Raw genomic sequence first — 72089 nt, 5'->3', positions numbered from 1 at the left:
GCTAACCTGTACGGTTCTGTTCTGTGCTTTAAAAATGTTTAAGACTATCAACTCACCCTCCGCATGTGAGGTTCGCTTAGTGATACGGTTTTTGTCAGCAAGGAACCTGCCTGCTGCAGAAATTGATCGACAGATTTGTGAAGTGTACGGTGATACTGTTATGAGTGAAAGCAAAGTGCGTAAGTGGGTATGACAATTCAAAGATGGCCGTGACAACGTCCATGATGAGGTCGCTCTTCTCTTCTCTGGTCGCTCTTCTTTGATTACAGTGAACTTTTGGTTATCGGAGCAGGCAGCATGTTTTTATGAAGAGGGTATTTGAAAATTGGTTCAGAGGTATGATAAGTGTTTGAACAAACTTGGCAACTATGTCGAAAAATAGAGTGAAGTATGTACTTTCTGAAAATAAATTTATTTTTTTGAAATAAACTTTCGTTGTGTATTTATGTTCAAACGGACTTTACTTAAAAAATACCCCTCATACTTTCTGTTCGCTGTTTAGCTATGAATGAATACATACTTGTAGAATATCTCCTGGCCCAAATCCCTACCCTAAGTCTAGTATAACAAACAACAGACACTTTGAATTATGTCCACTCTATTTAGGTACTTATTGGAACACAGAAAGAAAGATGCTTTCAGATCCCTTTTACCCATGAGGAAGCCTGTGACCATCAGAAGCAGGGCTTCCTGTTGCAATTCTTTATTGCAGCCTCATATGCTGGTGGGCTGAAACATTGTCCTCTTTGCACCATGCTTGGCAGATGAACAAAGCTCCTTTCCTTGATATGGCTGCTGTCTGTTAAGGAGGGCTTGAGGGTAGATTTACAGTCATGGCAATAGTGTCACAATCACAACTATGTAGTTTTACGGAATATGAAATGATTTGGTTATTTATTTATTGTGTCAGAAGCTAATTGAGAATACAGTTATAATGTATAGGAAAACCACAAAGTTAAAAACTTATTTATTTATTTACTATATTTTTATACTGCCCTTCTCAGCGCCCGGCGACTCAGGGCAGTTTACAATAGCAACTATTCGATGGCCAAAAACGCCATAAAACATTTAAAAACATTAACACAAAATATAAAATCATAACCAGAATATTAAAAACATGTATTATTTGTGTCTCCTAATAAAAACATTGTCCAATCTATGTCTTTTACCTTGCATTTTTAAATGCTTGCTCAAACAACCAAGTCTTGACTCTTTTCTGAAATGTTAAGAGGGAGGGGGCCAATCTAATGTCCCCAGGAAGGGTGTTCCATAGCCAAAGGGCCACCACTGAGAAGGCCTGTCTCTCATCCCCATCAAACGTATTTGTGATGCAGGAGGAATCCAGAGCAGGGCCTCTGTGGATGATCTTAAAGTCCTAGCAGGTTCATAAGGGAAGATGCGCTCAGACAGGTAAGTTGGCACTGTACTACATTTCCTTTGACCACAAGCTGGCCACTTGGAGTGCCTCTGGTGTCACTGTGAGAAGATCCTCCATTGTGCATGTGGCAGGGCTCAGACTGCATTGTAGTAAGTGGTTTGTATGGATTGATAACTCTATGTGATGAATATACCTGCAATGCAGAATTTTAGACATAACCTATAACAGCTAGAACAAATAAGATCCTACTCTTTATTATTTACCTTTTAACACTTGAAAGAGATACATATATTTTTAGTTTTTTTTCTTTTGTCTTTGCAAATGTGCATATCATCTTCCATTTGTGGGACTTATTATAGACATTTCTTTATGGAACCTAATGCTCAGCTATATGACTTGACAAGTAAATAACCACCACTGCATCCACATCTATGTGAGATTATTACCCTCACTGAGAATATTAATGAGTTTCCCATGAATGGCATTTAATAAAATATCCAGTATCTCCTCACCATTCTTCCACTTTTCTTTCTCATTCTTGAAAATTAATTATGCAAAGCCATATTTAACCATGCTGAAAATGAGAATTCTGTGGAACCTTTCCAAATATTCATTACATATTTAATTGTTAAAATAATCAAGCCATTTATCAAGTATTCCAAAGCCTAGTCATCCGTCACCTCAGAACAACTCAAATCAGTGAAGGGGAGGGGAGGGAGGGAAGGAGGGTGAAAATAAGAACTTTGCATACATCCAATTGAAGTTTTCCATTTTGGTGTTAAAAGTGCCCTGCGTATCAATTACCATTCAGCCATAAATATAAACATTCGGGTCCAGAAACAGGGAGATGTGAATCTCCCTTGGAAGATCATTGGAGAAGTGGGGACACAGGGCATTTTTTTCTTTTCTCCCTGAGCTACTAATAACTTCCAAGTGCACTAAATTTTTCAGTTTCCTTCTGGTGGCTGAAACCCCTGCCTTTGTGAGCAATGGGTTTTCCTAAAAAGAGCTCAACTGTAAATTTCCCATCATAAGAATAAAGTTTGAAACCCGTATCCATGGGATTTGTACTTGTGGTTTTATCTAACTGCATCAGACAAAGTATGTTCTCTCAAGGAATTTACTAGGTCTTTCAGAGTGACTTTATGGCAACGTCTGAGAAGTCATTCATTTCAACAGGCTTCACTACTGTTCACAGTCCTGCTTTCATAGTACTTTCAGGAACATATTTGCTATAGCTGCAGGGGTTGTACTGTGCATGGCATACATTGTCTAGTATATTTAGTCCATTCTTTGGCATGGATTTGCAGCTGCTGTTTGGGGATCAGTTAGACACCTTCTCAAGCCTACCTAGGGATGCCACTGATTGAACCTGGAGTGTTTTGCAAGCAATGTGTGTGCTCTACCTCTGAGCTATGACCTGCATGATAGGTCAATGAGCTTAAGAGTTCATCTGCAGGTCTTGGATTAAGCATAGAAGGGTCTATTTATAGTACAGGTGATCTATTTATCCCCCCCCCCCCCGAATTTAGTTGAGATTGTTTCATTCAGTTGGCTCATCATAAGCTTGCTGTGGACCACATGGCATAGTTTATCAAGTACAGGAGCAATAGAAAGATTTTGTAATATGTATTCCAAACACTGTATCTTTTCATCCTAATACTGAACATGATAAATAGGTTTTTCACCTTGTTCACCATTATGCTTCCTTAGCTCTAGAGATGATGATGATGATGATAACAACTTTATTTTTGTGTTTCACCACCTCTCCCTAAAGGTACTTGGGGTGACTTACATGGAGACCAAAACCAATAATAAAAAAATACTTTTATGTCGGAGATTCTTGAGAATAACTCTCTGTGTAAATCACAATTCATTAGCAGATTTGCATAAAGTTATATTGAACTTGATCCTAGCCAACAAATTGGTCAGAAAATATTTTCTTCAGTAAAACATCACATCTCAGAAAATTGTGCAGAACTGTGGTGTAAGGCAACAAAATACTGTTAAAAGAAAAGGCTGCCTCTCACATGTATATGTTATTTTTATGTTACTTACATCCTTAGTATCTATTATAGAGGAGTCTTTCAAAGGCATGTGCATGTGTGTACCTGAGTACTTGTGTGTGTTACAGTTCAGAAACAAAGCCTAAAATACCACTTATAGCTCTGATGAAAAACAACTGGGGCAAAACTAGTGATGTAAATTATCTATTTTGTAATTGAGACTTCATCTAATGTAAATGAAGTTGAAACCAAGATCCCAATGTTGTTTCAGCTTGTCAAGTATTATTTGAAACCCAAAAGGACATCCAGGTTTATTTATAGTGCAACTTGCTAGATTTCAGTGGTCATTCTCAGAGGATAACACAAGCACACACAAGTGGAGTAGCAACAGTCCTAATGCCTACTTCACCAGTTTCCAAAATAACTATTCACACCAAGCCAAAAGGAATGAATTTCATAGTAGAATGGGTTGCTCGGAACAGACTTCTTCACTGTTTTAAAAGCTCCAGCATTTGCCAGATTGTTTCCTGGCACAATTCAAAGAGCTTGTTGTAACCTACAGACCTATATGGCTTATGTGGAAGTTATTGGGAAGCTATACCTCTTTTCATAGGTTCATTAGGAGAGGCCCTACTTCTAGTCTCACCACTTTTAAAGGTATGATTGGTGGGAACACAAGATAAAGACTACTCAGTTGTTGCCATTAGGATCTAGAACTCCCTCCCTAGAAGAGCAGCCCTCACTGCTATCCAACTGTTGGCAGGCAAATACATTTTCTATTCAGATAGGTAGTTAGAATAATCATAATAGTCATCATCATCATCATCATCATCATCATCATCTATATAGACCATAACTGTACATGGTACTTTACAAGTAATGGAACAAAAAAACAGTTCCCTGTCCTCAGTTTTAGAATTTATTTAAGACATGACACAAAAAGGAAAGGGAGTGGCAGTGTGGGAAGAGGTTTGGTCCAAGAGGTATTACCTCTTCTTCTGTCCCTCTTTGATCAGAGCAGTGACAGCTGAGATGGATGGAGGGCCTTCATCTACTTCTGGGCCTAGGCATGATGCTTCTACTTCATTTCAGGCCAGGACAGTGGCAGCTGGGATGGATCTTTTTAAATGTATGTTTTAAATTGTTGAATTTCAGCAACAATCAAGAATAGAATCCCTGTTGCAATTCACCATACTGGAAATTGCTGGTGGAAGAGGGCTGGGGAAATGTCATCTTGCTTTAACCTGATTGCTCGGAGAGCAAACTTTAGTTGCTTGATATTCCCATTTCAAAGTCCCTGGAACACTGACTCCTGATTATAGAGTAGTTACAGATCCATAACACTAGGTTATGAATGCATAGCTCCAATGTAGGATTCTAGCCAGTATTGGTAGATAGATATATAATAACAATGATGGCAACAACAATGTGATTTGATTTTTTCTTTTTTGCTTACATAATTTCATCCTTTCAATTTCTTTGGAGGATGGTATCAAAAACTCAAACCCACTAGCAGATCGAGTAACAGCAACTTCAAAAGAAATTATACTAGCATCAAGCTAGTTTATAATATCATTAGTGACCTAAATTAAAGCAACATAATTACCCTAGCAGCCAGCAAACAATGCAGGAGAATACTAATAAGTCAAAAAGCACATTCCAGCAATATGCCAAGCTAGAAGGTGCTTTGCAATTGCACTCTAATTATTACAGGAATGAACTGACAAAGCTGTTTTCTCAATTTAACAAACAAAAACAGCAGCAATAGAGTATATATGTTCATATGAATTTTACTGAACTCTGTTCAAACATGCATATCTCATGAGCTTGAGGGAGCTCAAGAGTTGGAAACATTAGTTTAGTTTAGTTTTATTCTAATCTATTTATATCTTTCCACCATGAGATCCAAGACAGTTTACAACATAGATTGCAACAGAATGCAGCTAAAATAAATCATAGTATTAAAAACAATTAAAAAGCCAATTAAGCTATCATAGAAAAAATGGCATTACATTAAAACAGTTTAAAAACATTTCAAATGTAACAAATAAGGAAAGAATTCAGTATCCTGCATTAAACAAAACCCTTCTGTATCAACTAGGGCCTGTGTAAATAAAAACGGCCTTTACCTGACAGCCGAAGAACAGTAGAAAATGGGCCAATCCAGTCATTGGAAAGGAGTTCCACGGTATGGGAGCAGTCACCAAGAAGTCTTATCTCCAGAGATTTCCCCAAATATGCTAGTGAAAGTTGAGGGATAAAGAGAAAGCCTTTCTCTGAATGCTTCTAAAACTGACAGATTTGCTCTTTTTTTATTATCTGAACCCAAGCCATATAGACCTTCATAGGTCATAACCAGCACTTTTAATGGGCCAGTGATCAGTCCCAGTCAAAAGTAAGGCTGCAGGCATTTCCTGTGTTATAAAAATAAAATTCAGATTAATGCAGAGAAGGGATGGAACATATATGTGAATAAAGTTATGGAAATACAACACAGACTGGAAATACAGTATTGGAAAAGTTATCTTTTCCTCAAAATGGGTAACGGGAGCAGTTGTAAAAGCGGAAGGATTCCAAGATCTGCAGTCCAAACAAGCAATATTTTCCAGCCCTGTTCATAAGTCATAGCAGATCTATACCTTTTTGCTCTTGGTTACTTATGACTTCCCTTTTTCTTAAGCTTGTGAAATAGATGAAAACAAGGAAAATAAGTGCTTGCTTACACTAACTAGAAAAAGCAGGAGAAAAATAGCAAGCCTGACTTTGATCATATCAGGTAATCAAACTATGTAGTATGCACTGCAAAATGACTGGATTTAATGCCTGATCTACACATCTGAAGCCTTCAGGTTAAAGACTATACAGCCCACCGATTTGGGTTACAGGTATAAGATCCATTCCAACTGTTGTGAACACCTGCTCATAGAATGGCAGAGTGCAATATTCAAATGGGCAATCTCCCCAACTGGCTTCAGAGTACTAGAAAATTTCCCTTGAGACAGTTTTCAGATGGCATAGAAAGGCGCAGAAAAGGGGAGAAGTTCTGCTGCAACCATCAGATCAATGTTGTAGTTAGACAATTATATTTCTTGTGTACACAAATCTATAAAATGAGGAATAGGAGTTAGAATCTGACAGATTTAGCTGGTTTTAGTTAAAATTGAGTACTAGTTGGAGATGCGATAAGGAATCGTTAATGTGGCCTACTGATTTCCAGCCAAAAGGTGGATGCAAAGCAGAGTAGAGGCCTCATCAACACTGTAAACCAGTTCTTCTCAACCTGGGGTCCCCAGATGTTTTGGTCTTCAACTCCCAGAAATCCTAACAGCTGGTAAACTGGCTGGGATTTCTGGGACCCCAAAAACATCTGGGGACCCCAGGTTGAGAACCACTGCTGTAGACTCATATAATGTAGTTTATATGTAGTTTTCTTGATATCTATGTTGAAAAGAAATCTCCTGTGGGGTTCAATTATCGTTTTTATGCATATATTACTCCAAACTAGGGGGAGAAAATGTTGTTCCATAAGCACATGATCAATGCCATGGTTATTTTGTGTCTCCTTTTCCGTCTGCACATCCATAAACTCAATGAAAACTTTGTTATTTAAAAATGCGTGTTTTCTGGGCATTACAGAATGTCACTATGCATGAAATCATATGACTGGTTAGCATTCTTGAATGCAGGTGGGAAATCTGAAGACAAGAAACCAACAGCAGACAGAAATGAAACTGGTTATCTCCTCTAGAAACTAGTTGTGAAATAACTGGAAAGACACATCAGAATAGCATGGAAAAACCCTAACATCATCATGAAGGAAGACAAGACTCGGGATGGACAAGACCCCCCCTGAAGACGCAGGTTCGCAGCTTGGGTGTGACCCTGGACTCATCGCTGAGCCTGGAACCCCAGGTTTCGGCGGTGACCAGGGTAGCATTTGCACAGCTAAAGCTTGTGTGCCAGCTGCGCCCGTACCTTGGGAAGTCTGACTTGGCCATGGTAGTCCACGCTCTGGTTACATCCCGTTTAGACTACTGCAACGCTCTCTATGTGGGGTTGCCTTTGAAGACAGCTCAGAAGCTTCAATTAGTCCAACGCTTGGCAGCCATGATTTTAACAGGAGCGGAGCGCAGGTAGCATACAACCCCCCTGTTGCGCCAACTCCACTGGCTACCGATCTGCTACCGGGCTCAATTCAAAGTGCTGGCATTGGCCTTTAAAGCCCTAAACGGTTCCGGCCCAAGCTACCTATTTCACCGCATCTCTGCCTATGAACCCACTAGGACTTTGAGATCTTCTGGGGAGGCCCTGCTCTCGATCCCGCCTGCCTCACAGGCATGGCTGGCGGGGATGAGAGATAGGGCCTTCTCAGTGGTGGCCCCGCAGCTGTGGAACGCCCTTCCCACGGACATCAGACTAGCTCCATCATTAATGGTATTCCGCAAAAAAGTGAAAACCTGGTTGTTTGAGCAGGCGTTCGAATAGTCAGTGCAATGAATGTAATGAACATAGGAATGGAACAATGGATAACGGATCTGGATCATGTTTTTAGTGATGAGACGCTAGTGAATGGCTATTGGTGTTAATTGTATATTGTTCTTAATTGTATATTTTTCTTTCATATGTATGATGTTAACTGTCTTTTATACCGTGTGTTGATAGCATTGAATTTTTGCTGTTCTTGTTGTTAACCGCTGTGAGTCGCCTAAGGGCTGAGAACAGCGGTATACAAATAAAGTAAATAAAATAAATAAATAAACAACTGGAAAAGCTGACACGATAAGAGGATTTGAAGATTGAACTTCAAAGACTGGCACAAGCCGATCAAGGTGGTCCCAGTGGTGATTGACACACTGGGTGCAGTGCCTAAAGACCTTAGCCTGCACTTAAACACAATCGGCGCTGACAAAATTACCATCTATCAGCTGCAGAAGGCCACCTTACTGGGATCTGCATACATTTTTCACCAATACATCACACAGTCCTAAACACTTGAGAAGTGTCTGACATGTAATCCAGTACAACAGCCAGCAGAGTGATCTTGCCTGCTGTGGACTCATCTTGTTGAGTTTCAAATAATAATAATAATAATAATAATAATAATAATAATAATAATAATAATAATCTTTAATTGTAGACCGCCCTATCTCACCAAAGGGACTCAGAACTCCCATGATTCTTCACAAACCAAGCCAAAATTACAAAAAGTATTGCAGTATAAGGGGCAGGGTGGGAGGTGGGGAGAGAAGTGAAGAAAAACCAACACAAAAGTCCCTAGAATAATCTATTTCCCCTGCACCCTTTACTTCCTGGACCAATGAGAGACATTTCCACAAATGAGCAACCTGCTTCACAACTCCAATAACGTTAAAGAGCAGAGCTGAGTTAACTGCCTTATCACCCTCAGATCTTCAAATGGCATTCTGTTTGAAAAGGTTTCAGCTCATTTCCTGTATCACTGAAGCAAAAAATGTGATCTCTTTAATTCCACCTTGAAGTTTTACTCAGTGGTAACTCGCTGTTGTGCAATGTCAATTGGACACAGCTACTTCCTAGGGCCCAATATATGACTTTACTGTAATTAAGGACAGCTGTCCCCCCCAACCACATTTCCTCCCTGACTCTCAGCTTCTAATTACTCCTAACAAGGAGCAGCCCTTATCTTCATTTGCCTTCACAGGAAAAGAGGCAATTCCTCTGAAATCTCTCTCCTCAATCTTGCCCCTGCTGCACGCTGCCATCTTCAACACAATAAGATGCAATTGAATGTGTGTGTGTGTGTGTGATTCATGTTTATGTTCAAGTACAGCCAACAGGAACCCAGGAACATGCAGATAGCAGTACTGCCTGGGTCCATTTGCTTCCAGCTTTTGCATGTCCAAAGAGATAAAAAAAAGTCCAAACTGGGATGTCACATGCTGGGAAATCCAGAATAATGTGGATTATAAGGGTGTGTGTGTGTGCGTGTGTTAGAAAATACACACCTCTAATGTGCACTGCAACACACATCCACATGGAAAACATGTGTTTAAAAGGTCAGGAGAAAGTCTGAAACTGGTGATAAAATATGCTGCAGCTGATCAGTTTATGGATGCTGCAGAGCCAACATTGCCCGATTCCCAGGGTGTGTGTTTGTGTGGACACTCTCTGGAGTGGAACTGGATTTCTTTAATCCCTTTCAATTTAAATATTAAGAAGCTGTACTGGTTTAAACTCTTGTCTTATGTCAGCAATGAACTGGATAAAGGTGAACAAATTGGAATTTGATCCATATGTTAAAGAGGCTTTTGGTCAATCAGAAGGCAGCACGGAGATAAGGGACTGAGCATCTGCCAGATGGTGGTTGCTTCTCCCCAGACTTCTTGGTTTACTGCTTGATTTACTCCTGAGTCTGCTCTGATTCTGGGCACCAGGTTTCAGCCATTGCCAGGATTTACACAACCAAAACAGCAAAATCTGTTCTTGGTGATATCAGATCTGACCATGGCAACACTTACCAAATTTATGGTTCCCTTAATGAAAGTGAATGGCAAATTAGGTGTGCGTTACCATGGTCAGATCTGACATTACCAGGTATAGTTATAGCAATATTGATTGGCCATTTTTACACAGGCTTTTTCTTAAGCTTGTGAAATAGATGAAAACAAGGAAATAGGCTTATTACATAATCAGACTAATCACATGTGGAATGACAGACAAGCCCAATTTGCTAAGACATTCCAGTCAAAACTGATAGGAAAGCATTACAATTCATGTTTGCTCATATCTTCCCACAAGCAATGCCATGGACCTGTTTTACAGGCCCCATGACTAGCTTCATGCAGCAAACATATATCACTGTGCCCGTTCTCTCTTTCCTTTCCTCCCCCCCCCCCTTTTTTTTGGTGTGTGATATAAAAGCGGACCATGACTCCCAGAATCCTTTAAATATAGTCTAAGAGTTTTAACCTCTCCAAAATTAATCTTTCCAGTCTCTGATTAGAAGCTCAGCACCATGGTTGTGGAATGAAAAAGGATTGAAGTGTGATTATTTTTATGGAAAACTATCTTCAGATATATTACTTGAAAAAAATATTAGTAATTTATATGGTAATCTGATTTGTTTGTGTTAGAGTTCATTTCTTAAATAACAAGCAGTAAGTGATGTAAGGATCAATGCAGCAGGGAATGAGCCAAACCACCTGGGCAACATTGTGTGGTTACAGCCAGGGTGGGGCAGCTGCAAGGAGAATAAAGGAACCAAAGTATTACTCCTTGCTGCGGGTTGTTGGAGGTGGGTCATTGGAGTAGATTGCTGAAGAGGTGCAGTTGGAGGAGTTCGCTGGAAGGAATTTGGAGTTACCCAAGGCTTGTGTCTCAAAGAGAACATTTGAACTCTGTATGTATATATGTTCTTTTTCAAAGTGCTGGCTTTAGCCTTTAAAGCCCTAAACGGTTCTGGCCCGACCTACCTGTCCGAACACATCTCCTCCTATGAACCAGTTAGGACATTAAGATCGTCTGGGGAGGCCCTGCTCTTGATCTCGCTGGCTTCACAAGCATGCCTGGCAGGGACGAGAGGCAGGGCCTTCTCAGTGGTGGCCCCTTGGCTATGGAACGCCCTTCCTGCAGATATTAGATTGACCCCTCTCCTTGCTGGCATTCCAGGAGGAAAGGAAAGACCTGGCTGTTTGAACAGGCATTCGACTAAGCAGTGTGATTGATTATCGGAACACAGAATAATGGTGATAATGGATAACGAGTTTGGATTCTGATTTCATTGATGAGACCTGATGGATTTGTTATATTGATGTACTGATGTATTGATGCTGATGTTTAATGATTTGTGATGCTATTGCTTTTAAATGCCTAATGATTTTGTATTGTGTATACCTAAACTGTTGTAAACCGCTCTGAGTCGCCTAAGGGCTGAGAAGAGCGGTATACTAATAAAGCAAATAAATAAATAAATAAATAAATAAATAAACTCTGCAAAAGACAAACAACTGAGTTTGTTCCTTGGTCAAAGGCAAAAGGTATTTGCATTTGTGAGTGTCTGCATTCATCTTCATAGCGACAGTTTTTTTTTTTTTACTCTTTGTATTAGCTGTGCTTCCTGTGGATGGGTGAGCAGCCATGTGGATGTTTTTCAAAGTTCTGAATTGCCAGTTGTCTGATTTTCTGCCCTTGGATGGTTGGCATTGCTTTGGAGATCGGAAGACCTATTAGAAGTTTGGCTCTTGATCCATTCATAGACATGTTTCTTTTCTTTTTTCCTTTTGTGTATATTTCTGGTTTTTATTTAGTCCTTGGCAATGGTTCTGTGCTTTCTTCTGATGCCAGATTGAGCCATTAAAACATTGGACAACGTTGCATTTCAAATGGATGTGGGAACTGGCACCAAAAGGCAGGCAGGCAAAATTATTGTCTGTAGAAGTTGATGAGAATGTTAGCATGATTACAAGAGTCACATACAAATCACTTCTCACAACATATTTGTTCCTGTTTTGGGATGCTTCCAAAGCCAATTCTCAGAACACATGTCCTTTACTCTACATCCATAGCACTAGTCATAATGTATTACTCATAAGTAGAGAAGTGTTTGGGCAGAAAACCTAATATTTTGTGGTCCATCTAGCTTTTTAAGTTGCACTTCATGCATTCAAAACAGGTTATCAGAGACAGAACCTGGCAAGATGAGGCAAATAAATATGTTGTTTTCTGAGACAGAGGACCCTTCTACACTACCATATTTTCCAGATTATCAGAGCAGATGATCCAAATTATCTCCTTTGGATTACATGAGTCTACACTGCTATATAATCCAGTTCAAAGAAAATAATCTAGATTTTATATGGCAGTGTAGAAGGGGTCAAAGAGTAATATAATAACCTTTCACATCCCATATACAGAAACAGACTAAACTGCCATTGAATATTTTGTCAATGCTACATAATGAAACAGCATCCTGTATTGTGTCTCAAAAAGCAGATAAGTAATAGAGGGCATACTACATGGCAGTCAGCTTTCCCCCTAATGACATGATGCAACCTCCAACTATTTGATGCCAACGGCAAGTGCCTAATGGTAGAGTTAATCCTGGAGCATTTATATCAAGGGTGGACATCCTTTGAAAGGTAAGGGGGTGCATTAGTGTCTCTTTCTCCCTCCCTTGAAGGGCCTTACCTTTACCACATCCCTCACATAAAAAATAGAAAATTGTTCTTCCTTCAAATGCCCTCTAGGGAGCAGTTGTCATGTTTAGTATTGTGTTAATATTCATAACAGAAACTAATTCTAAAGTTTAAGTGAACAAAAATTGTACAATTCAAACATGTCACTTCTAAAATGGAATGATATATTTGCAGATAAATATGTGAATGGCCTTTGTTCACTGCCTAACCATGAATTATTTCCAATCCATTGGATTTTAAGTCTACCTCGATGAACAAATTGGGTTTGGAGCTGGACTCTGGGTTTTGTCTTTCTGATTACAGTAAGAGTTTTTCATTTTTCCTCATACATTGCAGCATATTTACAGTGTGGTATATAATTTACTTTATGGTTTATGTTTTTGTTCTGTTCTGTATGGCACTTTGAGATGATGTGTGGAGGCAAAAAAAGCATGTGTATATTGGATTGATTGATATGATTATGACTGGCTTTGGAACAGAGGTACCACAATGGGGCCCTATAAGGAACACTTTAGGGGATCATATTTTTGGTACACTTGCTAGTAAACATATCAAACAGAAACTAGCCCAGGAAGGAAACATTCTATGTTTCTGCAATATTTGTTCTGTTACTCTAAAGGGGCAATGGGGAAGTGATTCTCTTGCTTCCCGAGTTGTTTCCTTTCAGTTTCAACTTCATAGTTACTGTTCTGGTTGTAAGTCATTCTTCAAATCAATAACAGCTGGCATCTGGCCAGCTCTCCATTTCTTGAAAGATTACAAGAGTGGGCAAAATTCAGCCTAGTGGCAAAAACCCTTTATTCCCTCTTGAAAAGAAGGATAATTGAAGGTGCTGATCTCTATAATCTATGGATTCAGAGAAATATTGCCAAGGAACATTTACCTATGAGGATCATAATGTTATATGCCAACTTACTCATCATCTATTGCCAGTGTGGTGTTAAATGTGCTTGAGCTTTAAGTCTGAAATAATCTCCAATGGGCTAAACCTTATCCCACCACCCTACCACCATCAACCATATACAGTTTCAGAAACTTATATGGCTTCTTTCAAATTATGCTGTAACCAACAGTAGGTCAATTACCCTGCTCAAAGCCACCAGTTTCCACTCCTTTGGTGTCATGGAAACTAAGTTATTAAGAAGAAATATATGTTAAGAACATTGCCATGGTCACTTCAATGTTTAATGAGCAAACACTCCTGGACTCGATGTCTAATAGTCTTGGGCGTGCCCCCCCCCCCCTCGAACTGGATCATGTCAATCATTTCTACTGTGGGGAGTAGATGACTATTTCACTAAAGATGAGCAGTTCTAGGTGCTGGAGGAGTCTTTTTCGAAATGGAAAGTGAATTTGATGTCACATCTAGTTTGAAAAAAAGAAGCATCCCTGGGACTTTGTCAGCCTGAGGGTAGACTGTGCAACATTGTCTCCTATATCTTCGACAGGTCATGAACTGGAAAATAATTGTCTTTAATTTATGATTAAGGTTGTGGATTTTATTATTCACAGATTGGATAAAATGTCCTCTCTCGGAATCTCTAGGTTCTTTATTCTGACTCTATGGTCAACTTTCTCCAGCCATGCTGGAGAACCTAGAGATTTCTAGAGAAAACATTTCTCTGGGAATCTCTAGTTCCCCCAGTGCAATTTTATGGTCTGTTTCAACAGACTTCAAGCATTGAGTCATGCCGGAAAATCTAGAAATTCATACAGAAATGTTCCTTCTGGTTTTTTTTTAAAAAAACAGCAATTTCTTTATTTGCAATTTTTAACTTTCCTAAAGGACCTATACACCTAACCCAGTGAATGTGAAAGTCACTCTTAAAAGTGATGAACTGCAAATAAAGAAATTGCTGTTTTAATTTTACCGGAAATAATTTTTCTCTTGTGATTTCTAGGTCTTCCAGCATGACTCTATGGTTGACTTCAACTGGAAACTGACCATAGAATTGCATTAGAAGACCTAGAGCAGTGGCTCCCAACCAGTGTGTCCCCAGGTGTTTTGGTCTACAACTCTCAGAAAACCCAGCCCTTTTACTAGCTGTTAGAATTTCTGGGTGTTAAAGGCCAAAACATCTGGGGGCCCATAGGTTGAGAACCACAGACCTAGAGGTTTCTAGAAAGATGCTATGACCAATAAAGTCCTAAATGTTTCGGGCCCCGCTTATCTTCATGATCACATCTCCTCCTATAAACTGGCGCTAACTCTAAGATCTTCCAGGGAGGCCCTCCTTTCGCTCCCACCACCGTCACAAGTACGGTTGGTGGAGACGAGAGAGAGAGCTTTCTTGGTGGTGACCCCCCACCTCTGGAATGCCCTTCCAAGGGAAATAAGACAAACCCCATCCTTTCCCCCCTTTCGTAAAAGCTTGAAGACCTGGTGGTTTCAACAAGCCTTTGAGAATGACCAGTTCTAGCACAGCCCCAAACATTGTTGAATATGGCCTTATACTTCCTATCTATTACCCCGGTCATCCCTCTCATAGGCCCTGGAAATGAGCAGCCACAGACCCATACCTGCTATTGTTGTTAGCCTGAAATATCACTGTACTTAATTCCTGGTCCCCTCATATTTTGAGTTTGCCCTAGCCTTGGCCTGGCCATTTAATTGCTCTGAACAGGCAGAATTATTTTTAATATATATGTGTAATTGTGATAATTTTATGCTTATGTTGTTTTGTTAATTTTGTTATGCTGTTTACTCTTTATGTTATGGTGATCTTGCTTGGAAACCATCCTGAGTCCCCCTTGGGGAGATAGAGCGGTATATAAATAAAGATATATATATATATATATATATATATATATATATATATATATATATATATATGTTCCCACCATTCCTTACCGTTGGCTATATTGGCTACAACTGTTGGTTCTTGTAATCTAAACATCTGGAGGCCATGTGATTTCTTACCTGGTTTAGAGGCAATGGTGATTTTTGTATTGTCTTTTCAGCAACATTTACCTGTCTTAACTTGAGAGTTATTTATATTTTGAGATAGTTAAATTCTGTAAATAGCTAGCACTTTGAATATTATAAGGGAATGGAAAATGAACGAACCAAAGGTGAATAGACAAACGATGCTTTTGGCAGCATATTTTGCTTCTCACACTCTTGGATTCTCTCTCTTCCCCTCCCATTCTCCTTTCCCTGTGCGCTCTCTCTCTCTTTCTATATATATACACACACATACATACCTACATATATATATATATATATATATATATATATATATATATATATAGGCCATAGTTTGTGTGTGTGTGTGTGTGTGTGTATGAAATGTTTTCATCAATGCCAGTAGAAATATTCCTCCAGTGACTTGAACCTTTTTTGAGCCCTTTGCTGCAGGAGGTTATGGTGAGTCCTCCAGTCATTTGAAGCTCCTGTTTAAGGGTTGTTTTTTTTTTTTACTTTTAAACTCCCCCTATTAGCTATTCTCATTGCTGAAGATTACTTCTTGTCACTCAGCCATCACCTGCTGCTTGCTGCTTAGCATAAAGTGTTACTAGTGGCACAGAACACCTCAGATGCATCATTGGAATTAGGGTATACTAGCAGGAAACCTGACCCAAATGAAACTGGAGTGAAACATATGGGCAATAAAATCTGGAACAAAGAGTGCTTCTTGGTGGTTCTCATTTGACTTGTCTTTGATTTTCATGCCTCTTTGGTGAGGCACAGCAATTTCTCTAGATACATCACACACAGTTTAAAAAAATGGAAATCCAAGAACAGTTCAAAGTGTTGACTCTGACCTATAAAGCATTACATTTATTTGTATCTAAGGAATATTTTACCTTAGTTTCTCACAACCCAAAGTGTATGCTGTGTTATTTCATGCTGTTGACTTCCCAGACTGATTGACATTTTCAGGACAGTTTTAAAGGGTCAGTTTTCTCATAAGGAGAGTGTAGATTTTGAACCTGCAGAAGCACACCAAAATTATGCCTCCTCCCAGATTGCATTTTGCCTGATAGATAAAAAAAACCCTGAAAATTGCCTCCCTCACTGCTCATATTCTAATTGCATGAACTGTTTATTTTAGCCTCATTCTGCAGATAAGTGTGGTACAAGGCTCCTTTTGGACTGTCAGATATTAATTAGTACAATGGAGTGTCAGGGACCATGAAAGTCTGAATGTGCACCAATGTTTGGCAGGATCCCTTGCCATCAATTTCTAATACCCAATTCAGGTGACTTGATTTAGAGCCAAAATGGGGTCACCAAGAAACAAGGGGGAGGCGCTGTCAATTCAGCATATGTGAAAAATTGCTAGAGTTTTGCAGAAGTACCACACATAGTAAGTTTTCAAAATCCAATCAGTCATTCTCCATTTTGTCATTAGAAACAGCTCCAAAGTCACTAGTTCTCCCACCACATTGGTGGCTTTTAACTTTTGCTGATTTTGATCAAAGAATCACCAGGACTCTCTAGATCAGGCATCCTCAAAGTGCAGCTTTCCAAGCTGTTTGACGTCCAACTCCCGGAAGCCCTAGCATTTTTGTTCATTAGTCAGAAATTCTGGAAGTTGGAGGCTGGAGGGCTGCAGTTTGAGGTTGCTAGCTCTACATCAGTGGTTCTCAACCTGTGGGTCCCCAGGTGTTGTGGCCTACAGCTCCCAGAAATCCCAACCAGTTTACCAGCTGTTAGGATTTCTGGGATCTGAAGACCAAAACATCCGGGGACCCACAGGTTGAGAACCACTGCTCTAGATCCCATGAAATTCCATTGTCAACTTCTGCTGGAAGTTGACCATATAATTGTGCTGAAGGACCTAGCAACTTCCAGAGAGAACTTTTTTCTAGAAGTCTAGGGTTGGATCTACACAGCCATATAATCCAGTTTTAGAATGGAGATTATTACATTGAACTGGATTATATGGCAGTGTAGATCTAACCTTGGTTTTCCAATGCAGTTTCCGGTAGAAGTTGACCATAATATTGCTCTGCAGGACCTAGATATTCTTAGAAAGGTGTTCTTTCAGGATATAACACACTTTTTCTTACTCATGATTTTTTTAAAGTTTGGAGGATGCTCCTGTGTTCCTAATGCAGTGGATATGGAGAGATGACAGAAAATTTTTACAGTAAGACAAAGGAGACTCGTGGAAAGACTATTTACAGACAAGTGAAGAGTGATGCCTTTGATGAAATCTTAGGGTTTATAAATTTGAGATCAAGCTATTTCAAAGATTTCATGCTCCCATTTCATTGTGATTTTGGTGTCAATAATCTTGACCCTTCTTTGGATTCAACCATCACTGAAGGCAAAATAGCGTACAAGAGAGGATCTTTCTTGGTGTCAACACCCAAATTTCGAACCTTTTGCTGCAGGAGGGTATGTTGGTTTCTCTGGCAGGCAAACACTTCTCTAATCAGACCAGTTTCTAGCATGTACCTGTTGTACACAGTTTTAAATGCTTATATGCTGTGTGTCCTTTACTGTTCCAATTTTAATTTTATTTTTGTTAAGGTGCATTTAGATCATATTTAAGGAAGATCAGGTGGAGTGCTAAGTTTAATTAAGGTAAACAGCATAGTTAAATGAAAAACAGGTAAGGTATATATAATGTATATAATGCCCAGGTAACAAAACTGGATCCATAGTCTGCACCTATAATGCATATATATGCATGCAGGGCATTCACAGCATGGTGAGATAACTGCTGGTCTATGTCCTCCAGATGTTTACAATAGCTAGGACCAATTCCCCCTTTAATGGGAACAAGACAGAAATAAAATTGAGATTGCAGTCCTATATCTAAGTATTGTTAGGTACTTTGAATACAAAAGGTGGTTTTAAAGTAAGTAAATAATAAATAATATTTCCCAACCAACCTGGAAGGCATGTACTCAGGATGTTTTCCAGAGGTTTGGGAAGGTAATATGTAACTTTAAAGCTGGTTCACAAATTTATAGTGACTCCCACATCCCTGAGTGACAAGTTGCACATGTCTGTAAGCCATTGCGGAAATTTGAGATAACTTCAAACATAGACTGTTTCTTGAAAAAGTCATCTCATTCAGCTGCAAGTTACCAGTTCACATATGCCTGTTGATTGCTTTGGGGTTTTTTTTTTTGCATGTTAAAAACATTTGAATAGGTGGTTATTGTGATATGAGAATGAAGACACTTCCAGACAGGATGAAAATCCACGGCAAAGCAGGTTTAAAAAACCAATTTTGGTACAGATTTCTGTTCCCACTAGGCCCAAAATCCTGAGCTTTCCTGGGTGGTGGTGGTGGTGGTGGTTACATGCAATCCCAAATACAATTTACCTGGCCACCATAACATTTTTCCTTGTGCCCTCCTGGCCCAAGGAAAATTATGCCCCAAGAGGCTGGGGGGGGGGGGAATCCCCTCCTGGAGTGCCTTTTCCTTATCCCAGGAGGGCATGAGAAGGAACGTTATGGCAGACAGGTAAGTTTAAATGTATTTTTATAGGGTGTTTGTCAGGAGAGATTGCTACTGGAACATGACCATAGAGCCTGAAAAACTCACGGTTATCCTGGCTATAAAAGCATTAAACAGCAGACCCCAGTTTGTTACAAATTAATTTGGTTTTACCGGTGGCATTGTTTGGACCCCTCTGGCAAAATTGAGACATGTCCCGGGTTTTGGCCTTGTCTGGATGGGCCCAAAACCTGAACTTCGTCATTTAGTTAGCTGCATTTGTTTTGGGTGTTGAATAATTATTTATCATGTAGTATATCCTCTAAGGTAGTGGCTCTCAACCTGGGGTCCCCAGATGTTTTTAGCCTACAACTCCCAGAAATCCTAACAGCTGGTAAACTGGCTGGGATTTCTGGGAGTTGTAGGCCCAAAACATCTGGGGACCCCAGGTTTAGAACCACTGCTCTAATGTTTTACAGGTGAAAACTGGGACAAATGTGACCAAGCTATATCAGAGTGTGGTCAATATAGTAGAAATTTCTTATGAGGAAGAACATGCAAAAGGAATAGGGGAGGCTATAGCAGTTTGCTTTGGACTGAACCTACCAGAAAGACGAATAATTTACCTTCTCTTATCCATACTGAACTCGGTTTGCACCAGCTGAAGAAAGCTGATAACAAAGGGTGTGGAATGATACTAGACAGAAATTGGGACATTTTAAAAGCTGCTGGAAAATTGGGACTTGGAGTCTAGATTTTAAAGGTACTCATCTCTATCTCTTGTGAGTCAATCCATTTTTTAAAAAAATCTAAACAAGTAGCAATGTCCTTTTTGTTATATGGTATGAAAAGTGACTTTTTACCAGCTGTGCAGATGAAACACTTTTTAAAGAAAAAAAATGGGGGAGAAAAAAGTGTTTGCATATTGGTTGGTGAAGTGCATGGGATCTGTCATGACTGACCTATATTGCAGGAAGTATATATAAAAAAATTGGACTTATTTTCCATTATTTACGCTTCTACAATTCTCTTTAACATGCCTGACCTTCTACAGAATAATACAACCTGCCTTCCCAGAAGCTTTTATTTCTATATATTATTCTGTCATAGTTCAACTGCTCATGTATTTGGAAGCAATTATCATGTTGATGCATGTGATCCACAGCATATATGTTGTCAAAGAGTCTCCATACTGACATAACAATTTACTCCATATGAGACTTAAAATTCCAAATGCCCTAAGCAGTTGACATGGATAATACAAAAAATACTTGACTATTTCTAATGCTCTATAATTTACTATTTTCCAGGCATAAATATAATTCAAATGTAATTGAATACTGAAAGCCATGATTATCCATGCCATTGAAGTTCTCATTTCCATGTATGGTCGTGAAAGCTGGAGTATGACGAAAGCTGATAGGAAGAGAATCAATGCATTTGAGATAGAATATTGGAGAGAAGTTCTGAATATACTGTTGACTGCTAAAAAGACAAATAAAGTAAATCCTTAAGCAAAGAAAATCTGAACTCTTCCTGGAAGCCAGGAAGACTAAACTGAGTGTTATGCTTTGATCAGATCATGAGAAGATATGATTTGCTAAAAAGACAATATTGTGTAGTAAGTTGAAGACAATATGATAAGAAGGATAAAACATTCAACATGGATAGATTAAATCAAGAAGTCAGGTCCTCAAGTCTAAAAAACCTAATTTGCGGACAAGGTGGCTGGAAATCTCTCATTTATTGGGTCACTATAAGCTGAAATTGAGGACAATTAACAACAACAAACCATGTGATGATTTAAGGTATCCTAATCATTATGGCTTAAACTGAACACTGGAATCTTATATGTAGTTGCTTCAGGGTAACCACCCTGAACTGGGTGGAGTTTACTGTAGAAGAGGCATGGTGCCCTATGCCTGTTTAGATTTTAGAGTCTCAGTAGGAACCACACCTCCATCTATTTTTCCCTTCTCAATTTTATCTAGCTGTAGCTAGATGTTAGCAGCATATCATTTCAAATTCTTCCCAGTGTTTTGGAGAGTCTTCCCACAGAATCCATATTTTGGAAACTTAAAATGGGGTGCAGTTCAGAAAAAAACAACACTACTCTTATGCAGGGATGTAGCTAAACACCAGGAGGGGCAAAATGGGGATACTCCCCTATGTAAGCATTTTGCCTCTCCGATGAAATTTTTCCTCCAGTTGCCAAAGTACCAGAATTGCAAAAACGTAATGCTTGTGTTGAACATTTAAAAATAGAGTACAGGTATCCAAGGAAAGGATGCAGACAAACTTGCTAAGGGAATGCAAGCACATCAAATATAAAGAAGTTCTAAATGTGAAGAATTCTCAAGGTCTCCCTTTCTTTAATTCTAAGAATTTGGGAATTAATTTCATGGGGGCAGTAGAATTCTTGTTTCATGAGGCAAAGCCCTCATCTACAACTTCATCACATGTGGAAAAATCAGCATCCTAGCATGCTGCCAGGAAGTTTCCTCCTCGGAGCCCAGCGGATGCCATCACACATCATCAGTAACTTTTGTTGTGGCTCCATGGAGGAAGCATCCTGACAGCATGACAGGACATTTCCCTTGGAACATGGGAAGTTTCTGTACACAACAACAGGGAGAAGCTGGGCAGTGACGCTTCCCCCCGTGGGGTGGAGTAAAGAATGCAGAGAGCAATACAAGATACAGGGCAATTGTTTTCCCCACTGCTCCATAAATTCACCATGCTGTGTGGCAAATCCCCCCACTGTTCCATGGAATAGGATTTCAATGTGTTGAGATAATTGACTCCCATAGCTACACCATGAAAACACAACTGGCAACAGTAGGTGAGTGGATGGAGGATCCTCATACATACATGTTTTAAATTGATTTTTCAAATGTAAAAGTAATTGTAAAATGAGACGTTGTGGCATAATAGGAAATTTAAAATTCAATGCTGCCACTGTGCTCACATTGTCTACTGATGATACGCCTATTGTTTGCCCACATTCCACAATACCGTACGGTTTTTTTTCTGGAATGGATTCTCAAATGTGGAACCATCTTGCACTTGCACAGTCCAATTTTCCTTTTTAATTAAAAATTTCATTTTTTAAAAAAATATATAGGTTGAAAATCTCTTTTCTGACATTCCAGAATCTGTTGAGATGGGTGATTGAGGACATCATCAGATGGCCCTTTCAAAGCTGGGGGACCTGGGTTTAAAAAAGGGCTTAAGATGCTACTCTTTCTACAATCCTTTCCTTTCGGTCTGTAGAAGAGACTGGGTTTAATGCTTTGTTAAAAATGTTTCTGCTCTAGAGGAGATAGGTGCTGCAGGCGGATGGGCGGGCGCTGACTCCCTGCAGCATGCAGCTTTGGCATTTTAAGGAGGATTCCCACTTCCTGGAAGCTATCCTACCCAGGGCTTCCTTTAAAAAGCCCTCTCTTTGCCCTGCCTGGAGTGGTGCCTTTTCCCCCCTTCTAGCAGCTGCCTCCCTCCTGCACTCCACTTGTAACCAGTCGGTATTCGACAGCTACTGTTCTTTTGGGGCCAAAAAAAGTGTCAGCTGGCCCTTTGCCATTACAGCCAGCTGGTCAAACCAAACAAGGCGGATTGGCCAATGGGAACAGACCAGTTTGAATTGGTGTACAAGCCTAATTTATAACTGACATGCAGGATTTTGGCCAATGTAAGGGTTCTTCTGACAAGGGGTGTGGGTAGAAATTACAAGTGGAAAGCAAAGCAAGAAGCTGAAAAATTATAGTTTGACTCTGGCATTACACCTTACACCTTGCTATCTGGAATGTTTAATAATAAAGAATCTCTTTCCTTTTTTTCATTTTGCAGAGGAGAGAGGGGCCAGTGCTGCTATTTTTCAAAATGCAATGTTCGGTTTTAATAGGGTTGTACTTTTTGCCTGATATCCCAGTTAAAACAAATGCAATAGAGAATTGCTGACACAATAGAAACCTGCTAGTTCAACACAAATGGTCCCCTGTAAATAAATCTGATGTAATTTTCCTATACATCTTGAGTACAGATTTCAGTGCTGTTCACACAATGGGCTGCATGGCATTAGAACATTAAGAAGAAACAAATCACACTGCTACTTCCTTGGAATGTTACAACACAGTTTTGTTCAGGCAGAATTGTGCAGCATCAGGGCAAACATGATTTCTAAAGACTGTTCAGCTTGGGTAATCTTTCCATATTAGACATGACTGCCTACAAATAACCACTACAGTTCAAGGGCAAAAATTCTTAGGTTCACAGAAAGCCAGTTGCATTAGGCAAGCATCTGGATATGGTCAATATGGGTAGAAAACAAAAGTGACAAGTTCACAGCCCAGAGTGTTGAGTGAGTAAAAGTTTAGATCTAAATTCCTCCATATTACCATATCTTTTTGACATTCATCAGTGTTGTCTCTCACCCACTTCATTTTTTTCCTCTGGCATAATCTGCAGCTTTAACAAGCATATGACAGGCAAAAAGCAATTTTGTCCTCTCTATACTGGAAAAAGCCATACCTATTTATTTGGGCCAGTACAAAGGATGGAAGCCCTTGGTGGCACGGTAGCTTAAACAGCTGAGTTGCTGAATTTGCGGACCCAATGGTCAGTGGTTTGAATCCAGAGAACAGGGCGAGCTCCCGCTGTTAGCCCCAGCTTCTGCCAACCTAGCAGTTTGAAAACATGCAAATGCGAGTAGATCAATAGGTACTGCCCTGGTGGGAAGGTAACAGCACTCCATGCAGTCACACTGGCCACATGACCTTGGAGGTGTCTACAGACAATGCTGGCTCTTCCTCCAGAGTCGGACATGGCTAGACTTAATATCAGGGGGAAACCTTTACCTTTACTCAGAGAATGGAAGAATTTTGTTTCCGTATTCACCCTGCCTCCCCCCCCCCCATTTTTTTTAATAAGGCAGGAACTTCATATTCTTCCCCTACCCAAAAGGAGAACTAGAAGAAAATGCAATTAGTTAATATTAGTTAATATTTAGGATGGGCATAATTTGCTTTTTGAGTCTTTGGTCAGCCTTGATGACATGACCCATGTCCAGACTCAGTTGCAAGACTAGCTGTGTATTACCCAGCACCTTCAAGCTTATTAAACTTAACTGACTGATAGCATCTCCCATTATACCAAGTATACTGGAATGGCAGGGACTAAGCAGCAAGTATACTGGAATGACAGCAGCTAAGAGCACATTGATGTTCAAGACTTGCCTCACATCTGTCTGTGCTTCCTATTGTCCTCTGTTTATGCAGACTTATTGTATTTTTCTCCTGATGTATTCCTCACTAGGCCACAGACACCTACTTAATCCATTTAAAACCTATCAGGTCTGCTCATTGGCTCGTAAACCTATTACCTCTGAGGCCCTGTGCTCGGGGACACAGGTGCCAGACTGGCGCACAATGCCCAATTGAGTTATGCTTGCAAGCTTCAGTGGGACTCTCAGATTCATGATCCTGGACCGCATGGGGAATTGCAGGTGTTACATGGCAGGAGCCACTTTATTAAATATCGATTTAAATCACAGCCTTTAATAAAATCTGATAGGAGACCTTTTTTCACCTCCTCTTCCTCCTCCCCCCTTCAGCCATTCCTCTTGGCTTCCTCCTCACCCCTTCCCTTCCCGGTCTCTCTACCGATGACAGTGAGGCTCAGAAATAAATAGTTAGCAAGCAGCTCAATGGCAAAACCCTTATCAACTGTAATGAGGCATTTGTGATAATCGAGTGATGAAATGTAAATGGGCAGTAATGAGCACAATTACATCCACTGGGGAACCATCAAAGAGGCTTCTTTCCGCAGATAGATGAGCTGTTCCATTTGTCGCTGTCCATTGCGGGCTTGGCTTTGAGTTTTCCAATGGAGGCAGAGAGAAAAGGGAGGTGGAGAGGGCTGCTAGAGAAAAGAAAAGCAGTGTGTTAACAGAACAGGCTTGCTGACAGGTTAAGAGAAGGAGGGAGGCTGGAAATGCAAGCATGCCTGGCTTTAATCCCACCTTAGATGGTTATCCTCTCCCCCCCGCCTCCTTTGTCCCCCTCCCCACTTTCCACCTCTGCTCCTCTAACTTGCGGTCCTTAGGGATGATTCGATTTGCCGAAATGTTTGAAAACTGCCTCATTGGCGCTAACAAGATTAAGCTGAGCCTACGTCTGTCTGATACACTGGAAATATGCTGGGCGACTGCAATTGGCTTTCTACTGGAGCTGAGCTCAAGATCACTGGGATGGTTGCCAGGGCTACTGCTTATGTCATCTTTGCAAAGCCAGGCATGAGTGAGAAGAAATACTGACAGGCACAGGAAACGGGGGAACTCAGCACTTCGGTAATCTGGAGTGTTAAATGTTAACAAAAATGGGTGCCTGCACGGTAGGAATGTAATACAGGATCAAAGTTGCCTAATCCTGCCCTGGATTAAGGTGGATAATTCCTGTGACTAAATAATTCTAGATATATGGAAAGAAGCACATTCTAAAAGAAATTACACAGAAACCCAGATACCAGCTGTACTTGGTTCATTTATAGGTACTGACGTATCACAGAAGTAGGATAATGCTTATTTTGGGCCTTCTGTTTATAATACTTCATTGAGGTCACCATGGAACATCATTATTCCTTCAGCCTAAATATTCCCAACCTCAGCCCTTCACCATTTGCTCAATGGTGCTACTAATTTATCTTTGAGGAAGGATGTCAAGTTTACACATAGTTTTTCTCATTGTTGATGATGGTGTCTCCACATACTGAGATGAGCCCTTGAGAAAATGACCCAACATGTCTGTGCAGAAACCAGTATTATTTTTAACATAAAAGGAAGGGATGGGATGGGGTGTGGGGTTTGCCAAAATATTTTTTTCGGTTCCAAAGTATGAAAAACAACTTTTAAAATGCACAAAAATGACTTTTTTTTGAGATTTTTGAAATCATTCTGTGGTCAGGCCAAGGACTTCCATTTAGAAAGCACAATCCAATCTAATTGGAAAATGTTTTCCAATTAGAAAATACAAACATGGGTGATCAAGAAAATAATTGTTACTGTTACCATCATATGAAAGAGTTCTCATGATAAGGACTAGAACTTCTGGAATCCCATAATGAACAACTGAACTACAAACTTGTTCTTTTCATAAAAGTAGATTGTGGCATCATATTGTGATCATCCATGTCATTTTAATATATTCTGGGTTACCAGAAAAGTTGATAGCAATGCCCTCGACTCATTCAAACTGCATACTGATTTCCTCTCAGTGAAAGTCGTCCCGGGCAGTTGTTTAGAGGGATCAGAATTGGTTAAGTTTCCATGTTGCAAAACCTGGTGGAAAAGTTTTGCTCTGCTCAATGCTTACTCCTGTGCACAGTGCTAATGCTTCTTTCCTCCTTATCCCCAATGGTGCCTATAGCAATTAACAGGGTAATGAGCTGAAGACCAAACATACCCTCTAGTGCATTTGTGTTTGGTTGCAAATTGGGTCCTTATGTCTTGCTGACTACGTGCTTTCTGAAAGCTATTCCATCTCCCCAATTCTTGCATTAGTTGGCCCACTCATCCTTAGACTGTAGTTAGCCACTGAGATAGGAGTACCACTGATTTGGAGCAAATTTACATTCTTCAATGACCATACTAAAAATATTCAAGCAAATCTATTTCAGCCTACCTGTAGGAATGACATCCAGATGTAAACTAATTTGGGTTTTTAGATAACTACAGTTCAGAAAATCTGATTTTTAGCATGTTCATGAGTGACTTGGTTCTTTTGTTTACCAATAATTTAATAGTTTTTAATTTGCATGGTGCTCAGACATGCTACAGCCTTAGTAATGTGAATTTCCTCTGCATTTTCAAAAGAGCCACATATCTTCAAAAGTAAAGAAGATATGGGTCTCCTACTGTATCTAGTGCTCCGCATCCAACTAATATAACTTACTTTGTGTCTTCCTGAAATTGTATCATTATTTCCTTGAATTACCCAAGAACAGACTTTGATGGAGACATGCAGTACATCATCATCATTACATGGGTCATGCACTACTACTTTTTATACAAATACATGAGGAAATGCGATGCTGAACCACTTTTGCTTTTCAGCATCAACAAGTGGCAGGCAGTAGCTTCCATCTCAGTAGGACAGTGAATCCTTTCTTTAGTCCAAACTGTAAAAAAACTGCCCTGGGTGCTCTGTCCTATTTTGGAAAGACCCTTTAAAGTTCTGGCTAAAATCCAGACTAGATTCGCCAGTCCATTGACATGGGAAACATCAGCTGTCCCTGGCAGCAGGTGCCTGCATTTTTTAGAAATGACAAACTTGGGTTGGCAATACACTATAAAACAAAACTGGAGGATCTAGAAACCAACAAACACATCTATTTGTGAGCCTCTTTAAGTCCTCTAGTGCTGATCTGTAGCATGCTTCAGACAGAAGAATACCAGAGTATCACACAAGAGGTCCCGGAGAGTCCAACAAACACTTTTGAGTGAATAATTTTTGGAGCAAGTGAAGCTGTGGATATTTAATTTGTAGATAAGCAGGTTGTGATGTATTCTGGTTCTTAATCCCTGATCTAAATAAGGCATTTAGTCATATGTCTCATCCTTCTGGCATAAAAGTCATAGACTTTGATGGTAATAGTGGAGGTGGGAGAGGTCCCTCCTTCCTGTGATGAAATAGGCCAATCCCTCCCCCTCCCCCAAGTTTAGTAAAATCTGGAGCACAAGATCATGATAATGCCGTTGGCAACGAATTTGAACATCAGTGACTCAACTTTGAGAAGGAGCTTTTTCTACCCTAAAGAATCTCTCAGAGTTTCAGACTACAGTAACTGAAAAATCCCCAAACACTTGCTCATGGAGGAGATGCACTTTACTGCAGGAACAGTCTACAAATTGTAAAGTATTCAATTTACATTCCCACCACCTCAGGGCAGTTGAGAAGAATTTATATCTTCAGAAACCTTTGAACTAACAAAAGATAACATTCAACAGCAAAGTCTACTTGCATAAAAGATTCTTTTTTTAAAAAAAACCTTAATTTTTGTTCTGAAGGAAATGTATCATTGCAACAGAGGTTAAAACCATTCACCTGAAATTTTGAGACATACTGCAGAGAGGTAGAGCTTGGTGATGGAGATGCATCCAATCGCAAAATCAAAGTTATCATGGGTGATTTTGTTGTTGCTGCTTCATAATGTCCAAACTGCATGGGCATCGAGCATTTCTTTTTCAGAACCTTTTATTGAACTCATGGTCATCTATATTTCACATGAAGCAATGAACAGTAAAAGCTAGGGATATGCACAAGATTTAACCAAAGCCAAAATTGTGAGTCAAATACTTCCCAATATGAATCAGGCTTACATCTAATATGGCTAGAATTCAATGTATTATCGAAGGCTTTCATGGCCGGAATCACTGGGTTGTTGTAGGTTTTTCCGGGCTATATGGCCAGGAGAAAATGCCTCTAGAACATGGCCATATAGCTCGGAAAAACCTACAACAACCCAGTGACTAGAATTCAACCTCACATAAAGCCTAGCGCCTTTCATAAGAGAGGCTGTTTGCTTGCAGATGCAATGACTGTTTAGTTTTTGTTTTTGGAATAATAAAACATTAAGTATGGAGGAAATCCAGTAGTGAAGCTGAATAACAAACAGGGCTACCTTGTAATCCTTGGGTGCATCTATACCAGGCATAGGCAAACTTTGGCCCTCCAGCTGTTTTGGACTTCAATTCCCAGAAATCCCAGGCAGTTTACCAGCTGTTAAGGATTGTGGGAGTTGAAGTCCAAACCACCTTAGAAGGCAGAAGTTTGTCCACACCTGATCTCCACTGTAGAATTAATGCAGTTTGACGTCACCTTAACTGCCATGGTTCAATGCTATGAAATTCTGGGAATGGTAGTTTTCCAATGTCTTATGCCTTCTCTCTCAAAGTGTGTCGGTGTTTCACCGAACTACCTACAGTTACACACATACATATACATATATTGCATTGTGCTCCCAGCCATGATGCAAAAAATGTTAAGTGATCTTACCTGCAATACAGTTCTGCAGCCAATTTAGGCATGAACATGGAACTATCTTGCTGGCATTGACCTTATTGGCAGTTTTCCCTATTTCTGCACAATAATAAAATTAACATCACTTGTAGTAAAAAGTCTGGTTGCCAGTCAGCCTATCTCTTTACCTTTTATTGTCTTCCACTGCCAGGATGTAGTGCAGTGGTTCTCAACCTTCCTAATGCTGCGACCCCTTAATACAGTTCCTCATGTTGTGGTGACTCCCAACCATAACCCTAACATTATGAATCACCATGTAAATAATGATCTGCAGGATGTATTTTCATTCACTGGAGCAAATTTGGCACAAATACCCGGTATGCCCAAATTTGAATACTGGTGGGATTGGCGGAGAGATTGATTTTGTCATTTGGGAGTTGTAGTTGCTGGGATTTGCAGTTAACCTGCAAACAAAGAGCATTCTGAACCCCACCAACAATGGAATTGAACCAAACTTGGCACACAGAACTCCCATGACCAACAGAAAATACTGGAAGGGTTTGGTGGGCATTGACCTTGAGTTTTGGAGTTGAGGTGCGCCTACATCCAGAGAGCACTGTGGGCTCAAACAATGATAGGTATAGACCAAACTTGGCACGGATACTCAATATGCCCAAATGTGAACACTGTTGAAGTTCGAGGAAAATAGACCTTGACATTTGGGAGTTGTAGTTGCCTGGATTTATAGTTCACCTACAACCAAAGAGCATTCAGAAGCCCACCAACGATAGAATTAGGCCAAACTTCCCACACAGAACTCCCATGACCAACAGAAAATACTGTCTGTGATGGTCTTTGGCGACCCTTCTGACACCCCCTCGCGACCCCTCCAGGGGTCCCGACCTCCAGGTTGAGAACCACTGATGTAGTGGGACCCAGTGAGTGGCACTCTGGCTCTGTCAAGTTCCAGGTACTTTCAAATGTCTTTCATCAGTCTGCTTCACCTTGCCTTCTCTTTACCTCCCGCTACAAATATCAAGAGCATCTATCATGTCTCCTGTTATTTTATACAGGTCTCTTGCTTGTTCAATGTGTTGTTGAAGGCTTTCATGGCCGGAATCACTAGGTTGCTGAGAGTTTTCCAGGCTATATAGCCATGTTCCACAAGCAATCTCTCCTGATAATTCAGGTGTGTTGGAAACTAGGCAAGTGGAGTTTATATATCTATGGAATAAAATATATGCCCACCCTGGACATTCCACAAAAGTATAAACTCCACTTGTTTATTTTCCAACAGACCTCACAACCTCTGTTTAGTTTCCAACAGACCTCACAACCTCTGAGGATGCCTGCCATAAATGTGGGCAGAACATCAGGAGAGAATGCTTCTAGAACATGACCATACAGCCTAGAAAACTTATAGCAAACCTTTTGCTTGTTGTCTCACATGAACGTTGCTGATTGTCATATTTGACTGTGTCCATTTTGATTGGCCACATGTTTTTAGAATTCTATTGTTTGCTATAAACATGGATATTAATTGATATGTAACATAGGTTCAGGTCATGGCTACACCCTGTTGAAAAGTGAGTGTGCAAGGGAATGAAGGTACATGCAGCAAGCTTTTGTATGAAACTGTCTCTATTATTATCACAATGATATCAGACTTATGCCAGATTCTCAGAGAGATGCTGAAATATTCTGTTTGGAAACATATCCTGATATATAATTAAACATAAACTGGCGTTTATGATGGAGGATCCCCCCCCCCAATATATTTTCAATCTATACATTTTCTCTGGTTTTCTATGACTTCTAGGGTTTTCAGATTGCATAAAGTTATTAGTTTTTTCCCCAGTTCCTGTGTTCATCTGCATTATCCATATGCCCCCTTTCCTGGAACGCGAGTCCAGCAAATATGTGAGTTCTATGTGTAAATGATTTTCCATATCTCACGTTCTGCATTGCTAGGGAAATTTTATTGGGTGACAGACTTCTTTTCGAAGTATCAATGCTCATTTTTTGTCTTCTTGTTTCTACACTTCAGGTAAATCAGTGATATAAACTACAATAAAATATGCATTTCTAAAAAGTTGCCCAAAGGGAAAGCTTTAGAGAAAACTGCTTCCCAGGGATATCTTACCAGGTGGACCTGTACTTTTCCCATTTCAAGCGATCAGTCACCTGCAAATGATGAATTGAAGTTAAAAGAAATATTACCACCAACATTACCCTACACACCAATTAACAGTCATTCTTCTGTTCATTATCAGTAGCAAGTAGGATTGTAAAATCTAACACCTCATTCATAGTTGAAGAAATGAGGCATAGACACTACCACCATGCATGTTATAGAGGAAATGGCCTTTCTCTTTCTCCTCCACATCTTCTGATCAAAGGCTCTTTGGTGTAATTGTTGATCTAATGATATCCTTTCACTTGGACCAGGTTTTGCATATATCTAGGAAAGGAAAGGAATGGAAAGAAAAAAAAACGAGAAACTGATTATTATTTTTACTCAGGCCTCCCTAGAATGATGCAATTACCATAAGAATATCCAACACTGGTTATTATGTGCTGACCCGGAAGGAGGTTTCTAATGCAATCGATTTTATGTTGGTTGGTTGGTTGTGTGTGTAGGACTTTTATGTTCTTTTTTGTTTTGTACAGAAATTGATAAATGTTTCTATTAACTAATAACCCAGGAATCAACAGTCTTATAAAACTGGGTTTATTCAGCCCAGGAAAATTAGGCAATCCATCATGACTGATTTGTTCACGTTTCCCCCCTGCAAATAAGTGAGATGAAAACTTTAAAACCAATAAGATAATGCACTTAACAAATTCAGCTGAGAGGGATAGATAAACGAAGACGCCAGTGGCATCAGTTAAGGAAAATCTGTCGTGTTTCCAATTATTTGAGCAGATTTTGTATTCCCCCATTTGCTGCCAGACTGACTGTTTCCTCCCCCACACACTTTCTGCCCTCTTTCAAACCAGATCATCTGATCCTAAATCAGAACAAGCTCATCATATCATACTATGAAAGGCCAACAGGGGATAAATGACACCAGATGTTATATGAGTTTTCTTTTTAGGCTTTCATTGCAGCCTTGCTGCATTCCCCATGCTGCTTTTTACTTGTCAAAAACTAAAATGTGCTTTGATAGATAACAACCCCATTTCCTTTCCCTGGCTGAGCTTAGAAAATACTATTAGGTATTATTATGGATGGTGCTTAACTGGGGAATGTAAGATGGATCTGGGAAATGGGAAGCATGATATTCCAAGGTGATGCTGTTTTCCCCTTTCCTCAAGCAATGGTGCTTATCATCACAACTTTTTAAACATTGTCTTCTGGATGATTTAATAAAAGGTAGGCTCTGAGAATACTATGACTGTCTGAGTGAATATGCCTTCAAGTTGACTGCCAACTTATGGTGTCTCCATGAATTGCATAGGGCTTCTTAGACAAGGAATAATTGTGGTTTCGCCAGTTTTTTCCTCTGAAAATAGTCGACAACATCTGATCTTTATTGGTGGTCTTCAAGTACTGACACTGCTTAGCTTCCAAAACCAAACATATCTGGTACCTTTAGACTCTGCAGTGGATCTCAACCTATGGGTCCCCAGGTCTTTTGGCCTACAACTCCCAGAAATCCCAGCTACTTTACCAGCTGTTAGGATTTCTGGGAGTTGAAAGCCAAATTATCTTGGGACCTACAGCTTGAGAACCACTGCTTAGAGTATTTAGACTCACATACTGATATATATAGCCAAGGACAATTGGGTTTAAATAAAACATCTCATTGGCTTCCTGAAATTCCCTTCTGAAACCTCAAGAGCAAACTGTGGTAGACTTGGCAGAAAAAGGTTAGAAATGAAAAGATGATTTGTAACTTACAAATGGACCCATCTACTAGATATGCTGTAAAGTAGCATTGTGTTATATATATATATATATATATATATATATATATATATATATATACACATACACACATATCATCAAGATTCAGCCCAAACTGGAAGATTCTGTTGGGAGCTGAGCATAAGTGCTTGAAAGAAGTAACCTCAACCAGCAGAGAATGATAGAAAGACAACCAGAAGGTGTTGCTCTCTTTTTGGTTTTGTAAGTAAGTATTCACTCATGTCTAAAGTTCTGTCTGTATGGTGGGAAATACATACTAACCCCAGATCCAGCATTGGCGGTTTTCAAATGGATGTGGGATTTATGTAAGTATCTTAAGATTTTTGCTCTTAACCTTACTTTGCTTCACTTTAAGCAAAGTTGGGGAATATTATAGGAAAAAATTATTAATGTAAAGATAAGGACAGGTTTTAGTTAGATACTAGTTCCATATGGTGTGGTGTTGGAAGTCATGTGCGGTGGTTCATGGGTGAGAATGAGGAGGTGGTGGGATTGGAGAAATAATACTTGCATTTTGATTATTGAATTTCATTGCATGTTTCTTTTTTCATATATCACAATAAAATTTTACCAAACTGTGGGATATTATAGAAATATCCGAAGTATCCTAAAACTAAGTGAGCATCAGAACAACTGAACTCGGTCAGTTTTGGCCTGGTCCATTGTCCACATCGTCACCAACATCATCATGCTTTCACTGTGCTGTGTTGACAACCCAATTGAGATTGGTACTATATCTATCTAAATAAGCACCGGGATTGTGGCGCAGCTGGCTGAGTGTCAGCTGCATTAAGAACACAAGGTCATGAGTTCGAAGCCAGCCCGGGTTGGAGTGGGTTTCCAACCAATTGTGTAGCCCGTTGTCGACCTTTGCAATCCAAAAGACAGTTGCATCTGTCAAGTAGGAAAATAAGGTACCACCTTAAAGTGTGGGGAGGCTAAATTAATTGATTTATGAGGCCATAAAGAAGACTCCGGCAAAGCATTCCAGCGGGGAAGCATGTGGGGAATGTGGAAGTGCTTCATCAGCGTCGCAGATGGACGATGAAAACGACAGCTCCCCTGGCAGCCAGAAAAAAGTTAAATAGCCTCTGTGTATGTCTGTATATGTTTGTATGTCAAAAATTGGCATTGAATGTTTGCCATATATGTGTACACTGTAATCCGCCCTGAGTCCCCTGTGGGGTGAGAAGGGTGGAATATAAAAGCTGTAAACAAACAAACAAACAAATAAATAAATGACCACATTCATTCTACTAACGCATTGTATTCAATTGAATAATTTTCCCCTATGACCATCATAGCTTTGTTTACATACATACATACATACATACATACATGCATACATACATACATACATACATACAGTGGAGTACCCTGGAAAAAAGGAATTCTGACAGCATAGCTTTGTTTACATACATACATGCATACATACATACATGCATACATACATACATACATACAGTGGAGTACCCTGGAAAAAAGGAATTCTGACAGCATTGCATTTTGAGAAAACTAAGATGATGACTATTGCCACAGACCACAGGTAATATCATACAGCATCCTGATGCTATTCGCCTCAAACTTCGACCAGAAGTCTGAATATGTGTCTTGCAACATAAATACCAATATAGATGATATTAGCATTAATAATGAAGAAAAACAGAGTCTGCCCAGACTGAAATGCTCCACTGCATAACAGGAATATTTCTAATGAAAGGGTGCATGCTTTGATGGTATCTTTTCTTCCCTCTGCACAGAGAAACACATATTGGCTTGGATTGTTGCTGTGCTCCCATTAAATAGCGGAATTATTGATTCTGATTTGCCATGGTTTGAAGTGTAGAGCATCACTGAGCATATTTTCTGCTCTTTGGCCTAAGTGAACCGCTAGATTTGCTTTGGTGCTAGCAAGGTCTGGCTGAGCAACCTCCTAATGTGATTATAATATCTCCTCTTCTGCTTGTATTGTGGTATTATTTCTTGTTATATTCTCTAAAGCAACACATTTCCAAGATATGAGCTGCAAAAACTGTATTGAAATCATCTCACAGATGTCTCTTTAGGAAGTAAAAGTCTCAAATGAATACTGTCTACATCACTTCTGTTTGAGGTCAGCAAAAGGAATCCTGATTTTCCCAGCATAGAGATATTTGCTTTTGCATATCTTTTCCAGCTGAGATAGATGCTGGCAAGTAAAGGGATTTGAATGCATATTGGCCCATTCTGTTTGCCGCTTTGATTTGCTGGTGAGCCAAGCAGAACACAATTAGTGCATATTGACACCTTTGCAGGAAGTGCTCATGAGGGAAAATAGGAAATTGAAAATGGGCTTTCAAAAGATGGGAGGAAAATCCTGCCTGCTTAAATAAACTGGGGGTGGGTGGGGGAGAGGGAGAGAGAGGGAGAGAGAGGGAGAGAGAGAATGAGAATGCTCCATCAGGGTATTTGTATTTCTATATCATTTAGGAAAATCCTATTATGGCTTTAGCCACAGAAGCGTTCCTGGTGTGCAAGATAGAGGCAGTTCATAAAAATACATAGTGTTTGCAGCTGGGAAATAGGACAGCCTATTGCTTTCTGTAGAGAGCTGTGTTACACCCCAGTTCCCATCAATAGAACATAATCTCATTGCAGCAAGCAATGCTCAATATCAATGAAACACTGGTACCATAAGGTATTTGCAGACTGCCAGATACCTAAAGGACAAAATGCTTTGTGTTTCAACAAGGGGCAATATCTCCACAACAAGGCACCGCTCTGTGGAGCCACACAGCATAGATGTGCCTGTGTGCATGGGTATTTATGGAGTACATCCTCACTGTTTGCCTTTGTAAGTTATGTCTATAATTCAGACTTAGCTTCCCAAGTCACAGTATTGTCTAGCTAGCCACTGAAACCTTCGTCAATTAATGCCCAGTTAGATGCCTGCTGTTACTGAGCCCCTGTGCACCCTGTCCTGTGGCCACAGTTACCAAATACATGGCACTCATGTGTAAACCAGATTGAGTCTATGTTATGATGTGTTGTGTGTGTGTCATTCCCCGGGGGGGGGGGGGGGGGACCTCGCAGCAAAATCTCTGTGTTTTGAGCATTCGTCACTATGCTAAAAGGTGGGATGTGGCGAGAGAGCAACAACTAAATGGAGTGAATTTGGTTGTGTAGTTATCCCAATGATTAAAATATAATAGGCTAATGAGATTACAAAAGCTGATTGTGAACAAGACCAATTGTGTTAATTGGAGTCTCCTGAACGGCAATTTGAGCTGCTACCACGGCTGCTGCAACTGAGTTTTGAAATATAATCAGTTTTACTAATTTTATCTGATTTCTTAATGAAGCTTGCCTTGAGCGATTGTTCTATGTGTTCTTTAGCAAACAGCGTGTGTCATAACTGCTGACATTAATCTTGATTACTTTAGTTAAAATAAATAGTTTTACTTGGGCAGCTTTCAGAAAATACACTAGTGGTGGGTGCTATCTATTGGGAAAGAGGGGGAGATTTGTTTTGTCTGGCATTTGTTTCCCTCTCTCCCCTTTCTATTTTGCTTGCCAAGAATCACAACTAAAACCTCCATGTCATATGTGAGAGGGGGCTTTTTGTTTCCTCTTATGACACATAAAATATACTCTTGCATTTCCATCCTCTACCTCTTATTTCAGTGTGAAAAGGACTCCAGTAAGTAGAGCATCACAGCTATTGCATGCACAACTAGGAAGCACGCAGAAGCCAAAAAATATTAGAGGAAGCATCAAGGAACAGTTTGTTTATGCAAAACTGGCACACATGTATTCTGAATGCTTCATACTCCAGCTGCTCGTACTAACACTCCTGACTATGAAAGTGCTTTCTCATAGAAGTCATTTATTTTTTATGGGGGATTAATGTACTCGGGATGGTTCCGTAAAACACAAAGACACAAAACCACCAGCCAAAATTAACACTACAATATATTAAGGGAAATTGGAGTTGCTGAACAGCAGGATGTTACTTGCTCAGAAATATGCCCTGTGATTGCAGTGCAAAATGTCAAAGGCTCTATTCTTACATTGGCGCTAAACCCATTATGACCCATGTGCCCATTCAAGCCCACGTAGTATAGCAATACATATATGTGAACTGGGCTTTGCTTTCAGCCAGGAATATATAGTTGCCTAACGACCCCCAAAATAAGAGACACAGACACAATATGGAGTAAACTAGGGCAACTTTATTAAATGTTACCTATTTAAACTCGGAATTGAGTTTCAACTAAACCTAAAGTGTCTAGAATTTGGTGAGAAATAAAAGCCGAGATAGTGTTCCAGTCCCGTTCTACCCCCGGCTGCAACTGGGCGAAACATCAGGTCTCTGGATGGAATAATCCTGGATGAACTTGCATAGCCACTTAACGACCATTCTGCCCAAGGAATTTGAGGTCAGAATATCTCGTTTGATCATTTCTGTATGTCTCCACTTGGCTATAATAACTACCAGTGAGGGTTTTCGTCCATGACCTGAGCCAAGGTTGCATTGGTGTATGCCAAAATGTATTTTTCTTTCTAATTTCACCAATGCTTATTTAACCGCCAATCAATTCCAACTTTGCCTTTTAACAGTATAGGGTAGGTGAAAAAAACCACTAGAACATGGGGGGGGGGGATTCCTACCTGGCCCCTGTCGGTGACCTAAATTATACTGTTAGAGACAGGAGGGTGGGTCGACGTCTTCTTCAGACTGAGGGGAGAAGGGGTGGAAGCCAGTCTTGTTGCTCTGCCCCCTCTGGAAAGTATATCTGGCTGGATCTACTTTCCAAGCTTCCCCCTTGGGGGAAGAGGCAAATTTCCTTCCCCAGAAAGTCCCGTTAGGTCTGCAGCCTTAGGCAACACTTCTGAATCTCTTAGGGCCCTTCCACAAAGCCCTATGTCCCAGAATATCAAGGCAGAAAATCCCGCAATATCTGCTTTGAGCTGGTTTATCTGCATCCTCACTGAGAAAATGTGGGATTTTCTGCCTTGATATTCGGGGATATAGGATTGTGTGGAAGGGCCCTTAGTATCTTTCCATGCAGGCCCTATTTCTCAAGATCTGATCCCAGGTTTTCTGCTTTAGACTGGATTATATGAGTCTGCACTGTTAGATAACCTGGGATAAAGAGAAAACTTGGGATTAGATCCTGGGATATAGGGCCTATGTGGAAGGGCCCTTAGAATCAAAGTTGTTCACCTTATCTGCTAGATAGTGTTGTTGACCCACCAAACTACAGCTCACATATTGATGATGGAGGCCACTTGTTTTCTGCTGCTCCAGAGAGAGGGAGCAATGGAGTCAAATTTTGCTTGAATATTAGGAAGATCTTCCTGATAGTAAAAACTGTTTTGTAATGGAATACACTACCATGGAGTGTGGTGGAGTTTTCCTTTGGAGGTTTTTAAGCAGAGTTCGGATGGCCATCTGTTAGGAGAGCTTTGATTGTTCATTCCGGCATAACAGAAGGTGGTTGGAGTGCGGCCTTCCAACTCTATGATTCTATATCAATATATAGAATGTAGATCTATATCTACATCATGGCAGTTTGCTTAGTAGCTGAAGTGCATTTGCCATTCTCCATGCAGTACATTGTGGAGAAGGGTGACTGTTTCCCTATATTTAATGTAAGAAATAAATTCAAACTAATCCCATCAAATATTTGTAAACAAAAACAGAATTGATTAGAGAGAACTGAGGAGGAAAGAAGTGAGGCGTTATTTCCTTTCATTAATTTTTATGTTTATTTATGTTTATTCTCTCAATTCATTTGAAGAAAGATACTCTTAAAGGATGACACTGTTTGGAAATGAAAACTTTGGATCTAGATTGTTCCTATGTTGCAAAGCTCCATTTTTCATCATGTTCAGAAACAGAACACTGCATGCAGGCAGGGCTCTTTCATGTGAGTTAATGTTCCAGAAAGTGGAATTCTTGCCTTTGTGGAAACATGCTTGCTAAAACAGGACAACTGGAGAAAAAATTACTCTTCTGGACTACATTAGCCATGCAGGCATGGACAATGGATTCTGTCCTTGCCTGCAAAAAAGTAACTGTTCCAAGTCCCGCATGAGATTATTGTTTAGCCTTCCCCAATGTGCACACATGGAAGCCACAATAAAAATACAAGAGAGAGTTGAAGAGAAACGGCAAACAACTTACAGGGACTTTTTATAATCATTTTTTAATTTTTTTTATTAACATTTTTTTTGGGGAAGAAGGCTGCAGTATTAGACTGGTGCAAGAGTACACAAGACAGAGGGCACACATGCACACACAAGCTAGGTGACCCGGGGCAGGAGTACATCAGCCAGAAGATAGGGCAGGGGAGGGAAATAAATGTATTTTGAACTGGAATACATGCCAGTGTGGACCTGGGGCCCTTCTACACAACCTTATATCCCAGAATATCAATGCAGAAAATCCCACATTATCTGAGTGTGGACTCAGATAACCCAGTTCAAAGCAGATATTGTGGGATTTTCTACATTGATATTCTGGGATATAGGGCTGTGTGGAATGGCCCTCAGATAACCAGTTCAAAGCAAATATTGTGGGATTTTCTGACTTGATATTCTGGACTATATGGCTGTGTGGAAGGGTCCTCATCCAAAGAGGTGAATGAAAAGACAAAAGGACTGGATATTTTTGGAGGGGGGTGGGAAAGGTGCAGGACTCAGTACAGAGAAAAGTAAGTGCATACCCACTTTCACTTCCCTACTGAAATAATTTAAAAACGGAATAAAAGATAAGAAACTAAGAAAAATAAATGAAAGTGTCAAAGAAAAAGATTGGAATTGAGTCCAAAATCAAGTGAAATTATGTTATTTATTATTAGTATTATTTCAAACATTTCTACCCTGTCCATGGAGGGTGAAAGAGAGAAACATGCCAAGAGGAAGGCGCGTCAAGCCAACTCCGATTGAGACCGCCTTCCACCTGGAAACTAATGCCCTCACTGCGGAAGAAGATGCAGATCAAGAATAGGGCTCCAGAGCCACCTACAGACTCACAAGAATTCTGATCCTGGAAGACTATCCTACTTGGCCAATGAGGGATCACCTAAGTAAGTAAGTTACCCCTGAGGGGGAACTCAGGGTGGCTTACAATGGCAGCTATTCGATGCTGGCAACATACAACACAGTACAATAAAAACATTGCACAGTAAATAAACCATTAAGTTAAAAATCATTTAAAACATTATTATTAGCCATATAGCCATATCCGAGTTTGATTCAATAACCAACTGCCCCGTCCAGAGCCTGCCCATAGTCCAATCTAAAAACATTGTAATCCTAAGAGTAGATAGAACATGGAGCTAGCTAGCACATGAGCAGCTTTTTTCTTCTGATTGGCTCAGGCAGGCAACAAGACTCACAGCCTCACATGGAAACCCATGCATGAGCTGCTTCTGTGGTCGCCATGTGTAACTGAAAGAAACTGAAAACAGCCACTTTTGGCAGCTGCGTGTTTTGATTTGGCTACAAAAAATATGTCTGCTCTGCCCATGTCATTATGGCTGATCTAACAGCTGAAAATTCTGAATCATCCAGAGCCCCTTTTGAAAAACAGATCTGTTCACAGCCCTAATAGACAACTGATTTCTATAGTTAATGTAGAACAGAATCCTAAAGCAACAATATATTCTGTGAGTGGGAACAAAGATTTTTTTCTGTGGAACTCAAAATTTGAAAGAGACATTTTGCTAGCGGATGGACGTTAGGGTGCTTCTGTAAATAATTGTTAACCACATCAGAACTGTGAGACCCATACATATAGGATAAGTCTATATACTTCCTTTTGCAAAGTCTCCACTTCGAATACCTGTTTGGATAAACAGATTCTAGATCCATGTGGTCATATCTTCTGAGGAAATTATTTGAGAATGCCACAAACAAGCATTGGAAAAATGGCAAAAGCTACATATATTGCTTGAATAATCTGAATATTGTTTGATAGTTCACACTCCTACCTCAAAAATTAGTATTTCACTGGGGGAAATTATAAATTTCAGCTTGACCAAGCTGCCTTTGGAAATCTAAACAATTTTAAGCCATTTTCATACGTGTAAAAGAAATCACTATAGAACAGAAACATGGGAGCTCTCTCCATATTTTTCCTAGAAATACTCCAAGTAATATTCTCTTCATTTAGTTGTGCTTGTCAAAATAATTTATTGATAAGGACACTTCAGCTGAATAGTAGGGAAGTAGTAGTGACCAACAGAGATCGGAAACAAGGATCCATTTCCTTACAAATATACTCTGAAAATGTCATCCCTTCTTTAAAAATACTCTTCTTTTTTCTTCAGATTGCTGATGATCACTAATACTTCACTACTGCTCAGGTGAAGTATCCTTTTGAATGTATTCTTCTGACATTTTCAACTAAATTAGATTAAATAGCAAAAGGGAGGAATTTTCTTTCTCTTTCCTAGCATGCATTTATTTATATAATGAAGGCCATGATCTTTGCCTTGCTGCAATGAAATGTCATCCATGCTTACAGTATGTTATGGGAAGCCTGACAAAAGGCTGATTATAAATTTTAAAACAAAGTCCCAACAATTATACACCAAAATGTTTGCTTGCATTTAGCTTCACGAATCACACAAGGGCTGCTTTGTTTCTCTTCAATCTGCAATTGGGTTGGTTCCAATGGGATTTGACTAGATGCCATATTGCACACGTGGTCTAGGAGAAGTTCCTCTTGGACTACAATTCCCAAGATCTCATAGACAGCATGGCCACTGGGGGTTGCAGTCTTTTTTTAAAAAAGGTAACTTTTCCAAGCTCTTATTTTTTCATATATTGGCAAAGTGTGTATCTGGAATGGCCTCCAATGTATGGACAGTAATGTGGATACCATGATCTATGTGAATATGATATTTTCCTTTCCAAAGTTAGAGGAATTTTTGGACAGGTGTATTTCATGAGTGACCTGTAGAAACTCATCCACGGCATTAAAGAAATGACCTCAAGGCTTGAGATTCATAGAACTAAGTACACATTTTGATAAATGTATAGAGGAGACATCACCTTTATAGTAATACTAGCCACCCCCTGCTCCACGTTGCTGTGGCCCAGTCTATGTATATGTGTTTTGTGCATGTTTTGCAACATATTTTTTTAAAAAAAATTGGCTTCTTAAGTCTCTTCTTCTGTGTATTTCAGTGTTTTTATAAGTGATGGTCATTGTTGGCCTGACAGGTGTATTGTGCCCAAATTTGGTGTCAATTGCTCCAGTGGTTGCTGAGTTATGTTAATCCCACAAATGAATATTACATTTTTTATTTATATAGATTATGCATCTGTGTCTTCAAGTTACATTCAAGTCAACTCCATGAATTTCATGGGATTTTCTTAAGCAAGGCATATTCAGAGGTGGAAAGAAAGTAGGAAATGGCTTCAGGTTAGTAGACCAGCCAATTTATTTACTTTTTTTTTTTAAAAAAATGCAATTTCAAACTTTATTTAACTGATTTCAACTACTGCTGTTCAAGAAGAGTCATGCTAAGAACATCTTCAAGGTGGGCGCCATAGAGGATTTTGATGCCCTTCATTTTAATTTGCTCTATATGGCTGTCACACTGGTTTCCCCGTGAACATCACACAGCCAAGGACCTTGTGTATATAGTATATTCACAGAATATTGATACAGCCAAAATACTGTTATGGGATTTATCATTTGGTAAATCCTCTGCTGCCTGCAGTTTTACAGAGCCATTTAATTAGCAGTTTTATGCCACCCTCCTATTCTCTCATTAAATTAATTAATAATTAAGTTCAAATATAGGCATCTTTAATGTCACAATTATATTTCAGTTTTATGGTCACCAGAGTTTTAGCTCATTAGCCCAGACACTCATAAATGGTGACTCTGCAGGGAGAAAAAAAAAGCTAACTGAGATAGTGTAATACAGGTAAGGTTGCTTTATTTGAGATGGTTGGTATTTAAATGTTTCTCTCAATATGATAGTTTTCTTCATATTGGGTAGAGTTTGAGGGCTTATTTAGAAAAGGAATCATTACAGTTATACATCCCAAGAGCAACTAATTATTGCGTTTTACTGCTCCACTTTTACATTTCTCAAAAGTATGTTAAATATCAAAAAGAATCGTGAGAATAATACACACTCTCCTTCTCTCCCCCTTGTTGTTGCATCAATATACACTTATGAGGTATCAGAAGAAGTCATAATATAAGCCAGCCCTTTAAGTGTGCAGTATAATACTATATTGTTTTGTGTGCCATAAAGTCATGTATGATTTATGTAATCTCAGTCCATCCATCTACCACATTTCTTTGATTCTAAGACACACTTCCCTCCCCTCATAAATAACTCTAAAAATTGGATGCATCTTAGAGTCATGGATGCATCTTAGAATCCCAGGGTCTGCCCCCCCCCCCCCCATTTTTCCACATTCATGTTAGGAAAGTGGTAGAACATCAGTACCACCTGCCTCTGCAGAAAAGCCAACTTTTCAGGTACTCACCATCTGAAGGCAACTGACATCAGGATGAGTGACAGGGAAAAGATAGGCACTGTATCATGCCTAGGTCCAGAGAATATGGGATGGACCGGGCTGTGGTCCAGCTAGCTAGAAGTCAGCTGCATTAAATCACTACTGACCAAGAAGTCATGAGTTCAAAGCCATCCCACGTCGGAATGAGCTTCCAGCCATTAGTCTAGCTCATTGTCGTGTCGACCTATAGAACCTGAAAGACAGTTGCATCTGTCAAGTAGGAAATGTAGGTACCGCTTTATGCAGAGAGGCTAATTTAACTAATTTGTGACACCATAAAACCTTCCAGCAACATGCGTAAGAATGAAGAAGTATTCCATCAAAGGACTCGGTATCATGGATAGAAGGTGAAGTGGCAGCTCTCCCTGTAGTCGGAATCAAGCATACCCTCATGAATCCAGAAAAATCTGGAATGTTAAATTGCTTCTGTGTCTGATTGTATATATTGTATGTCTAAATGGCATTGAATGCCTGCCATGTATATGTGCGTTGTAATCCGCCCTGAGTGCCCTGCAGCGTGAGAAGGGTGGAAAATAAATACTGCAAATAAATAAATAAATAAATGGCAGTCAGGAAATTTGCATTTGGTTCCAGTTGGGAACTGGCTCAACTGCTCTCACTGCCCATAAGTCAGGGGAAAGCCTGAATACTGGAGCAAAGCTGAGTTAAGATGGCCTTGACCAGCATCACCATGGATCAGCACCAGGAGGTGTGTAGCTGTTACTGGACTGATCCACTTCTTCTCTGTCCTAAATGGTCAGTGAAGATGTGCCCTGGGACTACCCATTGAATTTCCATGAGCAAGCAATGACTTGAACTCTGATCAAATAACTGCAGTAAGACACCCCCCACCCCCACCCCCCCCTGGTAACTGTGAGCTTATATCTGTGGTTACAAATGCCCGGAGTGGGGTGAGGGATGCTCTCTATAGGAATTTGCTTGGTTCACCAGGTGATTGTATGACATACATCCCCAGAAGTTATCATTGTGTTGCTTTAGAGGACCTAGCCTGCTTCAACAAAACTCTGATATTGCTGGGAACAGAAGTAAGATAACTTAACGGCATTTGGTCATATGCATGGTTTCACATGACTACAATCTGGCTTAGAATGTATCCTCACAGATATAGGGTCATCTTGTATACCGTATTGTTTCTCACATGTGATATAACCCTTGCAATATTCATTGAGGCTAAATACTACAAAGACACATTTCACTGAAAGTGGGGGTGTGCAACTTGCACTTTATGCCATTAGCACTTTAAACTACTTCTTTGTGCACTTAACCAACTATAGCACTTTAATTCGATTGATACAGCTAGTGTTGAATCAGGCCTCCATGACGCACTTTAGTTAACACCTTGGGTTAATTTAAGCCATCGCATTTATTTGTTGTTCTACTGTGTTGTGCTGAAATAAGTTTCCATCTGTATTTCAACAGCTTAACCCTGCCCTGACTGTGCTTAACAATTACTACTCATGCCACCATCTACTTCTTGGCATCTGTTAATTTGGTTGCTAATTGCATATGTGGGTAAGAGGAAATGGAATAGCACGAGGGAACTCGAATACAGCCTAACAGGACCGAAGACCACTTGGAAGGCAAAGCTATGGCAAACTGAAACTGTAACATGGCATGCAAACCGCAATGATCCTTGGTTTATTATTATAAGTATCAAATGCGTCATGGAGGAGGGAGAGGCTTCCGTTAACCGAGGAGCCCCCATAGAAGTCGTGGTGGGGAAGGGGAGATACGGGAAAAGGAGACCTTTAATTCGGCCTAGGGAACGTGGAACAACATTAGTAATCCCAAATCGGTCTCCTGATACGGTAAGTAGGTGTAACCAGGATGGCGGTCCCTCAGGATTGAAAGTGGTGCTGTTGAACGCCAGATCTGTCAATGGTAAAACAACTTTCATCCAGGATTTAATCCTGGATGAACGGGCAGATCTGGCGTGCATCACAGAGACCTGGCTGGACGAAGCTGGAGGTGTAAACTTGACCCAGCTTTGTCCACCCGGGTTCTCTGTGCAGCATCAACCGAGATCCGGAGGGCGGGGAGGCGGGGTTGCAGTAGTCTATAGAGATTCCATTTCTCTGACCAGGACCCCCATCCCGCAGTCAACAAATTTTGAATGCGTCCACCTGAGGGTGGGTGACCGGGACAGATTAGGGATTCTGCTAGTGTACCGTCCACCTCGCTGCACTACAGTCTCCCTACCTGAGCTAGCGGGGGTAGTCTCGGACCTGGCATTGGAGTCCCAACGGCTGCTTGTGCTGGGGGACTTCAACGTCCACGCCGAGGCTGCCCTAACGGGAGCGGCTCAGGACTTCATGTCTACCATGGCGACCATGGGTCTGTCCCAACAAGTATCTGGCCCCACCCACAGTGCTGGACATACATTGGACTTGGTTTTCTGCCAGGGATGGGAGGAAGGTGGCGGTGTTGAGGAGTTATCCATCTCTCCGTTGCCATGGACCGACCACCACCTGGTCAGCTTTAGACTTACTGCGCCCCCTAACCTCCGCAGAGGTGGAGGACCTATTAAATTGGTCCGCCCCAGGAGGCTTATGGATCCGGAAGGATTCCTGATGGCTCTTGGGGATTTCCCCGCCACCTCGGTTGGTGATCCTGTTGATGCCCTGGTCGCTCTCTGGAATGGGGAGATGACCAGGGCAATAGACACGATCGCTCCAGAACGTCCCCTCTCAAGTAGCCGAACTAAACCAGCTCCTTGGTTTACTGAGGAGCTGGCGGTGTTGAAGCGAAAGAAGAGGGAACTAGAGAGCGTGTGGCGTTCGGATCCGAGCGAGCCAAACCGAACATGGTTTGTGTCCTTTTTAAGGTCATATGCCGCGGCAATAAGAGCCGCAAAGAAAACTTTCTTTGCGGCCACTATTGCGTCTGCAAAGAACCGTCCGGCTGAACTGTTCCGAGTTGTCAGAGGCCTTTTAAAACCCACCATTCAGGATGGGTGCCCTGATGACGCGGCAGCTCGCTGTGAAGCTTTTGCTCGGTTCTTTACAGACAAAGTCGCTTTGATCCGCTCTGGACTGGACACCATATTAACGGCAGTCTCTGAGGATGTAACACGAGCATCTGCTTGTCCGATTTTGATGGATTCATTTCAATTGGTTCAAACCGAGGATGTGGACAAGGTGCTTGGAGGAATGAGAGCTACCACATGCATCCTAGACCCCTGCCCATCCTGGCTTCTAAAGGAGGCCAGAGGGGGATTGGCCGAGTGGGTTAAGGTGGTGGTTAATGCCTCCCTTCGGGAAGGCATTTTTCCAGCCAGCTTAAAGCAAGCTGTGATAAAACCGCTGTTGAAGAAACCATCACTGGACCCCACTCAATTGGTAAACTATCGGCCTGTTTCCAATCTTCCCTTTTTGGGCAAAGTCATGGAACGTGTGGTGGCCTCACAACTCCAGGCATTCTTGGTAGACACGGATTATCTAGACCCGGCACAGTCTGGCTTTAGGCCGGGACACGGTACCGAGACAGCCTTGGTCGCCTTAGTGGATGATCTCCGTCGGGAGCTCGACAGGGGGAGTGTGTCCCTGTTGGTGCTACTCGACCTCTCAGCGGCCTTCGATACCGTCGACCACGGTATCCTTCTGGGACGCCTCGCGGGAATGGGTCTCGGAGGTACTGCTCTGCAGTGGCTCCGGTCATTCCTCGAGGGTCGGTCTCAGAAGGTGTCACTGGGGGACTCCTGTTCTACCCCACAACCTTTGTTTTGTGGGGTTCCTCAGGGTTCAATACTGTCCCCCATGTTGTTTAACATCTACATGAAGCCGCTGGGCGAGATCATCCGGAGTTTCGGGGTGCGGTGTCATCTGTACGCAGATGATGTCCAGCTCTGTCACTCCTTCCCACCCGCTACTAAGGAGGCTGTCGAGGTCCTGAACCGGTGCTTGGCCGCTGTGACGGTCTGGATGGGGGCAAACAAATTGAAATTGAATCCAGACAAGACAGAGGTACTCCTGGTCAGTCGCAGGGCCGAACAGGGTATAGGGTTACAGCCTGTGTTAGACGGGGTCGCACTCCCCCTGAAGACACAGGTTCGCAGTTTGGGTGTGATCCTGGACTCATCGCTGAGCCTGGATCCCCAGGTTTCGGCGGTGACCAGGGGAGCATTCGCACAGTTAAGACTCGTGCGCCAACTGCGACCATACCTTGGGAAGTCTGACTTGGCCACGGTAGTCCACGCTCTGGTTACATCCCGCCTTGACTACTGCAACGCTCTCTACGTGGGGTTGCCTTTGAAGACGGCCCGGAAGCTCCAATTAGTCCAACGGGCGGCAGCCATGGTATTAACAGGAGCAGGGCGCAGGGAGCATACAACTCCTCTGCTGTACCAGCTCCACTGGCTACCGATTAGCTACCGAGCCCAATTCAAAGTGCTGGCTTTGACCTTTAAAGCCCTAAACGGTTCTGGCCCTACATACCTATCCGAACGTATCTCAGCCTATCAGCCCACCAGGACCCTAAGATCTTCAGGAGAAGCCCTTCTCTCCATCCCGCCTGCTTCACAAGTGCGGCTTGCGGGAACGAGAGATAGGGCCTTTTCTGTGGTGGCCCCCCGGCTTTGGAATGCCCTCCCTACTGAAATAAGATCAGCCACCTCGCTAATGGCATTTCGGAAAAAACTGAAAACTTGGATGTTCGAGCAAGTTTTCAACTAATTCCGATGTGATGATGTTTTGATCATGGACTAGCAATCAAGGATAACGAATTGGATTACAACTTTAACTATGAGATGTTCCGGTCTGTATTGGTGGCCCAATACTATGTATGTATATGTATGTATTTTTATATTTTATTTTATATTTTTAAAGTGAATATTGTATTTTTAAATATGTTGTAAACCGCAATGAGTCGCCGCACAGGCTGAGATATTAGCGGTATACAAGTGTACTAAATAAATAAATAAAATAAACTTGTTCAACCAGGCCCTGCTTGCTGGTCTGAGTCAGATTGTTTTAGACAGATCTAGATCAGAACAGAATTATTCTTTATTATTTTGGATTGATTTGTGGGAATAACAATACAAAAAGATTATTCCTGGGTGGAAAAAATAGGAGAATGGGACTTTGATCTTTGACAGTTCTAGTGTCCTATAAAAAGCTACACATCTCAGCAGCATATCAAGGTAGGTTCTGTGTAACAGGTTTCTGAAGTCTTGGTAGTGATTTGTGGTCATCTTGCATTTACTGTCAATTGTGTTTTGCTTTCAGCCAGCCTACCAATATGAGTCTCCTTCCAAATGCTTTATCAATCTAGTCCCATCTTAACTTACTACCTTATCATAAATGCCAGGCAAAGTGTCTCAGTTCACCTGGCAACCGGAGAGGAAAGAGGGGGCAGTGGAGCAAATCTGTCACCCTACATGCAGTTTCCTCTTATGATGCTTTTCCCACCACATGGGGAAAGTGTTGCCCTCATGCGGAGGCTGCATGCTGGCTCAGTTGGAGTCAGCACAACAAGGGAAGCTTCCTGTGTTGCAGGGAAACCATCTGGCAATGCTTTTACCCCATTGGGAATGGAGCCAAAGAAGGCTCTAAGCATCCCAGGACACTTATTTTTAGCCATGTGATGAGGTCCTTAAATTACATTTCTTGTTCATCTGAGTAAGTTGCTATATAATCTCTATATTTAATTTAAAGACCTCACTACCTCTGAGGATGCTTGCCATAGATGCAGGTGAAACGTCAGGAGAGAATGCCTCTAGAACATGGCCATATAGCCCAAAAAAACCTACAACAACCCAATCTCTATATTATTTCAGTAGCAATATTGAAGAATAGCAGCATGCCCTTTATTCTTCTTATTTCCCTTTACCACGTTTGTATTCTACTTTTTTTGGCATGGGGCTGAGTTTAATTTCAATCTATGTTTAATATGTTTGTGCCTTTTAAACTTTTATATCTACTGAATGCATGTTAGTTATGCACAAACTCTAAGAGTCTTTTCACACTACACAGTTATACATCTGTGATTCCACTTGAACTGGCATGGCTGCATATGAAAGAATCCTAGGGTTTTAAATTTCTTGAAGCATTAGAGTGATCTGGTTGAGAATTCCAGTAACTTTCACTGGAAGCATAACACAGAATCCTGTGGAGGACTGGCCTCATCTCACAACTAATATTTAGCATCCTAGGATGCTGCAGCCCAGTTGGGAACTAGAGCTCCACCCTGCCCATCACATGATGTAACCTCACTTCTAGTGGAGGTCCATTGGGCAACTGGGGTGGCAGCAGTGCTATAGCCAGAAAAAATTTGGGAGGTGGTGGTGAAAAAAAAATGAGTGAATCAGGAAGAGTATTTCCATTACAAAAAATAATTTTAATAGTATGGTTCATTCTATATTTTAAATAGTTAATTAAATCAATTTAATGTTTGCTTCTCATAGACTTAGCATGGGGATTTGGTTAAACAGTTAAAATTTATGAGAAAATCATTTTTGTAACTTGAAAAATTTCAGGGGGGGGGGAGTTAAACCCCTGCCCCCCCCAGCTACAGCCTTGGGTGGCAACATGGTAGGATGCTGCACTGTCAACACGGAAGCCTCTACTATGAGGACAAGCTGTGCAGTGATGTTTCTCATATGTGATGGGGAAGCATCGCTGTATCATGTGTGAGTTGCAAGGTGCCAGGCTTGCCCCACCGATTCACCACAGAGGCTGACAAATTGGCACCAGGACCTGAACAATGTTATGAAGTCCTTAGTATATCTTCAGAGATAACACATTTTGTCAAATGTGGGTAGGTGACACTGAGGGGGTTATGCTGCCTGTGAAACATTGCTAGTTTTCTCATAAGCTACTATAAAAATGATACACACTGATGAAAAAATAGATTATTAATTTGCTAAGTTTGCATAATTAGAATGTCAATAAAAATATACATCATTGTAACAATTTACATAATGTGCAAATTAAATGACAAGACTTGAGAGGTTGGAATATGGCAAACCTTTTTCTAAAAAGAGTCAGTTACAAGTTATTGGGTATTTGTAATGAACTACTTTAAAGAGTTGATGCTGGCAGAAAGTGATTTTTGGCCATAGGCTATAATGACCTGACATATGGACCAAATGCTTTATATTCCAAATCGAAGCCTTGGGCTAACTATTCCTAAGTGTGGTGTCTGTGCAGTCCATATTCCGTGAGTCTATAAAAAGGTTTTCTCTCTTCTGATTTTCATCTGTCAAGATTATATCCTAACTCATAAAGAGATTTACATCTTTCCTTTCCATGAGAGAACCTCAAGGCAGTTTATGATTAAAGTTTTAACAATGGAAAACAGCCCAAGTGGAACATTTAAAACAGGCAAAAGAAAATGTGCAGGAACGTTTTAAGCAGGCCTAGAGACTATTTAAGAGTAATTGTGCACACACCTGAAAAATTAACATATGCTAATGTACAGACGATGGGACCATAATTCCTGTATTATTTCACCAGGTGGCATCTGAATTCAGATACAGCAGGAACAGTATTTTTGAATTTCAGTAAGATCGGGAATAATTCCACATTCAAACTTGATTCCTAATGCAAACCATTTCTTTCTCTGCCTCTTTGAAAATAAAAAAGAACTTTCCTACATCCCCAGGAGCCAATCTTCCAAAATTGTTGTGTTTTTGTTTAATCAGATTCACCATCAAAATTGGTAGGGTTAAGGATGGATACTAAGAATTCTGCTATGTTTTGATAGAAAGATCCCAGTAGCCTTGTTTTCTAGTGCTGTTGTGGCATTGCTTTTCTGCAGTTACAAAAGGGTAGATTTCTCTTATAGAATTTTTTTTTGCATGCCGTCACATTGTTTGCAATATATAGGAAATCTAAAAGCAAGCCTATCACTTGGTTGGGATTTATTCAGAGGGGGGTTGCCTTTACCTTTCACTGAGGCTGAGAGGCTGAGAGAATGTGACTGGCCCATGGTCACTTAATGGGTTTCCACAGCTGAGTAGGGATTTAAACCCTGCTGTCCGGAGTCATAGCACAATGCTCAAACCACTATACCACATGTGTCAAACCGAAGTCTACTGGGCCGAATCCGGACTATCATATCAATTTATGTGGCCCTCCAGATGATGGATTACAACAGTGTTTGTCAACCTGGGGGTCGTGAGAGGGTGTCCAAGGGGTCGCCGAAGACCATCAGAAAACACAGTATTTTCTCTCAGTCATCTGGGTTACGTATGGAAAGTTAGGTCCAATTCTATTGTTGGTGGGGTTCAGAATGCTCTTTGATTGTAGGTGAACTATAAATCCCAGCAACTACAACTCCCAAATGCCAAGGTTTATTTTCCCCAAACTCCACTAGTTTTCACATTTGGGCATATTGAGTATTTGTGCCAAATTTGGTCCTGATCCATCATTGTTTGAGTCCACAGATGTAGATGAACTACAACTCCCAAACTCAAGATCCATGCCCACCAAACCCTGCTAGTGTTTTCTAATGGTCGTGGGAGTCCTGTGTGCCAAGATTGGTTCAATTCCATTGTTGGTGGAGATCAGAATGCTCTTTGATTGTAGGTGAACTATAAATCCCAGCAACTACAATTCCCAAAAGACAAAATCAGTTTCCCCCTCCAACCCCACCAGTATTCAGATTTGGACGTATTGGGTATTTGTGCCAAATTTGGCCCAGTGAATGAAAATACATCCTGCATATCAGATATTTATATTACGATTCATAACAGTAGCAAAATTACATTTATGAAGTAACAATGAAAATAATTTTATGGTTGGGGGTCACCACAACATGAACTGTATTAAGGGGTCATGACATTAGGAAGGTTGAGAACCAATGGATTACAACTCTTGTATTCCTCATCATTATACATTGTGAGTAGAGCTGATGGGAGCTGTGGTACAGGAACATCTGGAAGGCTGCAGTTTGTTTTGTTTCATCAGGATAGTGGGCTCTGGATTTAGATAGAAATCCTGTGGATATGATGTCTGACTCTAAAATGTCCTTTAACCTTTTCCTAATATTAGAACCACAAGTCCTTTTGGGCTGCACATCTTATTATCCCCAGGCCGAATAAAGAATAATCAAAAGTGATAGGAGATACTATTCAATAACATCTGGGGACCCAAACTAGGTAAAAGCGAAGAGCACCAACTACTATGTAAAATATGATAGTTAGCTCTCTATATCCACAGAGATAAAATGAAATCAAATGATTTATGAAATGGTTTTAATGAGTTCATATCACCCATTCCAAATCAATCTTCAATTATCCATTTATTTATCCATCCATCATTTTATTTATAGCCCATATTTTTTCCAGACTTGAAGTCAGTTTAGAAAAACCTGAGAATTATAATACTTAAGAATGCCTAAAGCTGTAATTAAAACAGTACTACACTAAAACTATTTGAAGCAGTTTTTTTAAAAAAGTAAAATCTGAATAATTCACTAAATACCCCCTTTCTTCTGCATCAATTAGTTGTCAGAAAACAGTAGGAAAGGTTACCAAAGTCTGGGTAGTAGCCAGGAAAAAAGGTCTACATTCTCTCCAAAAGCCAGATGCACTTCTACCGAAGAGTAAGTGCATGGAGGGGGTGGAGTGCTGATTCATCCTGTAATTGCCAAAAGATGTAATAGTTTTTTGGCTCTCTAGATAGACTACAGTTTTTAAAAATAAAACACCCATGTACTGAGAAAAGGACAAGTCTGGAAACGAGCATTGTTTTCCACTAGAAGAATGTAACAAGAGAAACTGAGTTCCTTAGAAGGCTTTTAGCATGTGAGACCAGTCACACTGCCAATCCAAATGTGTTTAAGTTGACTTTTAAGTGATTTGCAAAGCACAACCTCTCCTGCTCCGCTTTCATTTCCCTTCAGCAGTACAGGCACTTTCTTTCTCAATTTTTATGCATGTGTAAGGTTTAAAAATGAATTATAAAAGCTTTCAATGCCTCCTTAGAGGACATCCATCACTCAACTTTCCATAAATCTTTAACCTCGGGCTATAACCCTCACCTGCTTCCTTACATGCATCAGGGACAAGTGCTTTCATGTTTGACATAGACCAAAGGATTTGCCAGTGGGTTTTTGAAAGTTTGTGCTTTCTCCGCATATCCAGGTCCAGGATGTGTTAAATATCTCCAGTATGCGATTCGTAAGAGTCAGGAAAATATATCTTGGACAGTCATCAGAGGCAGGTTAATGCCAGTGCAGGTTAAATATCAACAAAATTGAGATTGAGAAGCTTTCTCTAAAGTGTCACCCTCTAAATATGTTGGACAGCAACAATTCCCATCATCCCCAACTATGCTATCTGAAGGTGGTAAGGGTTCAATACATCCGGCAAGCACTAGGAGGGGAATGGACTTCTAGACAGACTAAGGTAACGTGTGTACTCGGGCAATTATTTTCTACAATGCAGGTAAATCTATGTTCTACCTAGAGAAAACTATTCTTAAGTGACCTGTCAGGACCCTGCCCCTCCCATTCATGTGGAGGGTTACACCAATACTGTGTGATTCTATCACTTGCAATTAAAAAAAATAAATGAATGTTCCAGTTCCATAAATGCTTATCGGCCATGGGAAAGAAAGCTTTTTCTTCCCATCCGTTGTGAGGTCAGGATAGCGATAGCCCAATTGTGGTAACGTCTTCAGGAGCAGGTCTAAGGTTGATTTTAACTAGTACCAATATCCCTCCAAAGTGTAACTTCAGAGGGGATCAGATCTCCCACAGTTGTAAGTATCACTGAGGTCAAGTTTGGGGAAAAGTGTAATGCTTAGTCCCATAGAACTACCTTCCTAAGATCAGGTGGAAGAGCTGATGTTTCTTCCTATGTCCAGTTTGTTGACTTGCTAGACTACAGAATTTTGCCAGCTAACTCACACTAGCCATTATTAACCAAGAGAGTCCCTTCCATTCTAGATTTTATGGAAATGTCACAAAAAGTAAGAGAGTTGGGCAGACCAGAGGTTTCGAGAGCATGAGCCAAGCCTATGGGAACAGCATGTTCAAGAAATTTCCTTGGCTTGTTATACTTTGCTCAATCAAAGTTTTTACCTCCTCTTAGAGTGGCAAGCTATTTCTTAGTCCTCTGCCTCTGGGAAAGTCTTCCAAAACTGTGTTACATCCAAAATGCTTTCCATACTCTCTGATGACATTGATGATGACAACAATGTTGACTTCCCATTCTTCCCTCTGAGTCTTCCATGGCTATGGTGCTGACTCTTTTCACCCCCTGTCTGCTTATTTTCTGATGTCGCTTTGGGTGACTAATCATAGGCAAAGAAGACAGTTTTTTGGCAACATTGGTCATTCTAGTAGCTTACAACTTCTCCATTTTGCCAGAAGCAGGAAATAACAATATTATGGCGGTTCTCTTCATTCCATTGCAACTATGCTTTTAAAAATGTGCTCTATCATATAATGACTGAAAATTTGAAGTTGTCAGAACTGCACATTACAAGTTAGAAACTTAAAATTGTAATTTAATTTGGTTTTTTTAACTATCTTTCTAACATGGCACTCATCTTACATGTGAGATTGACATCACAAAGGTGATAGAGAAAGTCTGGTTTATAAGCCAGGTTAGGTGTACTAGGGGTCTCAGGCTATTTTGGCTGTTGTTGCTGCATACCTCTTTTCTCAGGATTTCCCCCTCAATATCATTTCTCAATATGTTGTTTATTTATTTTTATTTTTATTTAGAACTTTTGTATCCAATTTTTCTCTGCCTCCTCAGAGGGACTCAGAATGGCTAGCAGCAAAATTCAATGCTATACAATAAATAGTGTCATAAAACAACATACAATAAATAAGTTTTAAAAACATATAAAAACAATCTTCTCTTGCTGGAACACTGTAGTATCCCAAGTTCTTCAAATGTGATATATAGTGGGACTACAGTAATGGGGATGGCTTCTCCAGCCTGCCAGAACCATCGGCCACCCCAAGACTGTGGGACAACCTGTCAGAAGAGATATGACAGCTCAATGAGCTGTTGGAATTTTAAACATATTTGAAAACTTTTCTGTTTTGGCTTGTCTACTCAGGCAGTTTTAATTATGAATTGTAAACCTGTGTCTCATGTATACTATATTTTAATCTATGTATTTTGTAGAAATACATTTTAGTATGTACATTTTATATAATGATGTGTTTTTTCTATGCTGTAACCTGCCTCAAGCCACACGAAGAGGTGGGTAAGAAATAATAATAATAGTAATTATTATTATTATTATTTACACATGAAACTTACACAAGTGAATTTTCTTTCACTTTCTAGTTTCAGTATCTTCAGACTAAGTCACAGAAATGGCTGGCAAGAAATTGATGAGACCATCTTTCTTCTGTAGCAGAGTTGTGGTTAATGATGTTTAGTGTCTGCTAAGAGTGGATTGTTACTATTATTTTTATTTGTATGTCTTTCCCTTTTTGCCACTTAAATTATCCAAAGATATGTTTTAATGTGACACTTAATAGATATTGTATGCATGTGTGTTTCTGTGTGTTTATCTCTAAGTAATAGCATTTCACACACTATAATGTGTAGCTCAGCTTTTCTATGTACTGTGTGTTTCATTCATCATCCCTGATTAAACCAGCTTTGTTGAAAAGACAAAACTAAACATGCCTTTGAAATTATTCTTATTTAGTTTTGTTAGCCTTCATGTAACCCAGGATAACACTAATTATCTTTTTAGTGTAGCTCATATTTCTAATGTAGTTCATATGTAAATTGTAATTTAATTCATATGGTTATGTTTATGTTGTTTTCCTACATTCAGCTGAGAACACAAATGGAGAATTAGAATTGTCTGCAAATGAAAACTTGATGTTGCCTTTCTTTTCTGAATCATCTTTGATTGTTTTGGCTTTGTTTCTTTATGTAATAATGGTGCATCTTGTTCATTGTCATCTGGAGGCAGTGGCTGCCATTTCTAAACTAAAGAATGTGTAAAATTGGATAGCTGAGCTGTCCCTGTATTAAGCAAGCACCACACTTCCTATTCTGTAGTCTCGTGAAAACTACATTAGATTGCCAGGGATATATTGGTGGCTTTTTGTATGGGTTGCACTTGTTAATGTGATGAATATGTTTGTATTCTGCACCCAGTTCTGTGTCTTTTTTATCAGTATTTTTTCCAAGTGTTTGTAATTTATTGTACTGTTATTGCATAAGCATCTAGCCCTGATCCTGTAGACATACAGAATCAGGGCATCTATTGTTTAAGCAACACTTCAGATAGGACCATCTTGATCAATCTTGCCATGTGAGTGAGTCAGGCAAAAGCATCTTACTTTGAAAGGCATGGGTTGACATAGAACAGGGGTTCCCAAATCAAAGCCCGTAAGTCAAGTGAAGGCCTCCAAGGTCATTTACCAGCCCGCCATCCCCAAACTTTAGACTTAGGCCCCTTCTACACTGGCATAAAATCCAGATTATCAAAACAGATATGATCTGCTTTGAACTGGATTATTTGGGTCTACATTGCCATATAATCAAGTTCAAAGCTGATAATCTGGATTTTAGTCAGCTGTGTAGAAGGGGCCTTAGAGTAACCCTATGGACCCATCCAGACAGGGCACAAAACATGCACCCTTCCGCATATTTACCTGGGGCATACAGACAACACCTCAGATAAACATGACTGCATTCAGCACAAAGCAGAAAAACCCATCTAGTTGTGTCTGACTCTGGGGGAAGGTGTTCATCTCCATTTCTAAGCCAAAGAGCCAGCGTTGTCTGTAGACACCTCCAAGGTGATGTGGCTGGCATGAGTGCATGAGGCAGCATTACCTTCCTGCCGAAGTGGCAGGATCTACTCACATTTACATGTTTTCAAACTGCTAGGTTGACAGAAGCTGAACCTAACAGTAGGAGCTCACCCCACCCCCTGGATTTAAACTGCCAACCTTTCAGTCAGCAAGTTCAGCAGCTCAGCGGTTTAACCTGCTGTGCCACCAGGGGCTCCTGAATGAACCATATCTATGAGCAGTTTAGAAATGAGTGCATTTTTCTGCATTTTCCAAATGTATCCATGTTGTTGGGTATCATATTTTTTTCATGGACTCAGTTCATGGATTTCTGATCGTGATTCATTCTAATTCCATGCACATTTCAAGAAGTGCAGAATCAGACAATTCTTTCTTTCTTTTTAAATTTCAAGCCCCCTCTATATTTCCAGAAAGTCCAGGTTATCAAAGCATAAAAATCCAGATTATCTGATTTGAATTGGATTATCTGAGTTTTCATGCCAAATAATCCAGTAAAAATCAGATGATCTGGATTTTATATGGTAGTGTAAAAGGGTCCCTAAACAACTGGATAATGCTGCATTGCAATCCATAGATTTGTCTATGGCACAGGATGGCTGAATACTGCAGACAGAAAGATGTAATATAGTGTATCAAGTCTGAACCACACAAAAGAAATAGTGAGCTGCATAAACAAGGGCTGCTTGCTGAAAGAAAGAACTTTATAAAGGACCAGGGAACTGGTTAATCTTTCCTAGCTAATCGACTATTTGGGCCCACAAACATTTTTGGTTTTCAAGAATAAAATACAGACAAAAGCTCAAATATTTTCCCCATATTTTCCATCATTCAGACATTAATGGTAAACAGTCGTCTCAATAATTGACACCACAACATAGGCTTAAAAGTATAGATAATAGGGCTGTTAAACTCCTGCTGAATTTTTAAAAAGTCGCTTTTCACCATGGCTTCATTGCTTTAATTGTACCATCAATCACGTGTATTAAGGAAAGATTCATGACATGACACTCACAAAATAATGACATGGAATACGTGGAGAGGTGCCCTACAAAAAAGTTTCAAAGAATGAACATGTTTTTATTCTGTGACCCTTATAAGTTCATTGGATATCATTTAAAAGGTTGCACATTTCTATTGCCACTATTCCATCCTCATCCACATATATTGCTGTTTTCAGAATTTTAAAATTCAGCATACTAGCAAAGCTATTGGGTGGTTTGAAAGAGCTCTCCAAGGTTCTGAACCTATCCTGAGGCAGCAATTCCACACCTTGGAAAGTTCTTTTAAAGCACAAAGAAGTGCATTCACTTATATGGAAGCCACCAATGGATTTTATTTTTGAAAGATTTAGGTATTCTGGCTCACAGCTTTCATGAGTCAGAGTTAAAAGTTCTGTTGGATATGCTTGCTCATTCAATGTAATTTGAGACCCACAATGATTATTCAACTTGTAAGCAGGGAAACACGTACAAGACAAATGAAACTTAAACAAAAAAAAATTAAGATAAAATACTCTCAGGTTTGTTTAAAAGTTCTTAAATGCTAGGACCATTTTTCTTCATTTAGATTAGATTCTCAAATAGACTTATATCAAATATTATAATTCCACTAGTACCTACTTATGGAGAATGCAGCCATTGGGATCTCTGTTTCCTTCTCAGCTCACTTTCTATAACATGGGTCATGACATTCAGGTGCATCTTCCAATCCTTAGTACAGCATTTTCAAGGATAAAGGGAAAGGTCCACAAGCTCCTTCCCAGTACAATGGGAAGCTCAGAACAGTAATGCAACACTGTTAAATGTCCAAGTATAGCATTAAAATGCTTTCAGTGGAAGACACTGTTCTTCTTTCATGTATTCATTTCTCCTAGTAATTCCTATATAGGATTTTATGTGGGCAATGACTGAGAGGGCTCATTAAAATTAATATTGATTTATTGCTCTCTAGTGGCCGTCTGGGGTCATATGCATGAGTTCTAATACAGTTGCCCACAACCACAGAAATCAATACATGTAAGCAAATGCAACCAAATATAAATGTAACACCCCAATGCATTCTTATTTTTGAAAATGTAGACAAGAGAATTTCAGAAATGCATACTAATTTGACTGTCTAGTCTTTGATCTCCAACATAGGTGTCATTAAGGAGTATCAGTACAGTCTGAGGATAAGAGAGTTAGCATTAAAACAAGGGATACTATGATTGAAATCTGAGTTAGAACATTAAAAGTAACAAACATTGTTATAGTTCTAGGCTGGTCCAAATAGTGAATTATAAGTTACACTTATTTAAAAGTAATTTCCCAAAAGAAAAGTTGTGTGTGTATGTGTGTGTGTGTGTATTCTAGTGTAAACCATGATCTTCTTTACCCACCCACTTAATTGTTATTTAAACACCAAGAATAGAGGAGGCAGTAGTAGCATGAAGTACAGCACAAACCAGTTTTTGAACCATGAAGTATTTCTTCTCCACTGTTTAATGAAACCATACACATCTAACTTCAAAAGTTAGAGTTAGAATGCAAATGAGCAAAATATCTTTTAATTATAATATAGCATTATTTCACCCTTGTTACTCTTAAAGGAATTATTTATAAGTAATCAATTACTACTTTTAGGTATTTCAGCTCTGGCTTAAACTCTCTTACAACTGATCTTGGTAGGGACAAGGGTGACTGTTCGGTTTACATTTTAAGAGCAATTTATATGTATTATTTGAATTTATTGAACCAAAAGGGAAACTGAAACCACAGTTTTAAAAGTATACAAAAATGTGTATCTTAGAATAAGTTATATACAAAAATTAGTAAATTGATAAACATAACATACACAAGGTAATTGTATTTTGAGATAATGGCTTGTAAATATATATATATATATATATATTTTAAAAAAACAACATTTGGCATTAGGAGATGTTTACATGAAAATGTGTACACATTCTTATAGTCCAAAGAATTAATTATCGCAAGCTACGTGGCACACTGAATTTGTACATTGTTCTAATCATACTTACTAGTTTTAGAAATCTATTGAAAAGATTACTTGTTTAGAACTGGGAGTACCTTTGTTGTTCTTTATTGCTGTCAAGTTGGTTTTACCTTTTAGTAATCCAATGAATGAAAGACTTCCAAGAAATCCCACTTGAGATCACAGATGTAGTTATGATATAATTACACAATGTATCCTGACTTGACTCCCCAAACCTGCTGTAACAGCTGTCAGACACAGCAAGCAATGGTGGTTTGGGTTGCTGTGAGTTTTCTGGACTGTATGGTCATGTTCCAGAATGGTGGTTTGTTTCCCAAGCAATCGATGCATAGCTAGAAAATGTTTTCAGCTTCCTCCCACCAATGATATGTTATGAGATGAGGAATTGTGGCACGGAGTCCTCCTTATGATTGCTGCACTACATATCATTTGTAAATGGAGGATGAAAACATCATCCTACTGCATCCCAACCACCAGCAAAATAAGTCACTGTTGTCCCGTGCAAGTGACAACTTTTAAAGTTGGTTTTAGGGTGAGAGGAGCATTTGTGACTGTGACAGTAGTGCATGATCATAAACATGAATCCAAACAGTTACAATAAGTAAATATAATTCACCTATTCATAACTAATCAACGGGATGTCAAGTCCTGTTCAGCAGACTTCCTCATATTTTTCAGGTTAAGTGAATGTACCTTTCTTGACTGAGTGGATTTACCTTTGTTGTGGTCTTTTCCTTTTCCTAGAACCTTCAACTTTGTATGTGCATGTTCCTTCAACTTCTGGTGACTCGATGCATTTCTTAGGCAAAGAATAATACTCAGAGGAGGTTTTTGCCAATTTTTCCCTCTGAAATATCACCCACAGCAGTTGGTATTCATTTGTAGTTTCCTATCCAGTACTTGGCAAGACTGACTCTGCTCAGTTTCCATGATCCGACAGGAACTGGGTTAACTAGCATCAATGTTTTTTGAATGAGTTACGCTATCTTGTGATATGGCCAAGTATGTTAGTCTCATTTTAGTCATTTTGGCTTGTAGGAACAATTCTGAGAAAGCTAGGAGATGGTGACTAATTTATTAAAGGTTCACCACATCCACCTATAATGTAAGCCTTGAAAGTCATTTATGGCTACTAGTCAAGTTATACAGGTACCGTATAATTATACTCATGTTTGAAATGTAATTGTTATAATTATTTTGCAGCTTTGTTTTTATTGGTACTCCCATTGTTAATCCTAACTATAGTAGACCAATTCAATCTATTGGATTTATCTATGTGTTGACCCTCCATTCATTCAATGAGTCTGATCTATTTGAATGTCAGGAATAGAATTATGAACATAGACATATACTTAGAGATAGTTAACATCTGACGCTATCTGGTCAAAGGAAGGGGATATCCAATTGCTAATCCCTGTTAACTGTTTATGGCATGTAGGGCATTTATCTCTTGTGCTTTAATAGAGACTTAAAAATCATACTGTCAAACACATCATGGTGACATAAGAACTGTCCAAAACTATTTTCAATAATTGATTTGCTGTTTAATTGAACAGCATGACTGACTAACATAGCTCATTACTTTACCCATTACTTAATTATTGAAGAAAGTAGGACAAGTCAATAAAATGAAAGGCTGTAAATTCCAATACTAATTAGTACCATTTCCTTAGAGACATATTTTAAGGGCAGATTGGCTACCTGAACATCTCAGGACCTTGCGGATGAAGGAAAAGGGTAGATGTATCATAAATCTAGATTATAGGCAAGAGTGTCTAGCAGAAAAGCAAATGTGTAACAAGCTACTTCCAAACAGATTATGGAAGATGAGCAAAACTGGAAACATTCTTGTCCAATTAACATTCTCAAATGGTTGAATCATTCTTGATCTCTTCCTGAGTGGAAGATGCATTCTTGTTTAATTAACCATTCCTGAAGAACCAAAGAATGCTTGCATTGAGATTTATGTGTGTGCAATTCAATTTATGGAATTAGGTTTTTCCACCCATCCTTTTGTCCCCCAAATCAGGTGCAGACTGCTAAAACAGTCATTGCAAACTCACTAATGATCATACAAGGTGAAGCTGAATTCTCTGCCAAAAGTTCTGGAGCCTCATCAAACTACAACTCCTATTATCCTATAGCATTGAGAAGGAATAGAATTATCAAACTGCATTGATTTTACTGTGTATGAGAAATACGCTAGCTTTTGAAAAATATTGTCAATGTTCTACATCAGCTGCTTACCTAAATATGGGTAATTAATTTTTTTCATCTTCCAAGTGCAGTTTAAAGTACTCTTAACAGTTGTTGGGCAAAAGCTATCTTATCAGATATAAGTTTCAAATTGGTATTGAAGAAAGTGTAGATGATTTCATAGGAAACGGTGGAGCTAGTTTGATGATTACAGAAACTGCAGAGCACTGATTTGCATAAAGGACTGACTTTCATATGCTTTTGTGGGAGTTTATTGCCTGGTCACTGCATCACAGGAACAGTATGTGATGGGGCCTAGGAGTCACACCATTCCTCCATTTAACCTAGAGTGCATCTACACTGTAGAATTAATGTAGTTTGACAACACTTTAACTGCCATGGCTCAGTGGAATAATGGGATTTGTAGCTTGGTGAGCCACCAGGACACTTTGGTAAAGAAAGCTAAAGACCTTTCAAAACTACAACTCTCAGGAGTTGTAGTTAAGGTGATGTCAAACTGCATGAATTCTATAATGTAGATGCACTGAACGGAATTATTTTTTTTCCTGCTAGTATTATTTTAGTATGTGAGTGTCAGCAGCTTTTAAAAACCTAATTGTTTTATTTATAAAAATATCCATTCTATTTCTAAATGTGTCAGTAGCACATCTCATTTTCTATGGCTGTCATTGAAACATGTATATTTAATTGTTTGCTTCCAATAGCTAACTGTAAGAACACAAACTTACGCAAAAATATAAAAACTTGTCTAGCCATGAAAAGATTTTCAAATGCAGTTTTTTTTAAAAAAAAATCTCACCTCTTTTCATTTGCAGGTAGCTGCATATCTGGTAAGTGTTCCTCAAGGGTGTTTCAAAGTCTGATTTCCAATTATGTAAATCAAAGTGGCTAGGGCAGCATTATCTAAGATTAATTAAAAAAGAAATCACCTTTTCTACAAAGCTTCGCAGCAACAATTTTAAATACACAGCATTGGATTTCTCGATACGAAAGATAGTCTCTGGTAAAAAAAAAATTGGGCATGTTATAGTTCTATTTTACATTCTTTATACAAATTACCATTTCAGTAAATGTTTTCAAAAGTCTAAGTGCCAAGCCAAAATATTTTCTGTTACTTCAATAAGTAGTTTTGAAAAATCTACCCTCCAGCATGTAATAAACTAAAACCAAAATTTAAAAGATGAGAACTGTGCCTGTGTAATGGAAAACTCTTGGTTATATTAATGAAACCATAAGCATAAAATATTTTTTAAAAGATTTCAGTAAACTGTCTTGGAAGAAACTGTATCATATAATCCATGTTCCTATGCTTACTAGTCTTGTGCAATCCAGGTAAACATTGACCCGTTTCGTGTCCTGGCTTTCAACAAGTTCAGTTTGAGAAGGTGCTCAGCTGCAGGCAGGCATGTGCACTTTCTGGGCCTGCACACAACACATGCACTCTTTCCAAGATGAGGCAAGTTCTGTTTCTTACTCTAGAGGAGGCGCTCAACTGTAGGCAGGTGTGCACACCTTTTGGACCTGCACGCCACACACATACTCTTTCCAAGGCAAGGAGGCAAGTACTGTTGATGTAGGCAGGCTTGCACGCTTTTGGGCCTGCATGCCTCTTTCAAACGCAAGGAGGCTGCTCACGAAAAATTTGCTTTCGTGTTGAGCTGATTTTCTTTCTTTTTTAATTAGGTAATTTTCCATAAAGAATACAAAAAGGGGGGGGGGAGGTGGAGGTAAGGGAAACAAGGGAAACATGACTGTAGGAAAGGTGTAGGTGTTTGTCTGTACTTAGAAAGACACCATAGGTCGAGGTGGGGCAGGAAAGGGGGGTGATGGGTGGGTAGGGATCTTGACTTCCCATTCTACTTCACCGTGTGTTCCCGAGCGGCCAAACAAGGCTGAACCGATTGAGAACTACATTTCTTTCTTTGTCTTCGGCTTGTCTCCATTTTTCATTTCTCTTACTCTATTTCCTGTTTCTAGCTGATATTTCCTTTCTAAGTTCCACTTGGGATCATTTTTTCATGAAATAATCTTCTAGTGTTCAATCAGGTATTCGTCATATTTTTTTTCCAATCTGTTTTTTTTTAAATAGGCTTCCCTTTAGAGTCCCTCAGATAGAAAGTCAGAGAATCCATATCTCTTATTTCACCCATTCTTTACCCATTCTTTTTTCTTTATGGCACCTCCTTTAATTTCCACTTTTTTGCGTAAACCATTCTGGCTGCCGTTACCAAGTATGTAAATAAAATGTCTTTATTCTGGTCAAGTTTGATGTCTTCATTAGTTATCCCTAGAAGGAAGTATTCTGGCTTTTTCTGAATCTTTATCCCTAATATTTTTTGCATTCTTCTTGAATCCCTTGCCAGTAAGTTCTTGCTTTGGTGCATGTCCACCACAGGTGGTAGAAAGTGCCAGTATGTATTTCACATCTCCAGCACTTATTTTTGGCTTTTTTGTACATCAGACCCAGTTTTTGTGGTGTCATGTATCATCTGAAAAACATTTTAAACCAGTTTTCTTTCAAGTCTATTGAATAAATGTATCTAATCTTTTTAAGCCAGATCTGCTCCAATTCTTTGAACTTTATAGGTCTTCCTATATTGGCCACTCATTTAGTCATGCACTCTTTCACTGTTTCAGTTTCTGTGGCCCTTTGGAGAACTAGATTGTAAATATGTGTTATATATTTTTCCCTTTAGTATGATCTCATCCCAAAAATTATATTTCTCAGTAAAGCTGGAATCTTTGTCTTTTTAAAAATATTCTTTTAGTTGAAAGTATTGAAGCCAGGAGAAGATGTTAAATTGTTGTGTTATTTCCTCTTTAGATCTTAGCTGGAAGGCACCCTCCTTCTTGGTCAAAACATCTCGATAAGTGGGCCATTTTGACCAACCCAATAGTCTTCTATGTCCTGCCTCCTACAAGGAAATCCACATTGGTATCTTAGGGTAAAGCTTTTGTTTATATTTTTTCCCCAGATCTTTATTAATGCTGCCCTAATGAAATTATTTTTGAAGTTTTTTTCTATCCTTGTCTGGCTATACCATAAATAAGAATGCCAGATATTTGCATGCCTGTTATTTCTTCCAAACGTTTTTGGTTCTTTTTTTATCTATTTTTGTTAGCATTTTTGTTTTTTGTTTTTCTGGGCCTGCATGCCTCTTTCAAATGCAAGGAGGCTGCTCACGAAAAGCTTGCTTTCGTGTTGAGCTGATTTTCATACTGTTACATGCTCCTGAAGGTAACAAAAGTAACAAAAGAATGGATGTAATGAAGGAAAATGGATCTGTGCATGAGTCTAATGCCTATACATATTATTTTTGAGTCTTAGATCACAGTGATGAAATAATGTGTTCAAAAAATAATGTCAGAGTACAAAGAGAAGGAAAAAATTACCATTTGGATTTTTAAGGTACACAAATAAAAGCTTCATTGGCTTCTCTTTAAACCTTTTTTGTGACTGCATGGTAATGCACAATGGTAGAATACCTTGGTCTCTCAAAGAAATATTTTATTGCAGAATCCATGGACCAGGCATTGTCTAATATACATCCTTGCCTAGTTATACCAGAATTTCATTTGCTTGCTGTGTTCATTTCTGTTTTTTTTAATGTAGCTGCATCTACACTTCCAGATAATGCAGTGTAAGAAACACATTCACCTGAAACATTCAAGCAAAGCCCTCAGACTAATGCATTTTAACTCAGGTCAAAATATTTGATCCAACTTGATCCTGGGTTTTAAGAATTCCTGAAAAAGGTGAGATTGTTCCAGGAAGATTAAACTCTTTTGAAGTTTTGGGGCTGTGGGGAATGCTATTTTGGATCCCTGAGCAGGATCTGAAATTGCATCCCTACAACCATCCCACACTCCCTGGGCTCTGACAGTCTGAGGAGGTGTAATGGCACTGTCTCCTTGCTTTCCCTGCACCCCCTAATGAATAATGCCTCCTCACAATTGAAAGAGATCACCATCCTGGATTGTGTCATCCGGGATGCAATGGAGCTTTGCAGGAGGGGTGGGGATTTCCCATTCCAAAGCTCAATTACATCCTCAGTGACATGATCCAGGAAGACGGCAGCTTCTTCCAATCAATAAGAATGCTTTTGTTTCCTTTGGGGGGGGGGGGGGAGACAAGGTGCAAGGAGAGTAAGGAGGCTGTGCTCATGCCCAGCTGTTCTGAACCAGCATCGGCACAGCTGGACTGTGGTTGGTCCCCTACTGCCGCAGTGGGGTATACAGCCATGTAGAAAAACAGGTGGCTTAGAACTGGCATTTTTTGGGCCAGTTCAAGCTGCATTTTGTGCCATGATGCAAGGGCCCTCTTTTTTCTTTACAAAAAGTGCCAGAACAAAAAACATCCAGAAAAATGCATTGATATATTTAGTTTAATCAAAAGGCCCCATGATTTTGTTTAGTGAGCCATGATGATGTGAACTAGAAATCAGGACTCATTTTCATGAACATTGAGAACATTGATTGATCAGTTATTTTTTGGCTGGGAAATGAATGCTAATTGATATTCTTCCCATTCCCAAAATAGGTTGCTATATCTGCTCTGCTTTCAATGCAAAGGTTAAATAAGATACCCAACATATTGTATTTACTTGAGTATAATGTACCATCAATTGTAATGTCCACCTCAATTTTGAAGGTGTGCATTGAAGAGGAGGAGGAGGAGGAGGAGGAGGAGGAGGAGGAGGAGAAAGGATTTGTTGACAAATGTAATACATGGCTTCCCCTTTCCCATTGAACAGTCTACTGCTCACCTTGAAACAGCCAACAGGTAAAGGGAGGCCATGTCCTGTCATCAGGCCGAGGCTGGTGAATTCGCCAGTCTTGGCCTGACAGATATGCACCAGCCTGCCAACAAAAGCCTTCATTCACGAGGTCTTCAAAACAGAAGGGGAAGTTTAGAAGGTCTCACAAATGAGGTCAACTGGGAAGCCATTCCCCTCCATCAGGCTGAGACTAGCGAATTTTCTATCCTTGGTCTGACAAAAGGGTGCAGGTGGGTTTTCATATGCAATTCTAACGCACCATTGAATCTAATGCGCACCTCACTTTTGGCTATGTAATTTAGCCAGAATAGGTGAGCATTAGATTTGCATAAATATGATAGTTTAATTGGACGTGTCTTTGATATGGAGATTCACCACCCAACTGAAGTGGAGTCTATCAGTGTCAGCTTTGGTCAACCTGACACACCTTTATGGGCAAGCTGGACTTGCACTGGAACAGAAGATTGTCTTTCAACCCCAGATCACAATATAATTATGCTGAAGAGTTTTATGCTTCAGCAGTCATCCAATGAGATGATGAGATAAATATAAAATATACATGGATATATTATATAAAACATAATTCCCCTTTAGCATCACAAAACCTTTTCAGCAATGGTTAAATGCAATGGTTAGGTTATCATGTATAGAGCTTAGAAACACTGCTTGAACAGCAAGAATAAAAAAAACCAATTCCAAATACTCTCCTTTGTTATTACTCTTCTGTTTCTACCTCATTATTGTCCATTTCATAAATCATTCCATATATCATTCCACCAATTTGAGAATTATTTCTTGCCTCTGCCATCCTCCCCTTAAAAAAATAAAGAAAATAGCTTTAATAAGCATTTTGGAAGGATCATTTGTGCCTCTGTTTCAAAGCTTTCCCAGGCTGGCTAGGCAGGTGATTACCCTGTGCAACACCTGGAGCTCTTCCACCTCAACCCAGGTAAAAATATGCAAGCTGGAAGTGCTCTGCCGGAATTCTGCCTGGTCCTCTTCTTTTTCGAGACGGGCCCTCGGGCTTTAGCTGCCTTTAATCAGCTGTAACTGGAGTGAAGCTGTCAGCTCCTTGCTTGCACTGTGTCAGCTTTAGTATTACTTAGAGCATTCCTGACAATACAGATTTAACAGGCAACCTGTAGGGCAGCAAAGCATCTTTTTTTTAGAGATGAAACTTTCCAGGGCCCAACCATCAACAGCCATGGCAAGGTTGTCAATGCCTGGCCTGGAAAAATGTATGTATATATCCAGGAACTGCAGGGGAGTGGAAAGCTGGCCAGCAGAATCATGATAAAGGAAGCAACTCCTGCCTAAAGCTCTCTCTGCCACACAATAAAGAAACCTTGCTGGTCAGAGAGTAGCAACCTTAAGTCGGGTGAAGTATCTGTTTTAAAATGTCATTCCATGGGACATATTTCCCTCCTTAGCCAAAGGGCCTATGTCAGCTAACAATAGTTTGATTGTATACAATATAAACCACCATGAGCCTCAACAGCTCCTCAGAACTGCTCAACAAAATAGCTCAATAGCTCAACAAAATTAAATCAATCTATAAACCCTTTCCATTGCACAGAAAGACCAATAGGTTCTTCTCCAAAAGGGGAAGGGTCAATTCAATTGACCTCCAATTAGATCTGTTGATGGCACCTTCACCTTCTTTGTCTTTTGCCTCACTCACATAAGTCAGTTAGTCAGAGAGTCTGCTTGTTGATGGAGGAAGGGTGTGTCTAGCTTGTTATACCCCTGGGCACTCATTCACACACACAAGAAGCCAACCTCACTTGTATTTTTCACAACAGCAATGAATTATTCAGTGCTCCATCACCTATACAACAATGAGATATGTACACAATCACCCAGCTATAGCTTAAAAGTAAGCATCCCTAGCTATAATTGTGTGTGTTTTTGTGTGTTAGCCAGTGAAGAAGTAAGGTCAGATGATTAGGTATAATTAAGGTAGAGTCCTAATGAGGAAAAAGTCTACTCAGACATAGAAAATGTTGTAAACCCTTAAGAATTTTGAATTAAATAAAAATGTATGAGTCGTTCCGAGCCAGATTCTTAAATTACAAGACAACCTTCTAATAAGAGATGCTAGGTAGAACTCCACTATGTTATCAAGAAAAAGAGTGACGTGCATATTTTGGAAATGTCACTTGCTTGTTCTTTGTTGTTGTTCCATTACTGATGATACACAATTTTATTTATTTATTTATTTATTTACAGCTTTTATATTCCGCCCTTCTCACCCTGCAGGGGACTCAGGGCGGATCAGTGTACACATATATGGCAAACATCCAATGCCAATTTTAACATACAACATATACAGACATACACAGAGGCTATTAACTTTTTCTGGCCGCCAGGGGAGCTGTCGCCTCCATCGTCCATCTGCGACACTGGTGAAGCACCTCTGCATTCCCGCATGCTTTCCACTGGAGTGCTTTGCTGGAGTCCTTTTTATGTCCTCATAAATTAGTTAATTTAGCCTCCCCACACTTTTAAGATGGTACCTAATTTTCCTACTTGACAGATGCAACTGGTCGACAACAGGCTACACAATTGGTTGGAAACCCACTCCAACCCGGGCTGGCTTCGAACTTATGACCTTTTGGTCAGAGCAATCTTAATGCAGCTGACACTCAGCCAGCTGCACCACAATCCCGGTGCTTAACATAAACTTCAGTACCAGAGGCAGAAATAACACGGAAATAATAGAAATGCAAGAATGCTACATAATGCTATATAAACTTGTGTTAATTCACTTTTTCCTAGTAGTCTCTAAGCATGCATTCCACACTCTACTCAGTACAGCATCGGAGTCCCCGGTGGTGCAGTGGGTTAAACCCCTGTGCCGGCAGGACTGAAGATGGACAGGTCGCAGGTTCGAATCCGGGGAGAGGTGGATGAGCTCCCTCTATCAGCTCCAGCTCCTCATGTGGGGACATGAGAGAAGCCTCCCACAAGGATGATAAAAACATCAAAATCATCCAGGCGTCCCCTGGGCAACATCCTTGCAGACGGCCAATTCTCTCACACCAGGAGTCACTCCTGACACGACCAAAAAAAAAAAAGTACATCATCTATGTAAACTAAACTACTCTGTTCATTCTCTTATGGTCTCCATTCTTAAAGAGGCCAAATTTCCCCTACTACTTCGTTTCCAGGAAAAGGCAGGTAGAATTTTTTTTCCTAGAGGCCACTCTCATGTATATAGCAACTTTGCCTGTAAGGTTATGAGGCCATAAGAAGTGCTACATGTGACCCGAGGCCTGTAGTCTAGGATTCTGTTCATGAAATCACTGGCCAGCAAGCTGTAGTGGTTTGAGGATTAGACTATGACTATGGAGACTAGGGTTTGAATTTCCATTTGGACATAGATTGGAAACCATTCAGTGACCTCTGAGAACACCACAAGGAAGACAACAGAACAATAGCATTCTCCTGGCCATGTTTTCTGGGAAATGATATTGAGAAGCATACAGATGTGAATTAATAACAAAGAATTAACCTTTTTTTTCCTCTGATGTTCAAGATGTTTCCCTTTCCCACCCATTCTACTTCATTCTCTAATACTAGAGTTTGACATATATCATCTGAAAAGACCTTATGGTCTATTTTCCTCTACTCTAGCTATTATATTATTAGTCATATTTCATCCGAACCATCCCAACAAAGCTTGTTTAGATGTGCAGGTGTGCTTCAATGAATGCAAAGCTATTGATGTCTATCTATTTATCTAGCTTGAAAAAACATCTTTCTTGCACAGAAAAACATGTTTCCTATGTAAAAAAAAAAGTATCGGTGCAAGAAATGACATTTTCAACAAAATAAACAAAACAAAACTCCATGTGCCTATTTAACCCAATTTGTGAAGACTCCCGCAGTTCCAGAAAATCCCATTTTTGTCATTTCAGTGCTAAATTAAGAACAATGAAAAAGTCATGCTGGAGAGCTCTTATTTGACCTCATAGGTTATCTCTAGGCTATGTATGCTGTCAACCAATTTAGTTATGGTGAACATCAAAAACCACATTTATTTTTATATGCAGACTATGTATGCCTTCAACCAATTTAGTTAAACTGTTTACTTAAGTTCCCCTCTTCCCCACACATGCATCCTTCAGGGAACATATGGACAATTTTGCCCAATCGGGGAGGGGGGATATCACCTGATTTTAGTCCAGGAGAGGCTCCCCCCCCCCCACCACCACCACCACAAAAACCCTAATATTTGACTGGAAGTCATTGCTTGTCATTAGTGATATTGTCCCCATGGCCACAAGAGGGCACAGAGGGAGGGTGATGTGAGTAGGTGAGTGGGAATGATGGGGAACAGTACTTTGTATTAGAGTTGTCTCTGTTCAATGACCATTCCATTCACAGAAACAGTTTTCTTAGTGATGGGTTAGAAATTTCCGTGGTCCAGCACAAATGAGAGATAACTTAATTTACGCTTTCCAAATTATTGTGTGATGAAAGAGGCAACCATCCTTTGATTTGTATTTTTGAATTTTGTAATGCAGCTCCTCAGTAAAAAAAATCCACAGAAAATATATATATATATATATATATATATGGAAAAATTAATACAAAAGCAGTGCATTCTGGAAAATAAAATACAAATAGCATCAATATTATTGGGGAACAGTGGTGTAGAAGTGTGTATGTTTGGTAAAATTGCAAACAAAAATAAATGTGATTTTTAATACTTGCTTTTAAAAATGCAAACTGATGAAGAAACTGGACAAAATTCACTTGAACTTGAAAAATGTGCCTGTTAGAGAAAGTAACAAATCCATCCATCCCTAGTACTCCTTCTGTTCATGGAAGACCACTTTTTAAATCCTACCTTTCAATGAAAAATGCTAACGTTTAGCATCAGCCTGCAATAACCACC

General features: G+C 39.9%; 1 long non-coding RNA gene across 2 annotated transcripts; it reads right to left on the bottom strand.

Moving 5' to 3' along the window:
• Positions 1 to 24453: 24453 nt before the first annotated feature.
• On the bottom strand, positions 24454 to 59055 carry LOC137096807 (uncharacterized). 2 transcript variants are annotated; one of them, XR_010909735.1, is made up of 4 exons: positions 58817 to 59055; positions 31271 to 31430; positions 31113 to 31153; positions 24454 to 24875 (listed from the first exon to the last, which is right to left on the bottom strand). It is a non-coding gene; the product is annotated as an uncharacterized lncRNA (long non-coding RNA). The 2 variants fall into 2 exon arrangements; XR_010909734.1 differs by having other exon boundaries at positions 31113 to 31430.
• Positions 59056 to 72089: the final 13034 nt, after the last annotated feature.

This window comes from Anolis sagrei, chromosome 4 (genome assembly GCF_037176765.1).
Source record: "Anolis sagrei isolate rAnoSag1 chromosome 4, rAnoSag1.mat, whole genome shotgun sequence".
NCBI lineage: Eukaryota > Metazoa > Chordata > Lepidosauria > Squamata > Dactyloidae > Anolis > Anolis sagrei.
This window is presented reverse-complemented; position numbering and strand designations above follow the sequence as displayed.